The 63,655-nt window shown below is 52.9% G+C and overlaps 3 protein-coding genes across 13 annotated transcripts; all 3 read left to right on the plus strand.

Annotated features, from left to right (window-relative positions):
• The first annotated feature begins 2,139 nt into the window (after positions 1–2,139).
• Positions 2,140–6,834, plus strand: ZNF358 (zinc finger protein 358). Of its 5 annotated transcripts, XM_032629053.1 has the most exons (4): positions 3,391–4,106; positions 4,379–4,497; positions 4,675–4,780; positions 5,026–6,834. In XM_032629053.1, the coding sequence occupies exons 3-4, from the start codon at positions 4,708–4,710 to the stop codon at positions 6,756–6,758; spliced, it is 1,806 nt and encodes a 601-aa protein (XP_032484944.1). In that variant the 5' UTR covers positions 3,391–4,106; positions 4,379–4,497; positions 4,675–4,707; the 3' UTR covers positions 6,759–6,834. The 5 variants fall into 5 exon arrangements, with proteins under 5 accessions (XP_032484948.1, XP_032484946.1, XP_032484943.1 ...); XM_032629057.1 differs by lacking the exons at positions 3,391–4,106; positions 4,379–4,497 and adding an exon at positions 2,140–2,161; XM_032629055.1 differs by lacking the exons at positions 3,391–4,106; positions 4,379–4,497 and adding an exon at positions 2,909–2,975.
• Positions 6,835–8,437: 1,603 nt separating this feature from the next.
• MCOLN1 (mucolipin 1) lies at positions 8,438–16,327 on the plus strand. Of its 3 annotated transcripts, none has more exons than XM_032626326.1 (14): positions 8,447–8,600; positions 10,089–10,294; positions 10,837–11,004; positions 11,091–11,256; positions 11,734–11,842; positions 12,087–12,183; positions 12,407–12,506; positions 12,693–12,799; positions 12,904–13,053; positions 13,200–13,301; positions 13,712–13,834; positions 14,213–14,428; positions 15,862–15,992; positions 16,096–16,327. In XM_032626326.1, exons 1-14 carry the CDS (start codon positions 8,570–8,572, stop codon positions 16,130–16,132), a joined length of 1,743 nt encoding a protein of 580 aa, XP_032482217.1. In that variant the 5' UTR covers positions 8,447–8,569; the 3' UTR covers positions 16,133–16,327. The 3 variants fall into 3 exon arrangements, with proteins under 3 accessions (XP_032482216.1, XP_032482217.1, XP_032482219.1); XM_032626328.1 differs by having other exon boundaries at positions 8,459–8,600; positions 14,289–14,428; positions 16,096–16,317; XM_032626325.1 differs by having other exon boundaries at positions 8,438–8,600; positions 12,407–12,799; positions 16,096–16,317.
• Positions 16,328–16,416: 89 nt separating this feature from the next.
• PNPLA6 (patatin like phospholipase domain containing 6) lies at positions 16,417–38,491 on the plus strand. 5 transcript variants are annotated; one of them, XM_032626322.1, is made up of 34 exons: positions 16,417–16,545; positions 17,762–17,830; positions 18,167–18,254; positions 18,425–18,507; positions 18,695–18,792; positions 20,560–20,700; positions 20,789–20,948; positions 21,444–21,524; positions 21,746–21,874; positions 22,228–22,308; positions 22,395–22,557; positions 22,902–22,985; positions 23,293–23,402; positions 23,532–23,699; positions 23,786–23,863; positions 28,261–28,466; positions 28,686–28,817; positions 28,912–29,035; positions 29,482–29,595; positions 29,865–29,940; positions 31,659–31,802; positions 32,020–32,083; positions 32,369–32,537; positions 32,739–32,921; positions 33,090–33,208; positions 33,396–33,552; positions 33,841–33,957; positions 34,045–34,114; positions 34,549–34,665; positions 36,239–36,540; positions 37,538–37,654; positions 37,778–37,880; positions 37,985–38,094; positions 38,199–38,491. In XM_032626322.1, exons 2-34 carry the CDS (start codon positions 17,804–17,806, stop codon positions 38,268–38,270), a joined length of 3,987 nt encoding a protein of 1,328 aa, XP_032482213.1. In that variant the 5' UTR covers positions 16,417–16,545; positions 17,762–17,803; the 3' UTR covers positions 38,271–38,491. The 5 variants fall into 5 exon arrangements, with proteins under 5 accessions (XP_032482213.1, XP_032482214.1, XP_032482212.1 ...); XM_032626323.1 differs by having other exon boundaries at positions 31,662–31,802; XM_032626321.1 differs by lacking the exons at positions 16,417–16,545; positions 17,762–17,830 and having other exon boundaries at positions 17,960–18,254; positions 31,662–31,802.
• The last annotated feature ends 25,164 nt before the right edge of the window (positions 38,492–63,655 follow it).

Genomic DNA, 63,655 nt, shown 5'->3' on the forward strand with positions numbered 1-63,655 from the left:
AGCCAATAGGCTCTTCCCAATGAGGGTAATTGTGCCTAATAGACAGTGTTCAGTGTTCAATGCGTGAAAGGCTGAGGCATTAAGAGCCCACCGGATCTCTGATAATCCCAATCTTATCTCCCCATCTCAGTACTAACTTCCTCTTTTAGCTTGGGGCAGAGAATTCAGCCGTAGCAATCTCACAAAATTGAGCAGGTGCTAGACTCTGCTTTAAAAAGGTGCTCATAGGGGCTTCCCTGGTGGCGCAGTGGTTAAGAATCCGCCTGCCAAGGCAGGCGACACGGGTTCGAGCCCTGGTCCGCGAAGATCCCACATGCCGCGGGGCAACTAAGCCCGTGCGCCACAGCTACTGAGCCTGCGCTCTAAAGTCCGCGAGCCACAACTACTGAAGCCTGCACACCTAGAGCTCGTGCTCCGCAACAAGAGAAGCCACCGCAATGAGAAGCCCGTGCACCGTGACAGAGTACTGCCCGTGTGTAGCAGTAAAGACCCAGTGTAGCCAAATAAATAAATATAAATAAATGTATAAAAAAAGGAAGACATAGAGGTAGCTTGTGTCTATCTCATAAGACCTTGCCGAAGACTTCATGAAAGCTCCCACATATCCCAACATCCTGATGTTTTCCTCCAAAGCCGCTCGAGCCACAGTCTCAGGTGACACACAGAGTGCGAAGATAAAACGGGCAATGATTTAATCGGCTGTTTTTCTTCAACATAACAGATTTCTGGTGTCCTGAGCAAGGCCCTTCTACAGGGCTGCCACATATATCTGGGGAGGTTGTGCACTGCACAAATCTTGAAGGCCTATTCACTTTATAATGAATAGATATGTCAAGGTGGCCCTGGCCCTCTCCTTCACCTTTGTTCAGCCAATTTCACATTTTAAGTTATTTCCTTCAATACCCTTCCTTCCCTTTTCTGGAAATCATGTCTAAATTAGTCAAGACTGTCATGACTGCAAGAGACAGAAACCCACTAAACTAGCTCAAATACCCAGGAAATTTGTTGGCTGGAAAGACTGTGGGCTTCCGGCTTCAGGTATGGCTATGTCCAAGAGCTCAACCAATATAGCTAGAGCTGTCTCTCTGTCTCTCACCTCTACATCCTGGTATAGATTGGCTTCAGTCTGCAGACTGTTCTTCCAGACAACTGAGGAAGGTGGGTGCAGGCAGAAGGAAGCCAATAAACAGCTCATGATCCCAAAGGAAGAAAGAGATTCTCCAACCTCATGACTTCGTCCCAGACCTCATTGTGGCCGGGGGGTGGGGTTCTTGGGTTGGTAAGTTTAGATCGCATGGTACTGGGGGGACACGGGTTAGACACGGGTCCATCTGGAGTAGTGGAGGGGGCTCCACAAAGGGAAAGCGAGGTGCTGAGAGACATATTGGGCAGACTGAAATGACAGCTGTCATTAGAAGTATTATTTGTAATGGGATCATCCAGTAGGATGAAGAACAAGCGACATAATCCAATTGCAGTTTCAAGTCTCTCAGATCTGCTGCTGGCTTCTCCACAGAGAGCTGGAAAGCAGGTCTCGGGCCACAAGTTCAGCCCAGATCTAGAAGGTTCTGGAAGGAAGAGTGAAGTCTCCTGGAGGCCTGATTTGCACGCAAGGGTAGGTGTTGTCCGAATTCGTCAAAGACCATCAGAAGCACGCCTGTAGTCAAAAAAAATGTTTTTAGCTTGCGCAGCAAGGAAGATCCCGTAGCAGGGAACCATGGGGCATCTCCAGAAGAGTTGGGGGACAGGAGGGCATCTTATAGGATTCAGGCTTGTGCTGGGTAATTTTAAGAAGAGGAGAGTAGAAGCAGCTCTAGCCTGGTGCTGTCAGCAAGCAGGGAGCAGATCGGCGACTGGGACTGGGTATTCTGGTGATTCTTATCTCAGAAGTGGGAGGATGGACATGCGGCCGTCATTGGGAAGAAGCGGCAGTCATCTGAGTTAGTTGCTGGGGGGAGAGGAGGGGGTGTGTATTCATTTTTGTGGTTGCAGAGTGTCCTTGTGTCTATCTCGGCTCAGACGCGGTCACAGAGCGGCCTTGTGTGATCATTGTTTATATTCTGGGATCGTTGTTTATGTTCAGGGAAGAACATCTCACGGCCCAGCTGCCAGCTGCCGGGGCTGTATTTCACTCCCTCCTCACAGGGATCTGTGTCTCCAGGTAAAGTCTGCCCAGAGTGCTTCCCAGATCTGGTCTAGGCTTCAGAGGGAGCATCAGGCACGGGGAGTCCACCAGTGACAGCGGTGCGTGACCAGGGAGGAGAAGGAGGAAACACTCAGTATCCCCAACTCTTTTCCTTGGAGGAGGAGTCTTAGAGGGAAATGCTGGACTGAGCAAAGATACACAAGTTTGTAAATTCTCAGCGTCTTGACTATGCTGATGTGCGTGGCCAGTCTGCAAGACAGAGAGAGAATGTTCGGTGTTTCTTGAAACCAGAGAGAGTCAAGAGACCTGGGCAGGAGGCAGAGACAGGGAGAGAGAAGAGGATAGAGACACAGAGGGACAGAGGCAGAAAAAGTGAGGGCAAGAGAGGCAAAGAGATTGAAATGGAGAGAGACATAGAAATAGAGGGACAGAGCGACAGAGAAGGAACAGAGAGAGAGAGGAAGAGGCGGAGAGGGATCGAGAGCGGCTGAGAGAGACGCAGAAGAGCAGAGGCCGCGGCGGGGACAGCGCGGGCGGGGCGCGGCGCAGACAAAGGCGCGGCCGCGCGGCCGGGTGGCCGGGCCGGGACAAAGGCTGGCCCGGGGGGAGGCGGGGGCAGCGATGGCGACGGCCGAGGCGGACGCGGGCGAACTACAAGTCCCAGCAGCTCCCGCTGCGGCCCTCGGCCGGCCCCTCTCGCTCCCTGGGAGCGCTTGGCGGGGCCGCAGGGCCGAGGGGGCCGCCGGCGGGGCTGGCGGGCGGGGGGCTTCCTGCGGGCCCTGGGGGCGCCGGCGGGCGCGGCGGGCCGGGCTGGGGCGAGGGGCGCCGGGTGAGTGTCCCCGTGAGCTGGTCGGGCGGGCGGCGGCCGCGATGGGGCGGGGGTGAGGGGGGCGGGCGGGCAGGGGGCCTCGGCGCGGGGCGCGGCCCTGGGCGACCTCTGTCCACCCCCTTCCCTCGCCTCGCGCGCCGCCAGCCCCGGCCCGGGAGAGCAGAGACGCCGGCGCGATGGGAGGGGGCCGCGCGACCCGCGGGCCTAGCGCGCCGGTTCCGCCGCTGCGGCCCCGGGGGAGGGCCTGGCCCGAGCTGGGCGCCGTCAATCGGGAGGTATGGGGGTGGGGGGAGAACCCCTCACTTGGGGTGGGGGCGGGAGTCCAGGACGCCCGCCTTCCCTGGAGGCGCTCCAGACCCCCCACCCCAGGAACCCAGAAGTGGCCCCAGGTATTGTTCTCCTCACCCTTCAGCCTGGGGTAGGGAGTTCAGGAGGCCCATCTTCAAGAGGGGGATCCAGGGGTTCCCTCCCTCCCCCAGGACCCCAGTTATTGTTCCCCTCACTCTCCAGTCTTGGGGTCCAGAGTTCTGGAAGCCCCTTCCCCAGGAGGTGATCCAGAGTTCCACCTGTCCCCCAGGAACTCAGAGAAGGATCCCAGTTATTTCTCCTCCCAGCGTGCAGCTCAGAGATGGGAATTCAGGAGCGAATCTTAGGGTCCCCCTGCCCCCTGGGAATCCAGGAGGGGACTCGGCACTGTCCCCTGACCCTCCGTCGTGGAATTTAAGGAGGTGAACTAGGAACTCAGCCCTCTCTGTTTGCGTACCCACTCCCAGCTCTGGGGTTGTGGCTCGGGAGGTCCCCCTCCCCAGAAGGAGAGCCAAAGGTCCTCCTGTCTCCCAGGAATGGATCTATTTGTTGTTTTCTCCCCGAGGCCTAGCCACGTGGTGGGCATCACCTCCCCTTCAGGTAATCCTGATTTCCTCCTGCTCCCCTGAAGGGATCCCAGCTTGTTTCTCTGCCCCCCCTCCCTACCTCTAGCCATGGAGCTAGAATTCAGGATCTTCCTTCCAGGAGGGGACCAGAGTTCCTGACGCCCATTCCCATACGTCGGTCGTGGGGTCAGTCACTCAGGAATCTCTCCTTCCTAGGAGATGGCCCAGGGTCCCTCCAGTAACCCAAGAGGAGCCCCAGGTATTATTTTGCCCACCCCAGCTAGGGTTAGAATTCAGGATCTTCTATCTACTTGGGCAAACAGGTACAGCGACACCTGTCCCTACCCTCCCGGCTGATGGATCCATGGGTCTCCCTGCTCCCTCCAGGGGTCCCACATATTATATCCCCGCACTCACTCTAGCTTTAGAAATCTGCATTCAGGATCTTCTATCTAGGATAGAATACAGGTGTTTGGACTCAGTCCTACCCCAGAATTGTAAGGTTTGGAATTCACGTTGTCTCTTCCCCAGGAAGCAAGCCAGGGGTCTTTCTGCGCTCCCCCATTGAGGAGTATCAGTTGTTGTTTGCCCCTGCCCCACCTTTCCCCCAGACAGAGGCTTCAGAGGTCAGGATGCTTCTTCTCTAGGAGGTGAGCCAGGGGTCGCCCTCCCCACTAGGAACCCCCAAACATGCCACCCCCAACTATGGGACTGGAATTCAGGCCATGTACTTAGCAGAAAGCACGAGAACCCAGACACCCGCCCCTCTTCCCCATGAAGGGGCCATGGTCAAGGGGATAGGTATCTAGACTCTCTCTCCTCCACAGGACCCAAGCTGCCCACCAGAGGAGGAGCCCAGGATGGAGAGAGGGGCAGAGCCATGGAGCTGGGTACTGGAGACCTCTAGTGCTGGGTCCCACGACTTCTATCCAGGTGTGGGACTGAGAAGGGAGTCCCCCCCTCCCCATGCCCCCCCAGGGTCCCTGTTCTCCCTGCCCTGGCAGGGGCGAGTGCAAAATCTCCCTGCAGTACAAGACAAGAGAATGATCCATGTGTGTGCCCCGGAGTGGGATCTGGGGCATGGTCTGCCCCCCTCTCCCTTCCCTGCTCAGGCTCCAAAAGAGACCCCCCGGTTCCCCAGAACCTACCTCCACTCACCTTCTGCCCTCACCCCGTAGATCCTGCCCCGGAAGCAGCCAGCACTTCCACACCCGGGATGCGGCGTTCGGTCCTAGTCAGGAACCCAGGCCACAAAGGCCCGAGGCCCAATTATGAAGAGCTTGACTCCGACTCAGAAGACCTAGACCCCAAGAGTGAAGAGCTGGACCCAGTTTCTGGAAACGCAGAGCCTGAGCCGGAAGACCTCAACACTGTCTCTGAAGATGTGGACCCCAGCTATGAAGAGCTGGAGCCTGTCTCCGAGGATCTGGATCCCGATGTGGAAGCTCCGAGCTCCATCTCGGGGATCCATGACTCGGATCCCCAAGATCTCGACCCCATGTCTTCAAGTTTTGACGACCCAGACGTCATCGGCCCCGTCCCCCTGGTTCTCGACCCTAACAGCGACACCCTCAGTCCCGCTGCCACCCCAGACCTGGACCCCCTCTCGTCCGACCTCACTGCCACCCCCGAGGTCCTGGCCGCCGGCCCCGCGGTGCTCCCTGCACCTGCCAGCCCGCCCCGGCCCTTCTCCTGCCCGGATTGCGGGCGAGCCTTCCGCCGCAGCTCGGGTCTGAGCCAGCACCGCCGCACCCACAGCGGCGAGAAGCCTTACCGCTGCCCCGACTGCGGCAAGTCGTTCAGCCACGGCGCCACGCTGGCCCAGCACCGCGGCATCCACACGGGCGCGCGGCCCTACCAGTGCGCGGCGTGCGGCAAGGCCTTTGGCTGGCGCTCCACGCTGCTCAAGCACCGCAGCAGCCACAGCGGCGAGAAGCCGCACCACTGCCCCGTGTGCGGCAAAGCCTTCGGGCACGGTTCGCTGCTGGCGCAGCACCTGCGCACGCACGGCGGCCCGCGGCCGCACAAGTGCCCGGTGTGCGCCAAGGGCTTCGGGCAGGGCTCGGCGCTGCTGAAGCACCTGCGCACGCACACGGGTGAGCGGCCGTACCCGTGCCCGCAGTGCGGCAAGGCCTTCGGCCAGAGCTCCGCGCTGCTGCAGCACCAGCGCACACACACGGCCGAGCGCCCCTACCGCTGTCCCCACTGCGGCAAGGCCTTCGGCCAGAGTTCCAACCTGCAGCACCACCTGCGCATCCACACCGGCGAGCGGCCCTACGCCTGCCCGCACTGCTCCAAGGCCTTTGGGCAGAGTTCGGCGCTGCTGCAGCACCTGCACGTGCATTCGGGCGAGCGCCCCTACCGCTGCCAGCTCTGCGGCAAGGCCTTCGGCCAAGCCTCCAGCCTCACCAAGCACAAGCGAGTGCATGAGGGCGCGGCCGCTGCAGCTGCTGCGGCCGCCGCCGGTTTGGGCCTCAGCCCCGCTTCGATGTTGAGGCCGGGGCAGGTCTCCCTTCTGGGTCCTGATGCTGTCTCTGTGCTGGGTTCAGGCCTGGGCCTCAGCCCCGGCCCCAGCTCTGGCCTTGACCCTGACCCTGGCTCTGCGCTGGGCTCCCCCCCCAATCCCAGCCCCAAACCCATCCCTGGCTCTGGATCTACCCCCACCCCTGATTCTGTCAAAGCTTCTGACCCTGAGCCTGGGCACAATGCCAATTCCGACCTTGTGGCCAGCCCTGATCACAGGTCTGGTCCCAGCCCCGACCCGGATCCCGTGCCCAGCCCTGACCCCGGCTCTGAGTCCCACCCTGACCCCGGCTCTCCCACCCGTGACACTGTCGGCGCAGTCCTCCCTACCGGCGAGAGCCCCGAGTGGGTGCAGGAGCAAGGGGCACTGCTGGGGCCTGATGGCTGAAGGGCATGCTGGCACCCACAGGGGCCTGGGAAAGTTGTGTGTTGTGCAGTTAGTAAAATCCTCCCACTGCCTCCTGGCTCTGTGTTGTGGTTCTCCTGTTGCTGTTTTTCCTCTGACGCACAGCCTCTTCTTCTGGAGATGGGAGGGGATGGCCGGAGCCAAACATACAAATAGAACGTCAATGTCCTGGCTCCTCCCACAATACCCTCCAGGCTTCCTAGCTTCCCCCACAAGGGCTCACACTGGTCCATCCCAGCAGTCGCCACTCCCTGCTCCCCCAGACCTGGCCACCCCAGTCAGGGGCAGACTTATCCTGTGGGTGATCTAACTCCCTTCCTTTTGGAGTTGGCTTTCCCAGGAATGGTGGGATTTCTGGCATGTTGACCGTCTAGTAGGCTGATGGTGGAGGCTGATAGGAAACCATGTGGGCGGCCCTGCCCCGTCTGCTCTCCTAACTTACCCCTTGCCCTTCAAAGCCCACATTGCAGGTACACCACGGGACAAAGGAGGTCACTCATTTATGCATCCAACAAACATCTGTTGATTGCTTGGGTCTCAGCAGGGAACAAGGTAAGTATGGCCTTGGCCCTCACACAGCTCAGAGACCAAGTTTAGAAACATTTAAAAAGTAATTACAGAGTATGTTACATTCAACAAGAAGCATAACAAGACTTCTGATTTAGATGGCAGACAGCCTTCCCAAGGAAGGACTTTATAATCCCAATAACCTCTAATTTAATCATCAGTACTGTTTGCCCAGGCTTGTGCTATGCTCTAGCATTTTCTCATTTAATTCTCTCGGCAGCTCCATGAGGCAGGTAACTATGAATGTTCCCATTTTGCAGATGAGGACGCTGAGGCACGTGGAGTTCAAGGGACTTTTTGGAAGACCCAGAAGTGGTGGTTGGGAGCGCCCAGATTTAAACCCAAATTGTCTGCCCTCCAGAGCCTAAGTTCTTAACCTTTATGCTCTAGGGCAAGATTGTGCAAAGGCCCTGGGGCCGTTGAGAGATGAGCTAGGGGAGGAGTTAGGTGGGGCCAGAACAGAAGGCCCTGGTAGACTGAAGAGGGGAGTTTGCTTGTCATCCCAGGGAAATGGGAAGCTACCAACAGGTTCTGACTGATACGAATTATTTTTTGAAGATGCTTCTGGCTGCTGGATGGCGAGTGGAATGGAGGGGATCCGGAATGGGAGCCCAAGATCAGGGAAGTTGTTGCAGTGGTCCAGGCCATGGGGAATCCTGGGGGACTATGGGTTTATAGCCATAGGAGTGGGGAAAAGTGGTCCTATTTGCGATGTAATTAGGAAATGAAGTAGGATTTCATGACAGTTCGGATGAGGGGGGGTTGAGAGTAACGCAGAGTCTCTGGGAGGATGGAGCGGGGCAGCCTTGAGATAGGATCATCATCCGATACCGCGGAGGGAAAGGGGTCAAACAGTGGACATGGAAGTCAAGAGGTTAGCACCGGACGGGGGCAGGACGGAGCCAGGACGGAGCCAGCAGCCAGCCCATCCCCCAGCACATTTCCGCCCGTCGGCGCTAGGACCTTGGGACCGCCTAAGGGCAAGTCGCCAGCTGAGGCACGCATGCGTGCTGCTCGGGCAGGGGTCGTCGTGGCGCAGGGGGAGGGACCGGATCCCGTCACCTGCCTCCAGGGCCGCGCTGGTCACGTGACTGGGGCTCGAGTCAGCTGACGCGGGAGGGTTTGAAGCTACACCGCGAGGGAGCGAGGCCGCAGTGACAGCAGCGGGTGTTTAGACGCCGGTTGCGCCGCCGCGCCCGCCGGCGTTCGGCGCTCCCCTCCCCGGCATGGCAGTGCCCGTAGGCCCGCGCGGCTCAGGTGAGGGCGCGGGCGGCCCCGCAAGTCCCAGGATGCGTGCGGCGGACGGGCGGGCGGCTTCTCCGACCTGGGGCGGCGGAGCTCCCGGTTTCCCTTTCCTCAACTCTGGTGCTGACCTCTCAGCGTCCCCTTGGCGTAGATATGGGCAGACGGCTCCTAGAACCTGGGCGGCGGGTGGGCATCAGCTTCTCCGACCTCGGAGTGGCGGGACTCCGACCGCCCTTCCTGAACCCAGGCTCTGCTCTGAGTACCTCAATTCAGGCAGCTGGCGGATCGCCAGCTTTTCCGACTCAGGCGGCGAGGGTCCCAGGATTTGCATTCTGAGCCTAGATTCGGATTGTTCAGCTTTGCTGGAACTCCGACAGCGGGCCCCAGCTTCTCCAACCCGCACGTCAGATTCCCAGGCTTTCCTTCCACAAACCAGGAGGCAGATGTTTAGCTTCTCTAAACTTAGGCAGGAGTGCTGGGGGCGGGGTTGCCACCTTAAGCGCAGGCGCCTAACTCAATTTCAGATCTCCAAACACAAGGAAGCTCAGTCGCCTCTCACAGGGCAGCATGGAGGAATGCCCTTTGTGTTGATCTTCCCTTCTTAAGCTAGCTGCAGACACCTGAAAGATGTCCTGGCTGGTAGAGTCTGGGATGGATTAGCTGTGATCCCAGCCAGGGAGGCAGCCTCCCTTCTGGCTTCCCATGCAGCTATCTTGTAAACAACCGCGACAGCATCTGAGCTCCAAAGGGACCAGGGGCTGGCCCTCCCTGCAGGACAGGTTCTGACAGTGCCTACATTTCATCCTGGTGGCCATGCCAGGAAGGGGGCCAGCCAGACCCTGGAAGGAAGCGGGGTTCTCCCAGTGGGGATGGTGGGTTGTGTCAGGAACAGTTCAGGGCTGCTGTGACCAGCTATGACCCGAGCCATTGCTGAAAACTTGGGCTTTCATCTTGGAGTGGTCAGGATTGAAAGGAATAAGTGGTCCTTAGAGTAGCCTCTATTCAGGAGTTCCCTGGGGGTCCAGTGGTTAGGACTCAGCGCTTTCACTGTTGTGGCTCGGTTCAATCCCTGGTCAGGGAACTAAGATCCCACATGCCACACGGCACAGCCAAAAAAAAAAAAAACCAAAACCAAACCAAAAAAATAGAATAGGCTCTATTCATTGAGGAATTATTGAGACTCAGAGACCGACTGCTTTGTAAGTGCCAAATCCTTAGCTTCTTGGTGAGAGATTTTATTGCCCCATTTTGCAGATGAGGTAGCTGAGGCTCAGGGAAGCTGAGTGCCCTGGAGCAGGGGCAGGAATCAACTCAGGCCCTTTTGAGTGACTTGAAACCGCTGAGCCAGCACTGCTGCATATATCTCTAAAATGTTAGGGATTTTCTGGTTTCCCTTAGATCTCTCAGAGTTCTTTCTTGGCTGGAGCTTGGGACCTGCCTCCCCTATTGGCAGGTGAACCTGCCTAGGCCTGGTCCCCACTGCCCTCTCCCATCCCACAGAGACTGAGCGCCTCCTGACACCCAAACCTGGGTATGGGACCCAGGTGGGGCCTTCCCCAGCCCCTTCCACCCCTCCAGAAGAGGAGGATCTCCGCCGTCGTCTCAAGTACTTCTTCATGAGCCCCTGTGATAAATTTCGGGCCAAGGGCCGCAAGCCCTTTAAGCTCATGCTGCAGGTGGTGAAGATCCTGGTGGTCACAGTGCAGGTGAGACCTTCAGGGCCCCCACCCCCACCCCGCAGAATGCCACCTGTGGTTGCTGCTTTCCTCGAAGGAGAATCTTGGAGTCAGAGCTTAGTCCTGACCCCACAGCCCCATATCATGATAGCGACAGTGGCACTGATCCGTCAGGAAGCCCTCTCGGGTCTGCATGGGAGCAGCTCCTTTAAGCTTCGTAAATGCCCTCTGAGGCCCTAGCCACTGCTCTTGCCCCTTTCTATAGCTAGGACAGCTGAGGCTCAGAGAGGTTAAGGGACTTGTCCAAAGTCACATAGCAGCTGAGCCTTGGAAGGTGGCACTCGGACCCTGGCAGTGTGGTGCTGTGCTGACTCTCGAACATTCATCCGGTAAACATTTCATGAACGTTAGTTGTTGCCACGAGTTCTATGAGTGGCCACTCTGTGCTGTGCCTTGGGGACGTATGGTGGTCATGCCCTCACGGGGTGGGCCTTCTCTTTACTCTGCCTCCGCTCATGTGCCGTGGGAGATCCCATGCCGGCAGTGCCAATCCTCCCCATCCCTCCTGCCAGCTCATCCTGTTTGGGCTCAGCAACCAGCTGGTGGTGACATTCCGGGAGGAGAACACCATCGCCTTCCGGCACCTCTTCCTGCTGGGCTACTCGGACGGGGCGGATGACACGTTTGCGGCCTACACCCGGGAGCAGCTGTACCGGGCCATCTTCCACGCCGTGGACCAGGTGTGGGCGACCAGGAGCAGGTGGGCAGGTGGGCCCGCCCGGGAGAACAGGCGGGGCTCACTGACCCTCCCCTCCTTTGCCCACAGTACCTGATGCTCCCCGACGTGTCCCTGGGTCGGTATGCTTACGTGCGGGGCGGGGGTGGGCCCTGGGCCAACGGCTCGGCCCTGGCCCTCTGCCAGTGCTACTACCACCGGGGCCACGTGGACCCAGCCAATGACACCTTTGACATCGACCCCATGGTCATCACTGGTGAGTGGGCTGGGCAGGGCTCAGCTGTCGGGATTTAAAAAAAAAAAAAAAAACAACAAACATAGAAGCAATGTTGTAACAAATTGAATAAAGACTTTAAAAATGGTCCACATCAAAAAAAAAAATCGTTAAAATCCACTCTGCATCCTGCCCATCCGCGAGATGGGGTGGTCACGATCGTTAATAATTTGACGATTAGCAGAATGCTTGGCACGCGGAAAGAGCTGAGTGTTATGTTTCACTATCATTCATCCCCTAAACATTTGGGGGCCCACTGAGCGCCAGGCACTAGGGTCTGTGTAGGGAGTGAGACAGACAGACCAGGCCTGACCCTAGGGGGAGACAGCAGGAACAAACGACAAACGTCAAAGTATGAAGGGGGAAGGAAAGCAGGGACGGGGTCTGTCGGGGACTCTGGGGAGACCTGCCTGTGCCTCCCCTGTCCCCAGTGTCCCTTCCCTGACTCCCTGTCTTCAGACTGTATCCGGGTGGACCCTCCCGAGAGACCCCCTGTGCCCCCCAGTGATGAGCTCTCCCTCTTGGATGGCAGCACCAGTTACAAGAACCTCACGCTCAAATTCCACAAGTACTGCCCCATCAAGGGGGCCGAGGAGGGGGGAGGCAGGGCTCCAGGCATCTTCAGGGGTGGGGGTGGTGGGCGGGGCAGCCGCTTCCCCACAGGCGGGGGCAGGGGCGGGCCATGCCGATGCGGCCACGTGAGCACTTCCTCTGCCAGCTGCAGAGTCAGCGTGGGGCAGGGGTGCTGGCACTCCGGGGCAGGAGGGATGGGCAGAGCCCCCTCGCCCTCACCCAAGCCTCCCCCCGCCCAGGCTGATCAACGTCACCATCCACTTCCAGCTGAAGACCATCAACCTCCAGAGCCTGATCAACAATGAAATCCCAGACTGCTACACCTTCAGCATCCAGGTGAGCGCGCAGCGCCTGGGGTGTGGGGCGAGGGACCGGCCAGTGACGGGGTGGCATGGTGGGCAGGGGACTTCTGAGTCCTGGGGCTGGGGACCCTCGGCCAGGGGCAGCGTGGGGGCGATGGGGGAGGCTGGGGCTGGAGAGACCATCCGTCCTGCGCCTCTGGGGGCCTAGGTCTGCTGAGGTTTACTCTGTCCCATTCCGTCCCGCCACACCCCCGCAGATCACATTTGACAATAAGGCACACAGTGGGCGTATCCCCATCAGCCTGGAGACCCAGGCCCACATCCAGGAGTGTAAGCACCCCAGCGTCTTCGGCCATGGTGAGCCCCCAAGCCCCCCGACTAGCGCTGACCGGGGGCCCCAACCTGCCCAGGAATTCCCCAAGCCCCAGACCAGCACGGACCAAACTCCCGACTTACCCAGAGAAACCCACGAGCCTGATGACCAGCCCAAACCCGCCCTGAGGCCGCCTCACTCCTGGCCCTGCCTTCGGCCCCTCCGCACAGGAGACAACAGCTTCCGGCTCCTCTTTGACGTGGTCGTGATCCTGACTTGTGCCTTCTCCTTCCTGCTGTGCGCCCGCTCGCTGCTGCGAGGCTTCCTGCTGCAGAACGTGAGAGCCGCCCCCAGCCTTCCCCAGCTCTGGGACCGTCAAGGCCCGGGTGGCAAGCCTCGCATGTCCGGACCGGCCCTCACCCCGCCCACCTCCCCCTGCAGGAGTTTGTCAGGTTCATGTGGCGGCAGCGGGGACAGGTCATCAGCCTGTGGGAGCGGCTGGAATTTGTCAACGGCTGGTACATCCTGCTGGTCACCAGCGACGTGCTCACCATCTCAGGCACCATCATGAAGATTGGCATCGAAGCCAAGGTGGGTCCTGCCCACGCCCTGCCCCCGAGCCCCGGGGTCTCCTTCCAGACCCTGGACCCCTCTCCCACCCCTGCTGATGCCTGCCCGGGGCCCCATCCCCAGGGAAGGGCCAGGCTGGATGGGGTTGACGCTGCTTCTGCCCCTAGAACCTGGCAAGCTATGACGTCTGCAGCATCCTCCTGGGCACCTCGACGCTGCTCGTCTGGGTCGGTGTCATCCGCTACCTGACCTTCTTCCACAAGTACAACGTAAGCCTCCGACGTGCAGGCGGGGCCCTCCCAGGGGCGGCCACGTGTCCTTTAATTGCCACCCCCACCCCCAGATAAATTCGTACACGTATTGCCACCACCAGCCCCTGCAGATGACCCGCCAGGAGCCTCTTCCCCATACCTGCCCACACCAGGCACACCTGTCATTCCACCTGGGCAGGGCTCACGTGAGCCTGCTCTTTCATACTCCTCCCCCGAGCTGAGTCCAGCCAGGGGGTGCCCTCGGGCCTACTCAGCACCACCCTGCCTTGTCGATGGTCATCCCGGTTTCTGTGGTCACCCCATCATGCCCTTGGGCAGGCTTCACGGCCCACCTGGCTTGTGGTCCCACCCCCATTGCTGACACACACCCCCACCCTCCCCCGACCCCAACCCCCACCCCTCCGCAGATCCTTATTGCCACGCTGCGGGTGGCCCTGCCCAGCGTCATGCGCTTCTGTTGCTGTGTGGCCGTCATCTACCTGGGCTATTGCTTCTGCGGCTGGATTGTGTTGGGACCCTACCATGTGAAGGTAGGGGCTGGCCGGGACCTGTGGGTGGCACTTGTGACCCACAGATGAGGGATCCCTGGCTCCCCATCTTACTTCCCAAGTCCCCTGACTCCTGGTCTATCTACTGTTGACTTGGTGACACTGAATGACCCACCTTGACCCCCGGTTCCTTACCAGCAAGTTTGCAGCAGTTCTACCCACCATCCCCTCTGATCCCCGGTGACCCTAGCCTTGACTCTATGACGTTGTCATTATTCAGTGACCGCCCCCCCCCAGTGGCTCTATCGTGACTACTGGTACTCTGTACGCTGTCCCCTCTGACCCCACAAAGCCCCCAACCCCGGCCCCCAGCCGTGCCCACAACTCCCTCTGACCCCTGACCCCCCTGCCCACCGGCAGTTCCGCTCGCTGTCCATGGTGTCCGAGTGCCTTTTCTCGCTCATCAACGGGGATGACATGTTCGTGACGTTCGCAGCGATGCAGGCACAGCAGGGCCGCAGCAGCCTGGTCTGGCTGTTCTCCCAGCTCTACCTGTACTCCTTCATCAGCCTGTTCATCTACATGGTGCTCAGCCTCTTCATCGCACTCATCACTGGCGCCTACGACACCATCAAGGTCAGCTGCCGGCCCACCCGCCCCCTCGCCGGCCTGCCTTCCCCCTGCCTCCCCGTGGGGCTGTGCATGCATGCGTCCACGCACGGCCCCAGACTCGGGCTCTGAGTCCCTCGTGGTTGGCCACGGCGGGGTGCGCAGAGCAGGACCCAGGGAGAGAATGTGGGAGATGCTATGAGGCCAAAGGAGAGGGTGGCTCGGAACTGTGGGGCCCGGGAGGGACCCATACCGTCCTGGTCACAGCTGCCACACTCTCAGTTTTATCAAGGTGTGGGGCTCGGGCCAGGTAGGGTTCCTGCGTCTGCTTTCACCGACAGGGAAACTAAGCCATAGAATTTCAGTGACTCGCCCAAAGTCAGCTACCAAGCACGTGGTGGAACCCAGCTCAACCTACGACTGTCTCATTCCGGAAGCCCCGCTCCCAACCCCTCTGTCCTGTGGGTCTGGGGAAGGGTGGTTGTCCTGCAGGCTGCAAGGGTCAGAGCAGAACATGGGCGTGGCAGGTAGACAGGATCTTTTAGCAAACACGTGTGACAGCCTACTGTGTGCCAAGCCTGGTGCTGGGTGCCCGGCATCTGAGGAAACATACATGGTCTGTCCAAGACTGATGGGCAAGATGAATGATGCACAAATGGGAGTATAACAGCCAACTGATGAGAGGTGTAAAGGAAGTATGGAAGGTTACAGAGAGGCCCCTGCTTTAGACTCGTATCGGGCTGAGTCCAGGAAAGTTTCTAGAATGTGCTGTCCAATAGTAGTCTCTAGTATGAAAATGAAATACAATTCCAAATTCAGTTCCTCACTCACACCATCCACAGAGCAAGCGCCCAAAAGCCAATGTGGCTAGTAGCTACCAGATTTGGACAGCATAGATATCACACCTCTCCATCATCTCAGGAAGTTCTGGACCGATGAGACAGGAGCCCAAGAGAGAGCACCAGGGAGAAGGAACAGCCAAAGCAAAGACCTAGAGCCAGAAAGGACTTGGAGAGGAGATAATTGGCCCTGTGAGGTTGGGAGAGATGAAGACAAGGCTAAAAGCCAGAACATTCACAGCTGCTGGGAATGCAGACGTTTGCACCCCGCCCGCTCGCCGCTCCCACAAGTGGGTGGTTGTCAAGCACCCAGATGGGGTCAGGCACGGCTCGAGGCGCTGGAGCCACAGCGGAGGGCACCAACTGACCAAGATTCAGGGTGTGCACACATTCAGTGGTCAGGGAATGTCTCCGGGTGAAGCAAACCACGAGGAACAGCAGGTGGAGGGCACAGCACGGTGCAGAGGCCCAGAGGTGGGAGCCTGGTTGGTCCACAAGGACCGGTGAGAAGATCCAGATGACTGGAGAGAAGGGGGGAGGAGGGGGAGGGGAGGGCGCATCTCAAGGGCCTCGGAAGTCAGAGGCCACTTTCATGCCGGGCTGCTGGGCATCTCTCCCCAGCATCCAGGCGGAGCGGGCGGAGAGGAGAGCGAGCTCCAGGCCTACATCGCGCAGTGCCAAGACAGCCCCACCTCCGGCAAATTCCGCCGTGGGAGCGGCTCCGTCTGCAGCCTCCTCTGCTGCTGCGGCAGGTTGGAGGCCGGGTTGACTTGGGTTTGGGATTGGCTGGGGGAAGGGAAGCGGGCCTGAGGGAACTGATGCCTTCCGCCTCCGCTGACACCGACCCTCCTCCAGGGACGCTTCGGAGGAGCATTCGTTGCTGGTGAATTGACTCGGACCCGGACCGTCATAGGACATTAGCCCCCGGACTGCGGAGACCCATGCTTATTTATTTTAGCCTTCGCTTTTTAAGGACCGGCTCCTTGTCGCGCCCTGTGAGGGCCTGGGCTAGTCGGGTCGGACATTGGAGTGGGACAGGGAGGGTTAGAGTGGGTGGTAAATAAACGGGAAAATTAACTTGCTCTCATTTCTAGCGGGAGGGGTATTCCCTGCGCCAACTGGTCTCCGGTCCCTTTAAAGCGTCGCCACACTCAGTGTGGCTGGCTCCGCGCGACCTTCCAAGCATGGCGGGGGGCGGGGCTGTGCCGCACCCAGAGGTGAATAACTTAAAGGGGCCGCGCCTGCGGCGCTGGGCAGAACGCTAACGGAGTTGGCGCAGAGTGGACCCCGGCTGCGGCCCTTTGGGTGAGTCCGGGTTTTCTTCGCCCCGTCCCTTCGCGGGTTGTTAGCGAGCCCTCGGCTTTCCCAAGGTGTGTCTTCCGCCGATTCCCGGTAGCTCTCGACTTTCTGACTCTCCCATCCCCCCCCACCCCGCCAGCCTCCGGCAGGTGTTTTCGCACCGGTAGCCAGGTGCACCCTCGGGTGGAAGGGGACTAGTCCCCCGTGAATTTTACAGGTAATGTCTCAAGGACCCAGTGACTCCCCCAGATTTCCATTAATACTCGAATGGCGCCAGAAACAGCCTCAGCCTCCCAGAAAAGTCTCAGTAATATTCCAGCATTCCTCAGTATCATGCTCGGACGACTGCAGGGACGTGCCCAACCAGCTCCCGGTTTTCCCAGTAATAGTCCTATAGTCCTCAGAATTTCTCGGTAACTTCCTAGTGAGCCCCCACCCACCCACCCGTAATTCCAGCGTCCCTGGTTACGTCTCCCAGCAATGGCGCCAGCATCGTTCCTGGAATCCCAGTGGTGCTCCGCACCATCAGAGACCCCATAACCTTACTATTACGTGACAGTAAATCTCCAGCATCACCCAGTAACACTTTGCGAGCCCACCCCACTCCGAGCGTCCCAGGATGCTACTGAGACCTCGGCATTGCACCACGACCCCTTGTGAAGGCGCTCCCGGCTGCACTCCCGCGTGCCCCAGTCTCTGTCTCCCCGGGGCCAGGCTTGGACCGGGAGCCAGGCATCTCCCCGGCCCCATGACTCGGGCCCAGTTTTCGTGGGGTGCGGACATCCAGTCTTCGCAGGGGGTGCTGGGGTGCGACCTGGGGATCGATAGATCAGGATTGATCAATCCTTCAGAGACTAGGGAGGGGGCCACCTGCTGGAGAGAGCCGTGCCCCTTCAGGGACTTGTTCGCTGGCTGCTAACAGTGGGTGCCCGGCCGGCTGCCCTTTGGCCCCAGGGTGGGTCTGGATAAGTGGGGCATCAGGTCGGCCTGGTGCGTAGGTAAGGGGAGCCTGGTGGGGACCCGGGGACCCACCTTACTCCTTAGCTCGGGCCCCGAGGTCAATTTGCCCCACCCCTCTGCTCCGCAGCGCCCCTTCAGTCGCCCACAGGCCTGCGGAGAAGCCGCCCCGGCAGTGGGTACGAAGTGGGCAGGGCTTGCAGCAGGGGAGGGGCGGGCCCAGAGTGATGACTTGCCCGGGTTCGTCCTGCTTCTTACTCCACAGGAGTCTGAACTACCACACCTGCCGCCCAGGCTGAAACAACTGATGGAGGCGCCGCTGCAAACCGGAATGGTAAGGGTTGGGGGTTCGTGTGGCGCCGCGGGGACTACAATTCCCGACGTGCTCAGCACGCATTATCGCGGCCCCGCGAGAACCAGTCTGCGTCTGTTCAGGCGGAACTACGTTTCCCGGTGTGCACTGCGGGCCGCCGAGCCTCCAGAAAGCGTTGCTCCCCGGGGGAGGGAGCAGCGCTGGCCCATTTTGCAGATGGGGGCGTCGAGGCCCGGGCCGACTGCGATCTCGGGGGCGGCCTTGGCTCCGTGGGATGAGGTCCCGGACGTCCCGGCCCCCGGGGAAGGCTTGGCGGAGCGGGTATGCGATGCGCAGTCAGTGCCGTTCGTCCCGCAGGTGCTGGGCGTGATGATCGGGGCTGGAGTCGCGGTGCTGGTCACGGCCGTGCTCATCCTCCTGCTGGTGCGGAGGCTTCGAGTGCCGAGTGAGGACCCGGAGGGCCTTCTGGGGGTGCTGAGGGATGGGAAGCTGAAATGTCCGGGCCCCTGGGGCAGTAGAGATGGGATTTGCTGGAGCCTGCACTCAGCGTCCCCATCTCTGGCCGTGCGGAGTGTGCGTAGAGGTCAGATTGCCCCTCTCCGCACTTACCCCCAGAAACTCCAGCCCCGGATGGCCCGCGGTATCGATTCCGGAAGAGAGATAAAGTGCTTTTCTATGGCCGGAAGATTATGCGGAAGGTGAGTCTGGGACCCCCTGGGGCTCCCACTGGCCACACAGAGATCCTGCCCTTTCCCTAATTATACTTCTTAGTAAGCCGGCCGCCCTCCTTGATCAAGGGCCTCTGGATCTGCCCCCCTCTTCCCTAGGGTCTGAACTGGCAGTTGACGCATTCCTCCCACCCCACCCCACCCTTAATCCTCCCAGGTATCACAATCCACTTCTTCGCTGGTGGACGCCTCCGTCTCCACCACTTCCCGGCCACGCATGAAGAAGAAACTTAAGATGCTCAACATTGCTAAGAAGTAAGGCTGTGCTAGGTGTACTTGGGGCTGTCCAGGGCTTTTTGAGTGATCATCCCACACCGAAGGGTGTATCTCGGGCTTCTTTGAACCCCACGGACTGTCTTAGGAGTCCTGCCATGTCAGTGGGACTATTTCAGAGCTCTCCCCAACCAGACAGGCTGTCTGTATCACCTGAAGGCTCTCTCAGTGATGTTCCCTGCCACAGGGGCATCCGTGAGTTACTTAATCCCCAGGCACTACCTCGGATGTCTTGTCATACCCTTAGGGGTCAAATCTGGGGTCTCCCCACACGAGAGGGTTTATTCCAGAGTCTCACTGGCGTTCTCACAGGTCTCTCTGGGACCTGCAAGAGGGGCTATCTCTGGCTTTTGTCCCCTAGGGGTTATCTCAGCACTCTCTCTGCATCAGAAAGCATCTCTCTATGTCACCTCCCTTGGATTTTCCCCAAACTACACAGAGGCTGTGTTAGGGGGTTCTGTTCCCTAGGAGTCATCTGAAGAATCGTTGGGCACTAGAGACACGGGAAGGGCATGTCAGGGCATGTCATCAGCAAAGGGCTCCCTCAGGGTCTCTGAGAAAGGCTCTCTCAGGGATCTTTCCAAGTTGGGAGCTGGCTCTGGGGTCTCCTGACATCACAGACTCTATTTTGAAGGTCTGTCTCAAGTGTTTCTTCACACTGAGGGGCCATTCCAGGGGTGTCCATGGTCAACAGGTGTGCTATCCCATGGCTTTCTATGACTTGAGTAGAAGGGCTATCTCTAGATCTTCCACAATTAGTTGAGGCTCTGTCCACCTCCTGGGAGCGGTTTCAGTGTCTGCACACCCTTGAGGAGCTACCCTGATGTTGCCATGGCCTCGAGAGAGCTATCTCAGCTCTCTGTGACCTGGGCGAGGGCTAGCCCAAGGATCTTCCTGATCAGAAGAGGAGCTGTTTCTGGATTTCTCTGCAATGTGGAGTTTAACTCAGTTTAAGCTCATTCTAGAGGGTCTATCTTGAGCATTTTGTGAGTAGTGGAAGGACTGTCTTCAGTAGCAACTGTGACTTCCAGGGAGGAGCTCTCCTAGGTCCATGGTTAGCAGAGGGGCTGTATCCGGATTCTCTGCACATAACCAGGGCTATCTCAAGAGTCTCTGTGACCATCAGAGAGGCTATCTGAGGGTTGTCTGAGACTGGGGAGGAAGGGTTATCTCAGGGATTTTTACAAGGATCAGAGAGGCTTTATCTGGGGTCTCCTGATATAATGGAAGCTACCCCAAGGCTCTGCCTGCATGACGGAGGCTACGTGATGGAGGCGTGCAATATGTGGGGTCCCATGATGAACAGAGGTGCTTTTCTGGGTTCTGCCCATATCTTGGAAGCTGTGTCAGGGGTCTGCTTAATGAGAGGGTTCATCTAGGGAGCCTGTGACTAGTGAAGGGTGACCTCAGGGTTTTATTTCAGGGGTCAGCAACTTTTCTCTTTTGTCGGCCACATCTGGGGCTTTGCAGGCTGCGCGCAACGCTGCTGCAACTGCTGCAACGACTCAACTCTGCTGTTGTAGCATTAAAGTAGCCTCAGACAATATGTAAATGAATGAATGTATTAATAGCTCGTGCCAATAAAGCTTTATTTACAAAAGGAGGTGGCTGGCCTAATTTGGCCAGTGGGCCAGAGTTTGCTGAGCCCTGCTCTGGTGACCCCGGGGAAGGGCTCTGTGGGGGGTCTCAGGTCTTCCTGAGTCCCCTCCCTGCTTTTCACCCTGCCTCGCTCCCCCCTCCTCCCACCAGGATCCTGCGCATCCAGAAAGAGGCGCCAACGCTGCAGCGGAAGGAGCCCCCGCCTGCCGTGCTGGAGGCTGACCTGACCGAGGGCGACCTGGCCAACTCCCACCTGCCCTCCGAGGTGCTCTACATGCTCAAGAACGTCCGGTCAGTGTCAAGGTGCAGGCGGGGGGCTGCAGAGCTGGGGCTGACCTGACCTCCTGCATCTCTCCATTCCCCGGTCCCTATCCAACAGGGTGCTGGGCCACTTTGAGAAGCCGCTCTTCCTGGAGCTGTGCCGGCACATGGTCTTCCAGCGGCTCAGCCAGGGTGACTACGTCTTCCGGCCAGGCCAGCCCGATGCCAGCATCTACGTGGTGCAGGATGGGCTGCTGGAGCTCTGTCTGCCGGCTCCTGTGAGTGGGCTCCCCCTCCGGGGGGCACCACAGTGAGATGGGCGGCAGGGATGAGCAGTGGTGCAGCGGTCACCGGGGACAGGCAGTGCTTTTGGTCAGCGGGGTTGGTGGGCTTTTTTTTTTTTTTTTTTTTAATTTTGGCAATGCTGCGAGGCGCAGCTTGTGGGATCTTAGTTCCCCCACCAGGGATTGAATCCGGGCCACGGCAGCGAAAGCGCCAAATCCTAACCACTAGACCACCAGGGAACTCCCAGGGTTGGTGGTCTTATGAGATGTGCAGGCAGGAGTTGGGAACGGGTGTCCAAGGGCATCTGGGGTGGTCTGCACAGTCACCGGTTATGGTTAGTGATGCTGGTCGGAAGGTTCAGTGGGGTCCGGGTGTCAGTGATCACCGAGGGTGAATGAGGACTAGTGGCGTGGTCAGGGGGCAGGACGTGGGCTGGCAGGGCAGGGGCAGCCCTGGTCAGTGCCCGCCTCCCCCACCCCGTGTCTCAGGATGGGAAGGAGTGTGTGGTGAAGGAAGTGGTTCCTGGGGACAGTGTCAACAGCCTTCTGAGCATCCTGGATGTCATCACCGTGAGTGACCAGTACGGAGGGGGCTGGGGAGGCTGGGTGGGAGGCCACACCCACCAGGCTGGGTTGGGGAGGGTCACCCCCAGGGCCCCCATCTCTGATGCGTCCCTGATGTTGCCGGTGGTCCCTCAAGGCAGTGGCATCAGGAGGGGTCGGGGGGGAGCAGGAAGGGGGGCTCTCACAGCCCCTGACCTTGATTCTCCTTGTGCCCCCGGCACCCCCAGGGTCACCAGCACCCCCAGCGTACTGTGTCCGCTCGGGCGGCCCGAGACTCCACGGTGCTGCGGCTTCCAGTCGAGGCCTTCTCAGCCGTCTTCACCAAGTATCCCGAGAGCTTGGTGCGGGTAGTGCAGGTCAGCGGGCCATCCACTTCCTTTCATAACCCCCCACCCATCACAGGCTCCTGGGGGCTGGGACCCAGCAGCCAACAGGCACTGAAGCTGTGCTTATCGGCCCTGAGCAGCCGGACCTCCCTGACTCCTCCCATGAGCTGCCTCCACCCCGTGTCCCCAGGTTTCTGCCGCCTGATTGTCGGTTTCTCCCTGGCTCCTAGGGCCCTGCCCAGCCCCTTCCTGCTCCGACCTTGATCTCCTGGCCTTAGCTGCATCTCCATCTCCCCACCCACGGCCCCACCCCCTTAGTGCTAAGTCCTGTGGCTAACCCTCTTTCTCCCTGGCCCCCTCCTCTGACGACCATGCCCCCGAAGATCATCATGGTAAGGCTGCAGCGGGTCACCTTCCTGGCACTTCACAACTACCTGGGTCTGACCAATGAGCTCTTCAGCCACGTGAGTTACGTGGAGAGCACCAGGGGCCGGAGGGGTGCGCGGCGTGTGCCTCCCCAGACATGCCACAGGATCCCCTCTGCCTCCAGGAGATCCAGCCCCTGCGCCTCTTCCCCAGCCCGGGCCTCCCAGCCCGCACCAGCCCCGTGCGTGGCTCCAAGCGGATAGCCAGCACCTCTGCTTCTGAGGAGGCGAGGGAGACGCCTGGCCGGCCGCCTGACCCCACCGGGGCCCCGCTGCCTGGAACTGCAGGTACCCAAGATGACCCCTGCCTGACCCCCAGGAACCGTAGGCTGGCCCAGCCTACTCCCGAGAAGCCCAGGCTCTGCCCCTCAATGCGTGTCTCAGTTCCTCAGATACTTCCACCTGAGCTGCCCAGCCCCGCCGGGACCCGCTTAGCTAGGTACCCAGGTGTGACTCCTGTTGGGATCCCCCAGGACCCCTGGCCTCAGTCCCCTGGGCCCACTGGAATCGCTCTTCCTAGTTCCCCAGTCCCCAGGGACTCTGAGCTGACCTTTCCCCAGGCCCCCTTCAGCTCCCCACCCCCAGTCCTGGGCGCTCCGAGGGGCAGGAGCCTGAACACGTGTCTCCCCCAGGGGATCCAGTGAAGCCCACATCCCTGGAAGCCCCCTCGGCCCCCTTGCTGAGTCGCTGCATCTCGATGCCAGTGGACATCTCAGGTTTGGGGCACCAGGTGGAGTGGGGGGAGGCCATCGAATTTCTGGGTTGGATGCAGGCCTGCCAGTCTTGATTTTTCTCATCCGTGAAATGGGAATATCGGCAGCACTTACTCATGTCTTTTTGTTGTGGGTCATCGTTGAGATGGTGCCCTCCCAGCTGTGGTGAGAAGGGTCGCAAGGGCCAGAGCAGCGATCGATTAGTCATGTCTGTGTAGCCGTGGCCTCGGGTACATAGGTAGTGCTTGCTTAGACCCCAGTTATGGTCACTCTCATCTTTATTGCATTTATTGCCCCCTGCCCACTGCAGGCTTGCAGGGCGGCCCTCGCTCGGACTTCGACATGGCATATGAGCGGGGCCGGATCTCCGTGTCCCTGCAGGAAGAGGCCTCGTGGGGTCCCCAGGCAGCCCCGGCCCGGGTAAGGCTCTTCCGTCTTCCCCCACCCCACCCCAGTCCCCTCCTGGGACCCTGGTCTGGCCACAGGTGGAGTCCCCCGAGGAGGAAGGTCGGGTGGGAGCAGAGAGATCACAGGCCTTGCCCCACACAGACCCCTACTCAGGAGCCCCGGGAGCAGCCAGCCGGCGCCTGTGAATACAGCTACTGTGAGGATGAGTCGGCCACTGGCGGGTGCCCCTTCGGGCCCTACCAGGGCCGCCAGACAAGCAGCATCTTTGAGGCGGCAAAGCGAGAGCTGGCCAAGCTGATGCGGATTGAGGTGGGCAGCCGAGAGTGTCTGGGGGACCAGGCTGGGGGTGGGAGGCCTGGCTGGGCCAGTCTCAGCCCCCTTTCCTTCCTCCCCAGGACCCGTCCCTTTTGAATAGCCGAGTCTTGCTGCATCACACCAAAGCCGGCACCATCATTGCCCGCCAGGGGGACCAGGTGAGGCTGAGCGCTGAACCCTGGTCATGCAGCCCTGACCCAAGACCTCTCTCTCTGATCTCTGATCCTTGCCTTTTCACCTTAGATGTAGACCTCCCAGTATATGATTTCCAACCCCTGACCTTTGGATCCTATGACTCTGACTCACAGCCCTCCCTCCCCATGTCCTCTGGACATACTGACCTTTCTCCTCTAACCCCTGAACCTTTTACACTAGGACTTCCACCCCTAGATTTCTCTTCCCTGTCCTGGCATTTCCTGCAACTTCCATTTTCTGACCTTTCAACTCTACAACGTACTCTGATGCTCTGTCTGCTTCTCATTCCTGGGTCCCTGCTGGGATGGGGGCACTCAGTAAACGGGTGCAGGTCAGAATCTGGACCTGGAGGCTGGGAACTAGCCCCACGAGCTGGACTTCAGTGCCTCCTGGTGACACACAGGTGTGGGAAACTGTGCATCCCACCAATCCGTCCGTTCTCCAGGCGGGGAAACTGAGACCCGTTGTGACGTCACAGGCCAGGAGCACAGAGGAGGAGGGTTAGGGAGGAAGCCAAAGGTGAAATCCAGACTCTGCCCTGACTCCCTGTGTGACCTTGGGTGAATCACCTAGAAACTTGTCATCTTCCTCGCCTGCAGGATGAGCGTCATAGCTATCTGCTAGAATCGTTGCGAGGATGAAACAGGAAATACTCAGTTCGCAGCTACTAGGGTTTGCAAGGGTGACAGGCCAGGGGAGGGTTGGAGCAGCAGCTCCCAGTCGGGGGTGACAGTAGGGGTGACATGACTTAGGCGTTGAGACCACAGCACCGCCCCAGGCTCAAGGGAGGAGCCCTGGGCTTGCGGGAGGGGCTGGGGGTGGCCCAGCTATTAGCTGGCTGGGTGGTTATTGTTTTTAATTTTTATCGGAGTATGGCTGATTTAAGGGTGGTTGTTATATCACAGGATCAGTTGCCTGAGTGGCCACGTCGAGCTGCTCATTGCAGGGTGGGCTCCTTTCTGCAGAGGAAGTGTTGTGCCAGCTCTTTGAGGTACTTGAGGGACTGGCTGAGAAAGTGTGGTCACACCGTGGCCCTTGCAGGGGCCCCGGGGCCCTGCTTATCTGGGAGCCTCTGCTGGGCTCAACACAGCCCAGCCCCAGCCCCAGCCCGGCCTGCTAACACACCAGGCTCCTCGGGGTCTTCAGGACTTTGTTAGGGACAAAGCTGGTCTGCTGTGCCCCCCTCTGAAACTTTACACCAGTAGTTTGCAACGTCATTGTCAACGACATTTGGCAACGTCAAGACATTTTTGATTGACTTGGGAGGGTGCTACTGTCTTCTAATGGGTTAGAGACCAGGGATGCAAGACTGCATGGGCCAGTCCCCCTACAACAGAATTATCCAGTTCAAAATGTCAGTGTTGCCAAGATTGAGAAACCCCGCTTTCCACACACATTTCCCAAAGCATATTTCATGGAACAGCCATATCACAGCCATATCACATGTGTGCAACATGTTGGAGAAACACAGGTTATTTTACCCCTTCATGGCAGCTCCCAGTGAGCATTATTAGCATATTCAAGGCTCTGAGAAGTCCTGCAGTGAAAAACAACATGCTTCCCAGTCTGAGGACAAATGGCAGCCTGCTATTAGTCACTCCCATTTATATCCCAAACCCAGTCTGGGAATTCTATCTTGGAAGGTTCCAGCATGTGTGTATGTCTCCTGGGCCTCTCCCAGGGATCCTTGCAGTGTTTTGGCACTCATTTGGGGCTTTGTGGGGTGTCAGACAGTGGTTTGTGTAATGAACGAGGAAGGAATCTTTCTGTCTCTGGGCAGTTTCTTTTTTTTTTTTTTTCTGGGCAGTTTCAGTTCCTTATTTGAAAGGGTGGGACAGAGAGGTGTCCAGCTGGGCAGGCTAACCAGAGGGGAGAGGGGCGTTTGCTGTGTCCCAGGGTTGTTGCAGAGGCAAGAAACACCAGTGGGGCCCCCTGCCTTTGGGAAGCTCACAGTTCTGACAGACAGTACAGTCAAAGGATTACACAAATTGTTACTACATCATATGTGCTTAGTGCTACAAAGGAGATGTTCTCAGCTCCACAACGTCTGGTTTAGTCAGGGCAGTGTCTCTGTGGAAGTGACCTCCAGAGAAGGAGGAAGGATGAGGACGAATTAACTAGGTGCAAGGGGAAGGAAAGAGCATTCTATGCAGAGGGGACAGTTTGTGCAAATGTCCTGTGGTAGAGCTATTCCACCTGTAGGAAACAAAAGGAAGTCAACAGCGATGGAGTGGAACAAGGGAACCGGGAGCAAAGGGGTTTTTTTTTTTTTTTTTTTTTTTTTTTAATGCACTGCACGGCTCGCAGGATCTCAGTTCCCTGACCAGTGACTGAAGCCAGGCTCTGGGCTCCAGCAGTGAAAGTGGCAAATCCTAACCTCTAGATCACCAGGGAACTTCCCAAAGGGGATTCTTTTGGCGGGGGGGGGGGGGGTGATAGTTTTAGAGACGTAATTCATGCATTATACAATTCACCCACTTAAAGAGTACAATTCACTGGTTTTTAGTATATTCACATAGTTGTGTAACCATCACCACTGTGCATTTTTAGAGCATCACCTTAAAAAGAAACACCATACCCTTAAGCCATCAGTCTCCTACCTCCTAAACAGCCCCAGTCCTAAGCAACTACTAATCTTACGTTTCTATGGATTTGCCCATTCTGGACATTTCATATAAATGGAATCATACAATACGTGGCCCCGTGTGTCTGGGCTTCTTTCACTTAGTATGCTGTTTTCAAGGTTCGTGCATGTTGTGGCATGTGTCAATGCCTCATTCTATTAGGGCTGACTACTGTTCCATTGTATGAATGGACCACATTTTGCTTCTTAATTCATCAGTTGACGGACATTGAGTTATTTCTACCTTTTGGCTAGTAGGCATAATGCGGCTATGAACGTTTATGTGCAGATGTCTTTGTGGACACGTTTTCATTTCTGTTGGGTAGATACCTAGGAGTTGAGTTGCTGGGTCATATGGCAACTCTTATTTTTTTTCTTTTTTTTTTTTTTGGCTGCGTTGGGTCTTTCTCTAGTTCCGGTGAGCGGGGGCTACTCTTCGTTGAGGTGCGCGGGCTTCTTATTGCGGTGGCTTCTCTTGTTGCGGAGCACGGGCTCTAGGCACACGGGCTTCACTCATTGCGGCGTGTGGGCTCAGTAGCTGTGGCTCGCGGGCTCTAGAGCGCAGGCTCAGTAGTTGTGGTGCACGGGCTTAGTTGCTCCGTGCCATATGGGATCTTCCCAGACCAGGGATCGAACCTGTGTCCCCTGGATTGGCAGGTGGATTCTCAATCACTGTGCCACCAGAGAAGTCCCGGCAACTCTATTTTTAATTCTTTGAGGACTTTTTAAATTTTTGCCAGATTGTTTCCCAGTGGCTGTACCATTTTACAGTCCTACCAGCAGTGTGTAAGGATTCCAGTTTCTTACATCCTCTCTAACACTTTTTGATTCAAGCCATCCTAGTGGGTGTGAAGTGGCATCTCACTGTGGTTTTGATTTGCATTTCCCTAATGATTCATGATGTTGAGCTTCCTGGCCATTCAAAAATCTTCTTTGGAGAAATCTCTATTCAGAGCCTTTGCCCATTTTTTTAAAAAAATTATTTATTTTATTTATTTATTTTTGGCCGCAGTGGGGTCTTCCTTGCTGCACGCGGGCTGTCTCTAGTTGCGGAGAGCGGGGACTACTCCCCATTGCAGTGCGTGGGCTTCTCATTGCAGTGGCTTCTCTTGTTGTGGAGCATTGGCTCTAGGCGCGGGCTTCAGTAGCTGTAGCACGCGGGCTCAGTAGTGGGGCTCGCAGGCTGTAGAGCACAGGCTCAGTAGTTGTGGCGCACGGGCTTTGTTGCTCAGTGGCATGTGGGATCTTACCGGACCAGGGCTCGAACCCCTGTCCCCTGCATTGGCAGGCGGATTTTTAACCACTGCGCCACCAGGGAAGTCCCATCTTCTAAGAGTTTTATAGTTTAAGCTCTCAGATTCATGTCTTTGATCCATTTTAATATGGCATAAGGTGAGAATCCAACTTTATTCTTTTCCATGTAGCTATGCAGTTGCCCAGCGCAAGCAAAGAGGCTCTAAGCTCAGCCATGCTCCTGTGTAGCCAGTCTTCGTTGGCTCTTGCTGGCTGTGTTGAAAAGAATTCATGGGCCTTAATCTGGGTTGAGTTGGGCGATCCATTAGCAATGTCTGCTCTGGTGCTGAGTGGGAATATAGATACATATGCTGCTCAGCTCAGTGCTATGGAAAGCCTTCACTCTCCAACTTTTCCTTCCTTAACCTTTCCTCTGGAGTGCACTGACCTGAGTTGTGGGTGAGGTGGTGCCCCTGTGCCCATCTCCTGGCCCTTGCCCTACAGGATGTGAGCCTGCACTTCGTGCTCTGGGGCTGCCTGCACGTCTACCAGCGCATGATCGACAAGGCCGAAGACGTGTGCCTGTTCGTGGTGCAGCCCGGGGAGCTGGTGGGACAGCTGGCCGTGCTTACCGGCGAGCCCCTCATCTTCACGCTGCGGGCCCAGCGTGATTGCACCTTCCTGCGGATCTCCAAGTCTGACTTCTATGAGTATGACTGGGCCCGACATTGGGGTGGGGGTGGCGCTCAGACAGCCCTGACCAACTCTGTTCTTCCCTGCACGAGGCCATCCCTCTGAACAGCCAACAGTTTTCCAGGGAAGCTTTGAGCCCTTCTTGTCCCACCTCCAGGCCTTCACCCACCCTCTCTACTCCCTAAGGGCTGTTCTAGGGCGCCCCCGGCCCACGCACCCCTGCCCTTCGCCTACAGGATCATGCGTGCACAGCCCAGTGTAGTGCTGAGCGCTGCGCAGACCGTGGCCGCGAGGATGTCGCCCTTCGTGCGCCAGATGGACTTCGCCATCGACTGGACAGCGGTAGAGGCGGGACGCGCACTGTACAGGTGCAGGCCCTGCCCCCACCTCTCCCCTCAGGCCCTGCCCACGAGGACCCCTACCCTGTCTGACCCGCCCCGCCCACCCCCACCCCCACCCCAGGCAGGGCGACCGCTCCGACTGCACCTACATCGTGCTCAATGGGCGGCTGCGAAGTGTCATCCAGCGTGGCAACGGCAAGAAGGAGTTGGTGGGCGAGTACGGCCGCGGGGATCTCATAGGAGTGGTGAGCTCGGCCCCACCCACTGACCTCTAACCTCTCCCAGTCCAGTTTCCCGCCACGCCCAACATACACTTCATCCCAGGTAACCTGTTGGGGGTGGAGAACGCTCCCTCCCCAACCTATGACCTCGTGCAATCCACTTTCCCCAGCTCCTTTCCATGGGGCGGGGCCATGGGGGCAACCTCATCAGGGTGGAGTCTGATCTGAATCAGTCTCCAGACCTCTCTCCATCAGAAGAGGGGACCCCCCGCCCCTGTGGATCCCTGTCCTCTCCCTTTCCTCAGAGCCCCGAGATGGGTAGTGAGGCTTGGTTCTCTCCACCCCCATCTGGGGGTTGTGGTGGGGTGGGGGGGACTCGGTAGGACCTCCTCTCTGCACCCACGGTCGTCCTCTCCCTTACCTATCAAGCTTCTGGCTCCGCAGCCCTGGTCAGGCACGCTGTCCCCTAGGTGGAGGCGCTGACCAGGCAGCCACGTGCCACGACGGTGCACGCGGTGCGCGACACAGAGCTGGCCAAACTCCCCGAGGGCACCCTGGGCCACATCAAACGTCGATACCCGCAGGTGCAGCTCGCTGGGTTGTGGGCTGTTCTCCTAACGGGGGCTGGACAGATAGGAGTGGGGGCGGGTACCCAGAGAAGGCAGGGCCTAATGTGTGGAGAGGGGGGTTAGATGTGGGTGGAGACCTAGGAAGGAGGTGAAGCCTCCAGTGAGGGCGGGGCTCATGGGGTGGGGCTCAGGTAACAGGGACCCAGGCGCCCTGGTAGAGGAGGAAAAGGTGGTGCAGAATTGCTCCTCCAGTCTCACTCGACCACCGGCCTCCAACGCCCCAGGTCGTCACCCGCCTCATCCACCTGCTGAGCCAGAAAATTCTGGGGAATTTGCAGCAGCTGCAAGGACCCTTCCCAGGTGAGAGCTGGCCAGCGCCCGGGAATGCTAAGGGATCTAGTCCAACGCCCAGAACGAGCTAGGAGAGGGAGCCATTGAACCCAGGCCATGCTGGGAAGTGGAGTCCTGCGTATAACCTGCTCTGGGCGGGGCTTCAAGTGGGAAGTGGGAATCCGAGTTCCGGTGCATGCTGTGGGCTGCAGTTCTGGTTCTTGGGCATGCTGGGAAACGGAGTCCTGGACCCAGGGCCGGCTTGTTACCAGTATCAGTGGTGCTGACAGGAGGAGTCTTTAGGGCAAGCTTGGTTCTGGGTGTCAGGGTTGGCTGGAGGATGGAGTCCATATACTAGGAAGGGGAAACCTAAAGTGTGCTGGTAAATGTAGTCTGTGGGGTGGTGTTTGGGGCCCAGGGCATGTTGGAAAGTGGCTTCATAGGTTACCAGCCTGGTGGGAGATGTGGTTCCTGGTCCCGGTGAATGCTGGGAGATGGCCCCTGTCCCAGTGCATGCTGGGGGTGGGGGTGGTGTGGTTCCCTTCCCAGGGCATGCTGGGAGATGTGGTTTCCGTCAGCTAGGATACACTGGGAAATTGAGTCAGATTCGAGATGTGCAGAAATATGGACCTGAGGCTCTATGTTATGGTGACCTGACCCTGGACCAGCCTGGCAACCTCTACTCTCCTTTTCCCCCCAGGGGCTTCTGCCCCATCAGCCCTGACACCTGGATCCTGAGGGTAGGGGCGGGGATGAGCCGTGGCCAAGAACTGCCCCTATGCCCAGGGTCTTCCCCGATAGACTTTTGCCCCAGTCTCGCACCAAGTACACAAATACATGTTCTCTCCCACCCGGCTGCCAGGACCGCCCTTGGTGTGATTCTGGGGCAGATATGGGGGCAGGGACTTTAAAATCTCAGACCTCTGGGAACCTGGAGAACGCACGAGACAGACAAAGCCCCTAGAAGGGTTTACAGCTTCAGAAGCAAGATAGAGTTTTTAAGATACAAAGAAAGAGTACAATGTCGGATAATGTACTGTGAAGAAAACAAAATAGGGTCTTGATGGGGTATGACTAGAGGAGGGAGGGAGGCTTTTCTGAGATCAGTGAGCTGACACGTGATAAATGAGATGGGGCCGGACGCTGACAGAACTCTGAAGGCTCTGCACACAGGGTTTGGCGGTGTTGAAACACTTCAAGGAGGAAAGTGAGTGAGGGCGGGGTGGAGGCAAGTCATGCAGGGACTAGGAGCCGTCGAAAGGCATTTGATCTTGTTCAGACTGTTATAGGAAGAACTGGAGGAGAGGAGGCTGGGAGAAGTCCGGTCAAGAGATGGGGGTTGATGGCTTGGTCTAAAGTGTAAGTAGAGAAGCTGAGAAGCAATCAGTGCGTCAAAAGTATATTTATTTCCGTCTAGTTTTGTGTTCAAGTCCCTTTAGTGGACAGAGGCCCCAAGGCCAGAATGGGGTAGGGGCACAGATCAGTCCACACAGGTGGAGTGGAAAACAGAAATGGTTATACAGTTGTGTAATGGATGCCACTGAGGAGATTGGGCCCAAACTGAAGGTCAGATAGGCAGGTCTTATCAAGAACAGTGGTTGAGGCTGTGAAGCTAGGATGGAGGCCATGACCTTCACTACGGCATCACTAAGCCTCAGCTAGGGAACAGGGATTTCTGAGAAGGCAGAGGAGAGCTGACCTTTCCAGACACAGGACTGCACAGCAAATACCATCCTTTGGGGTCTCAGCAGGTTCGGGCCTAGGTGTTCCCCCTCACTCGGAGCTCACCAACCCAGCCAGCAACCTGGCAACGGTGGCAGTGCTGCCCGTGTGTGCCGAGGTGCCCATGGTGGCCTTCATGCTGGAGCTGCAGCATGCTTTGCAAGCCATTGGTCAGTCGTGGGCGAGGGCAGGCTTTCCGTCTACATGGGGCAAGGCGCATGTGGGTGGGGGCATTGGCCAATGAATGGAGACGCCTGGGTGGGCCAGAGGTGGGGCTGGGGGGCTGGAACAGGGCTGTGGGAACGGAGTGGGTGGTATTGTCTTATAGGAGGGTCCTCCAGCTCCGTTGACCTGGGTTCCTAAACACCCTTCCTCACCCATCCCCAGGCCCCACACTTCTCCTCAACAGTGACATCATCCGGGCACGCCTGGGGGCCTCTGCGCTGGACAGGTGTGTGTTGGGGGTGCAGGAGGTTAGGGTGGGGCGCGAGGGATAAGCTCAAAGCATAGGATTCTTTCAGATCTCATTTGAGGTCTAGGCTGTGAAACAAGGAGCATGCGCCCACCATTCCTCTGGTCACTGGGGAGACAGTGTAGTGGATCCGCCCCTGGAGGATGCAGGCGTGTGGGGCTTGGAGGTCCAGGTCCCCCTCCCCAGAGCAATGGAGCTACATGGTCCCTGAGGGCAGGGACCCCTGACCAGCCCCAGGATGACGCTCCCCCGCCCCCATCCTAGCATCCAAGAATTCCGGCTGTCAGGGTGGCTGGCCCAGCAGGAGGACACGCACCGCATCGTGCTCTACCAGACGGACGCATCGCTGACGCCCTGGACCGTGCGCTGCCTGCGCCAGGCCGACTGCATCCTCATCGTGGGCCTTGGCGACCAGGAGCCCACGCTTGGCCAGGTCCGGAGACCATTCACAGTGACCCCATCCCTGGGATCCCGCCCCCTGCCCTCCGGTGCCTGCGCCGGGCCACGCGCGCCCTCACCGGTGGGGCTAGGCGAGCAGGAACTACGGGGCCAGGTGTGGGAGGGGCAGGGAGGAAACCACGGGTGAGAGTGACTTCCGTGCTTCCCCTTTCTCCCCCCACCCCCACCCCCAAAGCTGGAGCAGATGCTGGAGAACACGGCGGTGCGAGCCCTCAAGCAGCTGGTCCTGCTGCACCGCGAGGAGGGCCCGGGTCCCACGCGCACAGTGGAGTGGCTCAACATGCGCAGCTGGTGCTCGGGGCACCTGCATCTGCGCTGTCCGCGCCGCCTCTTCTCGCGCCGCAGCCCCGCCAAGCTGGTGAGGGGCCCTGCAGGGAACTGGTCGGCTCTCAGGACCTTTCAGGGGCGTGGCTACTGGAGGGGCGCGGCCTAGAGACCAGCGGGGCCGGGGCAGTGCCTTGGAGGTCCAGACGCCGCCTCCTACACCCGCATCCTCATGGGCCGCGTCTCTCTCCTTTCACATCAGCACGAGCTCTACGAGAAGGTTTTTTCGAGGCGCGCTGACCGGCACAGCGACTTCTCCCGCCTGGCGCGGGTGCTCACAGGCAACACCATCGCCTTGGTGCTGGGCGGGGGCGGGGCCAGGTGAGGGGCGGGGTCAACGCTGACAGGGGCGGGGCCAGGGGTCCTGAGGGGTAGAGCTGATTCCCTGGGCGCGATCCCATAGGGGCGGGCCGGCACCACCTTCCTAGCAGGTGAGGGAGAAGGGATAAGATTCCTGCGGGTGGGGTTTAGGGGATCTCCAGAGGGTCACTGGGTCTCCACCTTGCAGAGGCTGCTCACACATCGGAGTGCTGAAGGCATTAGAGGAGGCGGGGGTCCCTGTCGACCTGGTGGGCGGCACGTCCATCGGCTCCTTCATTGGGGCCCTGTACGCCGAGGAGCGGAGCGCCAGCCGCACTAAGCAGCGGGCCCGGGAGTGGGCCAAGGTGTGTGTTGCGGGGAGGGGGTCCCCCCACCCCAGGAGCACCCTGAAACCTCACCCTAGACGGGCTTCTGGGTTTCTCCTGCCCCTCCCCGTCTTAATTTGTGAACCCCACCTGGATCCTTTATAGAGATACCTCCAGGACCTTGGATGACCACCCCCCCTGTGACTTTCTGGCTGGTGATCCTAGTCACCAGCTCCCAGCTGGAGAAGTCAGGCCCCTTAGGGACTGCCTAGTCAGTGACCCCCAAGTGACTCCTGTTTGACCCCCCGCTGGCCCATTGCCCCCTAGAGCATGACTTCAGTTCTGGAGCCCGTGCTGGACCTCACCTACCCTGTCACCTCCATGTTCACGGGGTCGGCCTTCAACCGCAGCATCCACCGTGTCTTCCAGGACAAGCAGATCGAGGTGCACTCTTCCCCCATGCCTGCCCCTCCCCTGCCCCTCCCTACAGGAGTCCCCACTCCTCCTGGACCGCAATCCCTGTCCCTATAGGACCTGTGGCTGCCGTACTTCAACGTGACCACGGACATCACCGCCTCAGCCATGCGTGTCCACAAAGATGGTGGGTACTCCAGCCAGCCCCACCAAAACCACTGTAGCCATGTGGGGAATGGGTGCGGGGGAGGGGCAGCCGAGCATCTGGGACATTGTTAACATGAGTGACCATCCCTCCTGGCCTGAGTGCTGAGCACTAATCGTCACCCACTGATGCCCCAGAGGCCCCAGGTGTGTCTGTCCTCGCGGGCAGGAGGCCGAGAGACTAGTTGGGCACCTCACCCCCTCACACCAGTCCCCACAGGCTGCGTATGGCGCTACATCTGGGCCACTGCCTCCTACTGCCCCTACCTGCCCCCGCCTTGCGACCCCAGGGACGGGCACCTGCTGGTGGACGGGTGCTACGTCAACAGTGTGCGGGGTCAGCGAGCCCACCGGGCTGGCCGGGCCTCCAAGTGTGTCTGAGTGTGCGTGTCTGTGTCTGTGTGTCCCGCCGGGCAGGCTCCCTGTGGCGGTACGTGCGTGCTAGCATGACACTCTCGGGATACCTGCCGCCACTGTGTGACCCCAAGGATGGGCACCTCCTCATGGACGGCGGCTACATCAACAACCTGCCAGGCAAGTAGCCATCTGATTGTCCCCGTGCACAGACACGCGGGCAAGCTCATAGCAGGCATGTGTGTGTGCAGGTGAAGGATGCGCCCATGTGCTGTATTTGACACGCACACACACAGGGCAAGCGTGGACACACGCAGGTGGGTGGGGCAGCTCCACGACGAGCTTTCTTTCACACCCACTCACTTGAAGCATGCAGATGAGAGGCAGGGGGGTTGCAACTTAAAATACACCCAGTGGCGTGCAAACACAAGTAGACACCTACGCTGGCTACACAGGCGCTTGAGGTCCCATAGATCAGGGATCCGCACACTGCACCCCACAAGCCAAATCTGGCCCCCTGCCTGATTTTGTAAATAAAGTTTTATTGGCACACAGCCATACCTAATCGTTTATTCTTTGTGGCTATGTCTGTGCAGCAGAGTTGAGAAGCTGCAACAGAGACCATATGGCCTGCAAAACCGAGATTCTTTTTTCTCTGGCCTTTTACAGACAGCTTGCCAACTCCTGCATAGGCGTTCTGTACAGATACTTGCACTCACACAACCTCATGCGCGTGAGCAAGTGTGTACAAACTCACAGGTGGACGGACACACTTGGACGCACAAAGAAACATACTTAGACATTGATCTAGGGACACGGGAAAGGAACCCAAGCAGTCCTGGGTGTGTGTGCAGAGGCATAGCACACCCAGAGGTGGATGTGTTCACAAACATACAGACGGGACATGCACATACCTGATAGGGGTGAGTACAGCACACACAGAGACACAGACAAGCTTGTGAGGGACACGGGCAAAGTCTTCTGGAGACTTAGGTGTCTTTGGGGACTGGACCTGGCTACAGGACCCTGTCCATGTCCCCCCAGGCACCCCCAGACCCACTCAGGGGCCCTCAGTGGGGCACCCAGACCCACAGCTACAGCACCCTCCTCACCGCGCCATCACCCCACCCTTCACCCCATCCGTCCCGCTGCCTGAATCTCCTTGATCCAGTTCTTTGCTCTGTGTCCCTTGTCTCGGTCTCAAGATCCCTCTTTCCGCCCGGATTCTCTCTCCTTCCATATCTCTGGCCCCTTATATCTCTCTCTCCCACGAATCTCTGTTGCTGTCTCTGGTCCCCTGCATTTCTCTCCCCGCGGCTCTGTCTCCCGATGTCTTTATTCCTACATCTTGCTGCGTCTCTGATTCTCCGTCTGTTTGCATGACTCTGATCCCTTCATCTCTGCCTCCTGGTGTCCTTACTATAATCTGTCTCTCCGTGTTACTCTCCTTCCATATGTCTCTCCCCCATGTGTCTGACCTTGGGTCTCTTTCCCCAGTGACTTTATCCCTCTGCCTCCATCTTCTCCATTCCTCTGGCCCTGGTTCCCCAGACCTAAAAGCTCCAACACCCGTCCCCTCCTCCACATCATCGGCCTCTACAGCCATACCCTTTGCACGCCTACGTGTTGTTCGCATGGTTTTTTTTTTTTTTTTTTTGCGTGACCATGTGCATGATGGTGTTTGCGGGGCTGCGTTGAACTTCCCTGCCTCAGTCCCGGTGGAGAACAGCCCCCTGACCCCCATGCCCCACAGCGGACATTGCTCGCAGCATGGGTGCCAAGACGGTCATCGCCATCGACGTGGGAAGCCAGGATGAAACGGACCTTAGCACCTACGGGGACAGCCTCTCTGGCTGGTGGCTGCTGTGGAAGCGGCTGAACCCCTGGGCAGACAAGATCAAGGTTCCAGACATGGCCGAGATCCAGTCTCGCCTGGCCTATGTGTCCTGCGTGCGGCAGCTGGAGGTCGTGAAGTCCAGCTCGTACTGCGAGTACCTGCGCCCACCCATCGACTGCTTCAAGACCATGGACTTCGGGAAGTTCGACCAGATCTATGTGAGCGGGTGGGAGCCACTTGGTGCCAGTGTGGTGGGCTGGCAGAGCTTTAATACTGAAAGCCCAGAGCAACACGAAGGGAAGGATTCTAGGGCTGCATTTGGGATCCATGGGGAATAGAACGGTAATCAATTAGTGATGTCTGCCGTGGGTGTGGCAAGGGGAGGTACATGTGTATGTGCGAACTAAGTTTCTTAGTATGTGCCAGCGGCACTGCCTGAAGCACGCTGTAGAGATTTCTAATGCCATTTCTGTGTAGGTGGGAATGAGAACCACGAAAAATTAGTAACGTCTGATGCCAAGTCTGGGATACACTGGATGGAGCACTGTATAATGTGCCACTGACCCAGAAAAATGTGTCATAGCCCATGCCAACTGAAAATGATCAGTAGCTGGGACTTCCCTGGTGGTCCGGTGGTTAGGACTCCATGCTTCCCCTGCAGGGGTCATGGGTTCGATCCCTGGTCAGGGAACTGAGATCCCGCATGCCGCACGGTGTGGCCAAAAAGAGAAAGAAAGAAAGAAAAGAATGTGATCAGTAGCTGCTGCCCAGAGCCCTGAGTAAAAATGTCTGATTCCCTTTCTGGGCTCACTGGGAAGGCATGCCATGCTGGATTAGTGATGTCTGTTATGGGCATGGGAGATGATGATATTTACGGGTATACCGCATATTTGCAGACCTTGAAATAAACCTGCACGCCGCCATCTCGAATCATTTGGTACTTGGCACACTGCATGGGGCTGAGTGGGAAAGCATGTGCAAAGAGTGATTGGTAATGTCTGGCAGGGGCACAGGATAGGGGACATGGGGGTGAGTGTGCTACGTGTGGCCGACTCTGAAATCAGTGTAGTCTCAAATGCCATCTCCGCCAGAGCGTCAGGCTTTTGAGGGGCCAGGGCAGGGGCAGGCAGGGTGGGGATAAGCAGAGAAGATGAGGCAGAGAAGAACACCCCCAGGGATTGCAGACATGGCCCCAGCCCCCCTCGTTTCCTGCAGGATGTGGGCTACCAGTACGGGAAGGCCGTGTTTGGGGGCTGGAGCCGGGGCGACATCATTGAAAAGATGCTCACGGACCGACGGTCTGCAGATCTTAATGAGAGCCGCCGTGCAGACGTAAGCCTGCGCCCTCCTTCTCCGGCGGGGCCACTCTGACGACACATCCCCCGTCCCCAGTCCCCTCTAGGTCTCCCCCAGACCTCAGACGACCCCGAGAGCCTCACCCACTCCTCTCCGCAGGTGCTTGCCTTCCCCAGCTCCGGCTTCACCGACTTGGCGGAGATCGTGTCCCGGATCGAGCCCCCCACGAGCTATGTTTCTGTTTCCGACGGCTGCGCAGATGGTGAGGGGGCTGAGGGCATCCCCAGGATCCCGGGGTCGGTGTACTGGTGGCTGGAGAGGTCAGCCCAGCCCGAGCGCCCTCAACTTCACCCACTGCCATTCCAGGGGAGGAGTCGGACTGCCTGACTGAGTACGAGGAGGATGTGGGGCCAGACTGCTCGCGGGACGAAGGGGGCTCTCCAGAGGGCGCGAGCCCCAGCACTGCCTCCGAGATGGTGAGAGTGGGCGGTTCGGGCCCCCCACAAGGTGGGGAGACCCGGCTGACTGCGCCGGTGTCACGGGCTGTGTGTCACGTGCGGGGTCGCCCCTATCCCTGCAGGAGGAGGGGAAGCCGATCCTCCGGCACCGGAGCTGTCTGCCGCAGGACGCCCCCAGATCTGCGGATGCCTGAGGACCTCGAGAGGGGTCCCCCCTTGGGCTGGACTAGGGGTGGGCCCTCTGGAGGCGGCTCACTGCCCCTCTGCCTGCTGCTATGCCTGTGACCCCCCGGGGTCCCCCTTGACCCCCAGCCCCCAGGGTCCACACACTGGACTGGCTTGTCCCCCGGGAGAGGGCCAGCACTGCACTGATGACCCTTGATCAGTCACACCAATAAACCTGCCCCTCTCGGAAGCGGCCGTATGTCATCTTTGGGTTCAGGGGGCACCTCGCCCCACCTTCCATGCTCAGGATGGCCAGGGCTGGGGCCGGAAACGGCCTTGAGCTTGTCACCATGACCTGTGCTCCCAGCCTCGGGCTGAGCTTCCCCCACTGGGAGTGGCCATCCCCAAATTCACCTGTAGGCCCACACACATATAGGTATGTATATATATGGCATAAAATTTATCACTTTACCCCTTTTGAAGTGTACGGTTCAGTGGCACCAGATAGGTTCACATTGTGCAACCCTCCATCCCCAGAAGTGTCTCACCTTCCCAAACTGAGACTCGCTCCCTACTCCCCTCCCCCAGCCCCCGGCCCCCACCACTCTACTTTCTGTCCCTAGGAATTTGACTTGTCTGTGGACCTCACGTGAGTGGAATCATATATTATTTGTCCTTTTGTGTCTGGCTTATTTCACTGAGCAGAATGTCCTCAAGGTTTCTCCGTGTTGTAGCAGGTGTCAGAATTTCCTTCCTTTTTAAAGGCTACATAGTATTCCCTTGTATGGATGGACCACATTGTATTTATCCATTTACCCGTCAGTGGACGTTTGGGTTGCTTCCACGTTGGGGCTGTTGTGAATTGTGCTGCTCTGAAAACAGGTGTACGAATACCCCTGACTTCCAATCCTTTAGGTAGATACCCAGAAGTGGATTGACTGGACATCTGGTAATTCTATGTTCAACTTTTTGAGGAAGTGCTAAACTCTTTTCCACAGCAGCTACACCACTTTATGTTCCCACCTGCAATGCACGTGGGTAGTTTTCAAGCAAAGGAGAGAACGGTCAGATCTGTTTCTGGAAGCGGATGGATTGGAGGAGGCGGAGGCAGGGGGCCAGAGACCAGGGAGAGATGACAAGGCCGAAATTAGGACAGTGGACACAGAGACGGTGGGGAGGGGACAACACCCAAGAAATGTGTACAAGAAAATTTGGCAGAACTTAGAGATGAATGCTCGGTGGGAGCTCGGGGCAGGGGATGCCAAGGAGGATGAAGGGACCTTGGCATAGGTGACCAGGGAGGGGCATCTTTTTTAAAAAATTTACATCTATTTATTTTCAATTAAAAAAAGTATTTTTGGCCATGCCGCACGGCTTGTGGGATCTTAGTTCCCCAACCAGGGATCGAACCCAGACCCCTGCAGTGAAAGCACGGAGTCCTAACCACTGAACTGCCAGGGAATTCCCTTTTTTTTAAAAATTGAAGTATAGTTGGTTTACAATGTTGTGTTATTTTCAGGTGTACAGCAAAGTGATTCAGTTATACACACACACACACACACACACACATATATATATGTATATACATATATTCTTTTTCAGACTCTTTTCCCTTATAGATTACTACAAGATAATGAGTAGAGTTCCTTGTGCTATACAGTAGGTCCTTGTTGACTATCTGTTTTATATATAACAGTGTATATGTTAATCCTAACCTCCTAATTTATCCCTCCCCACCTTTCCCCTTTGGTAACCATACATTTCTTTTCTATGTCCGTGGAGTCTGTTTCTGTTTTGCAAATAAGCTCATTTGTACCATTTTTTTTAGATTCCACATATAAGTGATATCATATGATATTTGTCTTTCTCTGTCTGCCTTACTTCACTTAGTATGATAATCTCTAGGTCCATGCATGTTACTGAAAATGGCTTTATTTCATTCTTTTTTATGGCTGAGTAATATTCCATTGTGTATATATATCACATCATCTTTATCCATTCATCTGTCGATGGACATTTAGGTTGTTTCTATATCTTGGCTATTGTAAATAGTGCTGCTGTGAACATTGGGGTGCATGTATCTTTTTGAATTACGGTTTTCTCCAGATACATGCCCAAGAGTGGGATTGCTGGATCATATGGTAGTTCTGTTTTTAGTTTCTTAAGGAATCTCCATACCGTTCTCCATGGTGGGTGCACCAATTCACATTCCCACCAGCAGTATAGGGGGTTCCTTCTTCCACAGGGAAGGGCATCTTGACTGAGATGAGGGTGAGGGGAAAGGACCAGGAGAAGGGGACACTGATGCTGGGCTCTGCTTTGAGCATGTTGAGTTTGGGGAGCCAGAGGAACAATCCAGGGGAGACAGCAGGGGCTCTGGACATTTGGGATGGGAACTGAAGAGAGATTTGTGCCGGGAACATGTCTGGAGGTGTCAGGACAGCGGTGGAGACTGGTGCCGTGTGGATGGGTGAAGTTGTCCAGAGAGGATGAGACAGTCAAGAACAGCCCTGCGGCCCATGTGTGTCCTGACTCTAGATGGTCCTCTGAAGTCCCCTCCTCACCTCGAAATAGCTCGTGATTTGAACCAGCTGGGATGGGTCTAGCATCCTAATTCTGGTGCCTCTGTGGCTTTGGGGGGTGCTACTCTTCTGGGGGGCTCAGGTTAGGCCGGAGATGGGGTGCAGCTTCCCAGAGTCCCCAGGTATCTGGCTTTGCTGGGGCTGCCATAACAAAGTACCCCAGACTGATGGGCTTAAACAACAGACATCTCTCACAGTTTTGGAGAATTAGAAGTCAGAGACCAAGGTGTCAGCAGAGTTGGTTCCTTCTGAACCTTCTCTCCTTGGCTTGTAGATGGCTGTCTTCTCCCTGTGTCCTCACATGGTTCCCCTCTGTGTGTGTCTGTGTCCTGATCTCTTCTTATAGGGACACCAGTCACTTGAATTAGGGCCCACCCCACTGACCTCATTTTAACTGAATTGCCTCTTTAAAGGTCCTTTCTCTTAAAACACTCACATTCTAAAAAAAAAAAAAAAAAAAAAAAAAACACTCACATTCTGAGTTACCGGGGTGTTTAGTCCATTTAAGCTGCTATAGCAAAGTACCATAGGAACTTCCCTGGCGGTCCAGTGGTAAAGAATCCGCCTTCCAGTGTAGGGGATGAGGGTTCGATCCCTGGTCGGGGAACTAAGATCCCACATGCCGCGGGGCAACTAAGCCCGTTCCACAACTAGAGAGATAAGACCCTCATACCACAACTAGAGAGAAGCCCGCACACCGCAGTGAAGAGCCCGTGCGCCTCAATGAAAAATCCCACATACCACAACGAAGACCCAACGCAGCCAAAAAAAGTCTAGAGTTGTACAACCATCACTGCAATCAAGTTTTAGAACATTTTCATCACCCCCCCAAATTCCCTCAAGCTCATTGCAGCCGCTTCTCTCTCCCCCAACCCTGCCACACCTGCCACCTACCCTGCTTTCCTCTACAAATTTGTCTTTTGCAGGGGTATTTCATATAAGCAGAATCATATAACATATAATCTTTTATATCTGGCTTCTATCACTTAGCAACTTGTTTTTGAGGTTCATCCATATTGCAACATGGATCAGTACCTTGTTCCTTCTTACTGTAAAGTAATATAAACAACGGAAATTTATTTCTTGCACTTCTGCAGGCCAGAAGTCCAAGATGAGGGTTCTGGAGAAGGCCCTTTTCTGGGTTACAGACTGCTGACTTGGTGGAAAGAGGACAGGAGAGCTCTCTGGGGTCTCTCTTATAAGGGCACTAATCCCATTCATGAGGGCTCCACTGTCATGACCTAATTCCCTCCCAAATGCCCCATCTGATACCATCACATTTGGGGTTACAATTTCAGTGTATGAACTGGATTGTGGGGGGACACAAACCTTCAGTTCACTGCATGGGTATTAGAACATCAACGTAAAGAAGGGAGGGGACCACAGTTCAATCCATAACACCAGGGAAGATATTTTCAGCATGGTGAGGCAGTGAAGGACATAGGCCTGGAGTCAGACCACCTGGCTCGAATTCCCATTTCTTCCAATTCCTAGATTTGAGAGGAAGAGACCTGGCTATTCCAAGCTTTGGCTCCTTCATGAGTTCCCTACTGTTTCTGTAACTGATTACCATAAACTTGGTGCCTTAAACCAACATGCATTTATTATCTTACAATTCTGGAGGTCAGAAGTCTGAAATGGGTTCCACTGGGCTGAAACCAAGGTGTCAGCTGGGCTGAGGTCCTTTCGGGAGGCTCTGAGGGAGAACCTGTTTCCTGGCCTTTTCCAGCTTCGAGAGGCCCCTTGCATTTCTTGGCTTGTGGCCCCTTCCTCCACCTTCAAAGCCAGCAATGGCTGGCTGAATCTTTCTCATCCTGCATCAATCTGACCTCTGCCTCCATTACCCCATCTCCCTCTCTGACTCTGACCTTCCTGCTTCCATCGTGTAAGGATCTCGTGACAGCATTGGGCTCCCCCTGGGTAATCCAGGATCATCTCCCATCTCAAGATCATATCTGCAAAGCCCCTTTTCTATGATTAGGTTGTTTGTGGATATTGAGCTGTATGAGTTGTTTGTATATTTTGGAGATTAATCCCTTGTCGGTTGCATCGTTTGCAAGTATGTTCTCCCATTCTGTAGGTTGTCTTTTCATTTTGTTTATGGTTCCCTTTGCTGTGCAAAAGCTTTTAAGTTTAATTAGGTCCCATTTCCTTATTTTAATTTTTATTTCCATTATCCTAGGAGAGTGGTCCAAAAAGACACTGCTGTGATTTATGTCATAGAGTGTCCTCCCTATGTTTTCCTCTAGGAAGTTTATAGTATCCAGTCTTACATTTAGGTCTTTAATCCATCGTGAGTTTATTTTTGTGTATGGTGTTAGGGAATGTTCTAATTTCATTCTTTTTTTTTTTTTTTTTTTTGCGGTACGCGGGCCTCTCACTGTTGTGGCCTCTCCCGTTGCGGAGCACAGGCTCCGGACGCGCAGGCTCAGCGGCCATGGCTCACGGGCCCAGCCGCTCCGCGGCATGTGGGATCCTCCCGGACCGGGGCACGAACCCGTGTCCCCTGCATCGGCAGGCGGACTCTCAACCACTGCGCCACCAGGGAAGCCCTAATTTCATTCTTTTACATGTAGCTGTTGAGTTTTCCCAGCACCACTTACTGAAGAGACTGTCTTTTCTCCATTGTATATTCTTGCCTCCTTTGTCGTAGATTAATTGACCATAGGTGCGTGGGTTAAAGCCCATTTTCTATGTAAGGTGACACATTCACAGGTTCCAGGGATTAGTACACATACCTCTTTGGAGGGGAGGAGACATTATTTTGCCAATCGCAGCTCCCTCCCAAGTTCAGGGGCTGAGCCAGTAGGAGCCTCTCCATGAATTACGCTTGTTACTAGGATGATCAGCTGGTCATGACTGATGTTCTGACTATTTCTACCTGGAACTTCAGCACCTCGAGGGTAGGTCTCCATTGTTGAATCAATGGCTGCTTCCTTCTGGAGAAACAAGTCTCAGGATGTCAGCACCACGGACAGCGAGGGCGCTATCCAAGGTACTGCTGAAGCCCACCCCTCTCTACCTCCCCCTCCGAGCCCCCAACATCCCTGCCCCTTCCACATTCTGGGGGGCACATTAAGCTGAAAGTTCAGCCCAACTGTGCCCCCTGTTGACGTCTCCACCCTAACTGCCTCCCACTCCACCCTCACTTGCCCCTCAATTCCATTAGCGTTTCTTCTGTTGCTCAACTCTCCATAGATTCCTGCTTTGGAGCCCTTTGCTCTTTGTTCTGTGTAGCTGAAATGTTTGTTCTCAAATACGCCGCCTTCAGATTGTCTGAAGCTACGGTTTAAAGCATTTCTCCCACTCCCACTGCCCCGTTTTCTTGCCTTTTATTTTTTATTATTTTTAAAATTTTTATTTATTTATTTTTGGCTGCTTTGGGTCTTCGTTGCTGCGTGCAGGCTTTCTCTAGCTGTGGTGAGTGGGGGCTACTCTTCGTTGCGGTGCGCGGGCTTCTCATTGCGGTGGCATCTCTTGTTGCAGAGCACGGGCTCTAGGCGCGCGGACTTCAGTAGTTGTAGCACACAGGCTCAGTAGTTGTAGCTTGTGGACTCTAGAGCACAGCCTCAGTAGTTGTGTTGCACGGGTTTAGTTGCTCCGCGGCGTGTGGGATCTTCCCGGACCAGGGCTCGAACCCGTGTCCCCTGCATTGGCAGGCGGGTTCTTAACCACTGTGCCACCACGGAAGCCCCTTTCTTGCCTTTTAATCATGCTCGCTAACCACAGTTGTTTCACTTGTTTATCATCTGTCTCTTTGAGACATGACCAAATATAAGTTCCGGCACTGGAAGAACCTTTGTGTAGAAGAGCTTCTGGCCCATAGTAGGTGCTCGGTAATGTTTGTCAAATGAGGTCAAGCTCTGAAGGTAAAGCAAAGATACCTGTGATGTCTCCCACTCTCTAGGAATCTCGAGACCTCCCACCCTGAAGCCACATAATGTCCTCTTTCCCTTAAGCACATATGAGCACCACCAATAGCAATAACAGTAATAATTCATTTTTGGAGAGATTGCCATATATCAGGCCTCCTGCTCATGCATGCATATTCTCTCTCTGAATTCTCACAATAGTTCTATGGAGGACATATTATTATTATTATCCCATTTCATAGAAGAGATAACTGAGGCTCAAAGAAGGGGTTAAGTTACACAGTAGCTAAGAGATGCAGCCAGGATTCATATTCATTAGCCTACCCACCACCCTATGCTATCTCCCTGGGAAGTGGATTTATTGAGGTTTCCATGCTAGGCTGCATTCCTGTGGACAGCACTTGATCCTCAGGAAAGAAGTCTTCCATGGATCTAGAAGGACCCTCCTGGTCACCCAGCATCAATGTCTCCTACCTTCTCTCACTGATGCTGGGAAGGCTGGGACCCCTGGCACCTTGGAGTTGGAATGGAGCTTGTTATGGGATGAATTGCATCCCCCCAAATTCATATATTGAAATCCTCATCTCCAGTACCTCAGAATGGGACTTTATTTGGAGATAGGGTCTCTAAGAGATAATAAAGTTAAAAGGAGGTAATTCAGATGGGTCCTAATCCACTATGACTGGTGTCCTAATAAAAGGGGGAATTTGAATCCAGACACACATAGAGGGACAGCGATATGGAGACACAGGGAGAACATCATCTACAAGGCCAAGGAACACCTGAGACTTTAAGAAGCTAGGAAAGAGGCACAGAACAGATTCTCCCTCACAGCCCTCAGAAGGCACCAACCCTCTTAGCACTTTGATCTTGGACTTCTAGCCTCCAGAACTTCTAGCCTCCAGAGACAAGAAAAGTTGTTGTTTAAACTACCCAGTCTGTGGTCCTTTGCTATGGCAGCCATATTAAACTAATAGAGAGCCCTTGGCTGGACCCAGGTACCATGATGTAGATGGGTTGGTGTATCAGTCAGGATAATTTAGATTATGCTAACCTGTGGGCCTAAAACAATACAAAATTAATTTCTCACTCCCAGGACATATCCATCACAGGTCACCTGGGGATTCTTTCCCATGTGCCACACTCCATGACCCAGGTGATGAAGCAGCAACTATCTGGAATGTTTCAGGTCACCATAGCTGAGGAAACTCTCTGGCGGGCCTCACACCAGCAGTTAAATACTCTGGCCCGGGAATGACACAGCATTTCTGCTCACTTCTTTTTGGTCAGGACGAGTCACAGGGTCCTACCCAACCAAGAAGGGGCAGGACGGAACAGCCCTACCATGTTCTCTCAGAAGAGAGAGCATTGGAAACATTTGGTGAACATTCATGACTAACAGAGTTAGTTGGGCTTTCACTGGAGCTTCAGACTATTTCTCTCTGAGATTTAGCTAATGCTAAGAAATCTTGGGGTTCCAGTGAGGGCCTGGGTTCTGGGTTGAGGGTCTGCCCTGCAGCCCACAGGAGCTGGACAAGAGTGGAGTCAGAGGAAGCTGATGGAGCCAGGCTCACAAGAGGTGTGTGTGTGTGTGTGTGTGTTTGTGTGTGTATGTGTGTTTCTGGCCAGGTCTCTGGAAATGGCCATACAGAGATCAGACAGGGAAGTGACAGCAATGTTGGACCCCAAGACATCTGGGAAGCTGAGTTAAAAGACCTCTTATACATAGAGTTAAAATATGACCCAGGGCTCCCCTGGTGGCGCAGTGGTTGAGAGTCCGCCTGCCGATGCAGGGGACATGGGTTCATGCCCCAGTCCGGGAAGATCCCACATGCCGCGGAGCCGCTGGGCCCGTGAGCTATGGGCGCTGAGCCTGCGCGTCCGGAGCCTGTGCTCCGCAATGGGAGAGGCTGCAACAGTGAGAGGCCCACGTACCGCAAAAAAAAAAATAATGACCCAGCAATACCACTCCTATGAAAATATATGTCCACCAAAATTTTGTACATGAAATTTCATAGCAGCACTCTTCCTAATAGCCAATCAGATGTCCATCAACTGATGAGGGGATGAACAGATTGTGGCATATCCATACAATGGAATATTATTTGGACCTAAAAAATAATGAAGTACTGATACATGTTACAATGTGGATGAAACTTGAAAACATTATGCTAAATGAAAGAAGCCAGATACAAAAAGCCACATACTGTATTATCCCATCTGTATGACTGCTTCCATTAATATGAAATATCTAGAACAGGCAAATCCCTAGAGAAAGACAGATTAGTGGTTGTCAGGGGCTGGTAGGAGGGGGAAATGTGGAATGATTGCTGAAGAACACAGGGTTTCTTTCTGGGGTAAAGGAAATGTCCTCTCTTTATCAAGGTATAATTGACAAAATTGTAAGATATTTAAAGTGTCCAATGTGGTGATTTGATAATGGACACAGTGGGAAAGGATGCCTCCCCAACTAGTTCATTAATACATCCACACCTCACATGTTTACCTTTCCCTGTCTCTCCCTCTCTCTCTCTGTGAGAACACTTAAATTCTACTCTCTTAGTCAATTTCAATTATGCAATACAGTGTTATTAACTGTAGTCACCATGTTATACATTAAATCCTCAGAACTTAATTGTCTTCTAACTGAAAGCTTGCACTCTTTACCGACCTCTCCCTATTTCTCCCACCCCCAGCCTTTGGCAACCTCTTTTCTTCTCTCAGTTTCTATGAGTTCTACTTTTTTTTTTTATGCTTTGTGGCTATTTTATTTATTTATTTATTTATTTATTTGGCTGTGTTGGGTCTTCGTTTCTGTACGAGGGCTTTCTCTAGTTGCAGTGAGCGGGGGCCACTCTTCATCGCGGTGCGCGGGCCTCTCACTGTCGCGGCCTCTCTTGCTGCGGAGCACAGGCTCCAGATGCGCAGGCTCAGTAGTTGTGGCTCACGGGCCCAGTTGCTCCGCAGCATGTGGGATCCTCCCAGACCAGGGCTCGAACCCGTGTCCCCTGCATTGGCAGGCAGACTCTCCACCACTGCACCACCAGGGAAGCCCTATGAGTTCTACTTTTTTCTTTTAGATTCCATGTACAAATGATTGCAATATTTGTCTTTCTCTGGCTTATTTCACTTAGCAGAATGCCCTCCAGGTTCATCCGTGTTGTTGCAAATGACAGAATTTCATTCTTGGGACTTCCCTGGTGGTCCAGTGGTTAAGAATCTGCTTTCCAATGCAGGGGACACGGGTTCGATCCCTGGTCGGGGAACTAAGATCACACATGCTTCGGGGCAACTAAGCAACTTCTGAACCTTTGCACTCTGGAGCCCACACGCCACAACTAGAGAGAAGCCCACGTGCCGCAACGAAGATCCCACGTGCCGCAACTAAGACCCGATGCAACCAAATTAAAAATATACATACTATTATATATTTAATTTTTTCATTCTTTTTATTTTTTAATTTTTTAAAGTTTTTTTTGATGTGGACCATTTTTTAAAGTCTTTACTGAATTTATTACAATATTGCTTCTGTTTTATGTTTTGGTTTTCTGGCCCCAGGGCATGTGGGATCTTAGTTCCCCGACCAGGGATCAAACCCACACCCCCTGCATTGGAAGGCGAAGTCTGAACCACTGGACCGCCAGGGAAGTTCCCTCATTCTTCTTCTTTTCTTTTTTTTTTTTTTTTGCGGTACGCGGGCCTCTCACTGTTGTGGCCTCTCCCGTTGCGGAGCACAGGCTCCGGACGCGCAGGCTCAGCGGCCATGGCTCACGGGCCCAGCCGCTCCGCGGCATGTGGGATCCTCCCGGACCGGGGCACGAACCCGCGTCCCCTGCATCGGCAGGCGGACTCCCAACCACTGCGCCACCAGGGAAGCCCCTCCCTCATTCTTTTTAAAGGCTGATAATATTCCATCACATATACAGTGGAATGAATATATATATATATATATATATATATATATATATATATATACACATCACAGTTTCTTTATCCATTCATCCATCAAGGAACACTTAGGTCGTCTTCATACGTCGGCTATTGTGAACAATGCTGCTATGAAATAGGAGTGCAAATATCTCTTCTAGGTAAGGATTTCATTTCCTTCGGATGTATATCCAGAAGTGGAATCACTGGACCATATGATAGTTCTGTTTTTAATTTCCTGTGGAAACTTTATACTGTTTTCCATAGTGGCTGTACCGATTTACATTCGCACCAGCAGTGCACAAGGTTTCCCGTTTCTCCGCATTCTGTGATGGAAATGTTTTCAGACTGACAGTATGATGGCTGCACAACTCTGGCAATACACTAAAACCCCCTGAATTGTACACTTTCAATTGGTGAATTGTATGATATGTGAATTAGATCCACAGACAGGGCAGGGGCCCTTTGGGAGCAGAGGACTTGGTGATTAAAAACAGGGCCCTGGGGGGAATTCCCTGGTGGTCCAGTGGTTAGGACTCTGCACTTCCACTGTAGGGGGCACGGATTCCATCCCTGGTTAGGGAATTAAGATCCCACAAGCTGTGTGGTGCAACCAAAAAGCAAAACAAACACACAAAAAACAGGGACCTGGACATTTCTCCAAGTGGGGTGGGGAGCTGCCCCTTGCCAGCTGGGTGACTCATTTCTCACCTGTGTCTTCTACATAATTTTAGTCCCCAAATCAAACGGTTGCTTTGTGATTTAAGTTGAATGGAACAGAGCTCCTTACAGGAGGACGCACATGTGTACGTACACACACACACACACACACACACACACACACACACACACACACACACACACACCCCTTCTTGGATCAACTCATCTCTTTGCCACCAGGGGGCGGTCCTGCTATAGTGTTTGGCCTATGGGTGGGGTTAAGTGTGGAGTCCCAAGCTAACTGCCTCCTTATTTTTGTACTTTAAGGTAAACAACATTTATTGGGCGGGGGCAGGACGGTGCTTTTTCTCACTATAAAATGATTACCAGTGTGCTTAGTATAAAATTTTAAAACAGATAAAGCATAAAAATAAAGGTAATATATGTTCATTTGGAAATATATACTCATGATATATGCTTATTAGAACATTCGGAAAACATGGAGTATAAAAAAGGAGCATAAGTCATCTGAATTCTATTGCCCAGAGGTGAACACTGCTAATAGTTTCTTCTCTTTTCCCAGTTTCTTCCTCTATGTTCAGTTTAAGTGTCCCAGTTTTGATTTTATTGAAACTCAGAGCCATGAATGAAAAGACAGACAGATTTGATGATACGGAAACACGCTGAACAAAGACAAAAGGGCCAACAAAGCAGCAGCCTGGAAGGAAATACTTGCAATATAAATGATAGGCAAAAGGGCAACAATTGCTAATGTTTTATGAACTGCTCACTGCATACTGGATACTGTTCTAGGTGCTTTATATACACAACGTAATTTAATCCTCAACCCTGTGAGAGGGATACTATTATTATCTCTATTTCACAGATGAGAAACAGAGAGGTTAAGTGACTTTCCCAAGGTCACACAGCCAGTAAACAGCTGAGCTTGATTCAAAGCAGCTTGGCTGTGGTGTCCATACTCCTAACCCCTACATCATCTGGACTGTGTAAGCAGGCTAGAAATATAAATAGCAGAAAAAAGAAAAAGAAGACAGCAACATGCTCTGTCTCACTAGTCATCAGACAGATTTTAGTCCTCATTCTTTAACTTGGCAAACATTAAAAATATTGCAGGCGTCAGGTCTTATGGAGAATTGGATGAATAATAATCACTGCCACACTGTCAGGAGGGGGAAATGTAAATTATTGCAAATTTTTTGGAAGGGAATTTGACTGTGGTCGAACAAAATATTTAAGGCACATCACCTTTGTTCTGGCCACTCTACAGCCAACAACTGATCCCATGAATATACGTTCCCAAGTGTGCTCATCGAAGACTTGCTTGCAATGATGCCATTGCTTGTAAAAGCAAAACATGGAAAACAGTCTTGATGACTGACACTAGGGGCATAGTTAGACAAATCAGGGCACGGCAGACTGTGGGAACGCAGCACAGTCATTAAAAAGAATGAGACAGACCTATATTACTGACATGGAAAAACTCCCTGTGTATATTACTGGTATATTGCTCAGTGGGAAAAAAAAACACATAACATTGTATACAGTCTGGTTGCATTTATATTAAAGAACACGAATGATACACAAGTATATACATGCATAAGACGCCCTGGGAATCTATTCCAAACAATTGACAGTAGTTCCCTCTTTGGAAGAAGTGGCAGGGTGACAGTTAAAGGGGGAACTTCTGTATCTTCACTTTTTGTATTGTTTGACCCTTTTTACAATGAGATTGTACTATTTCAATAATTTTTAAAGCCCCCAGAAAATAACTTGTTAAATATTCCTCTAAAACAGGACTACTCCTCCTCTCCCCTGCCAACATGGCTGCAAAATTATTTAACCAGTTCTTTCCTGCTGGGCATTTAAGTTGGTTCTAACTTTTCACTGTTACAAATGAAATTGGGATGAATATCCTTGTATGTTCATCTTTCTTTGCCTCTGTGATGATTTCTTTACGCTACTCCCAATTCATTAGTGAAGAAATAAATAGGCAACACGTATTTATTGTTTCTTTGCTTATGCTCTTAGGGAAAATAATGCCAGATGTGGAAATACTGGATTAAAAATAAGTGGTTGGGGAATTCCCTGGCAGTCCAGTGGTTAGGACTCCGTGCTTTCACTGCTGAGGGTACAGGTTCAACCCTGGTCAGGCAAACTAAGTTCCCACAACCTGTGCTGCGCAGCCAAAAACATAAAGAAAAAATTTAAAAATAATAAAAAATAAGTGGTTTTGTTAAAGTTCTTGATGCATTTTGCCAAGTGGCCTTGGAAAAAATGATCCTCACCGCCAGCGGTGGAGGAAAAATTTCACTCCGTAGAACACTTAAAGACATAGGACAGGATCACAATTTTACAATATCCACTGATGCAACTGAAAACCGAATAGCTCACATCCACGTAGTGTATTGTGTGCCAGGCTCTGTTTTAAGCCTTTCATAAATCACTTTTTGATTTATTCCTTGCAACAATCTGACTTTGCCTCTTATTTTAAACTGAGCACAGGAGGACAGAGTGACTTGGTCAGCGGTCTGAGTTTTTGAGTAAGAAGCCCAGAGTTGAACGTTGAACCTCTAACCAGAATGGCTTAAGGCTCTGTGTTCATGCCTTTTCTAATATCAGTGCAATCTTAACTTTTTTTGCAAATGGTAAGTTAGTAACTATTTTCAGCTTTACGGACCATAGTTTACGTCATGACTACTCCACTCTGCCCTTGTAACTCGAAAGCAATAAGACAAGATGTCTATGAGTGCACGTGCCTAGGCTCCGATAGAACTTATTTGTGGACACATGAAATTTGAATTTCCTATAATGTTCAGGTATTGTCAAATAGTCTTCTTTGTTTTATTTTTTATTTTTATTTTTATTTTTGCGGTACGCGGGCCTCTCACTGTTGTGGCCTCTCCCGTTGCGGAGCACAGGCTCCGGACGCGCAGGCTCAGCGGCCATGGCTCACGGGCACAGCCACTACGCGGCATGTGGGATCCTCCCGGACCGGGGCATGAACCCATGTCCCCTGCATCGGCAGGCGGACTCTCAACCACTGCGCGACCAGGGAAGCCCGACCCTGTTTTATTTTTATTTTTATTTATTTATTTATTTATTTTGAACGGCGGCGCACCCTGCAGGATCTTAGTTGCCTGACCGGGGATCGAACCCAGGCTCAGAGAAGTGAAAGCACGGATTCCTAACCACTGGACCGCCAGGGAGTTCCCAATGCCTACCCCTGTTTTAGATGTTCACATAAATCAAAGATATTAACCCATTGTAATTAATGTTGCAAATATTTTATACCAACTTATTTTATGGCTTTTTTTTTTTTTTTTTTTTTTTTTGCCATGCCACACAGCATGTGGGATTTTAATTCCCAGACCAGGGATCGAACCCGCGCCCCCTGCAGTGGAAGTACGGAGTCTTAACCACTGGACTGCCAGGGAAGTCCCTTATGGCTTCATTTTTTTACTCTTAATTCTTTTATTGATCTGAAACTTATTTTGTTGCATAATGTATGGTAAAGTTTGAACTAAATTTCTTTCCCAAATGGTAAACCAGTTGTCTAAGTTACATCTATCGAATATTCCATCCTTTCCCCACCAATTTGAAATGCCATCTTTATTATGAATTATTATTGAATATTTTAAAAATAAATTATGCTACATTTTAAAATTTTATTTAATTTATTTATTTTGGCTGCGTTTGGTCTTCGTTGCTGCGCGTGGGCTTTCTCTAGTTGTCGCGAGCGGGGGCTACTCTTTGTTGCGGTGCGCGGGCTTCTCATTGTGGTGACTTCTCGTTGTGGAGCATGGGCTCTAGGCGCGCAGGCTTCAGTAGCTGTGACACGCGAGCTCTAGAGCTCAGGCTCAGTAGTTGTGGCGCACGGGCTTAGCTGCTCCGCGGCATGTGGGATCTTCCTGCTCGAACCCGTGTCTCCTGCATTGGCAGGCGGATTCTTAACCACTGCGCCACCAGAGAAGCCCTATGCTACATTTTGTAGATAAGAAGAGAGATATATAGGCAGTTTAAAACTAGAGTCTATTCTTTTCTGTTAATGTTTATTTATTCTTATAATAGTACCACACTATTTACATTGTTGTCATTTTATAGTAGGTTTCATTCTTCTTTTCCAAAATTTTATTGTGATATTCTTGCCTATTTATTCTCCCAGATATATTCTAGGTCAGTCTTCAAGGTCTTTTCCCAAGTGGCTTCCCCCAAGCCCACTGGAATGTTTATTTGTAAGTTTTTTAAACCTATAAGTCAATGCAGAGAATGTCAGCAACTCAGCAACCTTATAACATAAAGTCCCCCATTCAGGATAGGTTTTAGTTCTCCATTTAATTCAAGCCTCTTGAGTTATATCTCACTTGTCCTGCACATTTCTTGTTGGTTTTATCTTAATTTTAATATTATTGTGAATGACTGTATATTTTTATAAGTTGATCATCGCTGGCATTTAGGAAAGCTATTGAAGGGAGGAGATATGGGGATATATGTATATGTATAGCTGATTCACTTTGTTATAAAGCAGAAACTAACACACTATTGTAAAGCAATTACACTCCAATAAAGATGTTAAAAAAACACAACACAGGCATTTGGGTGATGTAATAATGAACTCCCAATCTGCTCACATTAATCCCTTGGAATAAATTATGGAGAAATCTGGATGACAGTCTTTCTAAAATGTATTACATGGAGTTAACTTTAATAAATTTATATAGCATTAATCCAGGTATGCCTGGAAGGCATTTAAATTTTTTTTTAATTTAAAAAAAGAAAAGCTATTGTTTCATATTTTTATTTTGTAACTGGCCACATTCATTAGTTCTAATAATTTTCAGTTAGTTGTCTAAGTAGACAATCATGTCGGTGATGGATTGTCTCTGTTTCCTATTAATCGCAGGTCATTTCTGATTTCTGCCTTGTTGCGTTGGCTAGCATTGTTAGAAATAAAGCTGAACAATACCGGTGATATTGGCCATCTTCATTTCTTGTAAATTTTTGTGAGAACTCACCTTGAGCATGGTGTTGGCTTTGATTTCAGAGTTTTTATCAGGAAAGAGTGTTAAATTGACTGACCCTCTGTAATGCACATTGACAGGTATGGTAGGTAAGCTGGGCTATTGAGATGATGATTGCCATATGATCTTTCCTTTTCAATTTCTTGATATGACATATTACATTGATTTTCTAATGCCGAACCAGCCTTGCATTGCTGAGATAAACCCCACTTGATCGTGATGTGTTTTCTTTTTAATATATTGCTGGACTCTATTTGCTAATATTTTTTAAGAGTTGTCTGTGTCCATATTCATGAAAGATATTGGTCTGTGAGATTTTTTTTTTCTTGTAATATCCTTATCTGGTTATGGTGTCAGGATAATGCTACCCTCATAGAATTAACAGGGAAGCATTCCCTCCTCTTCATTTTCTGTAAGAGTTTGTTTAAAATCAGTATTATTTTCTTTCCTTCACTTTTGTAGAATTCACTGGTGAAGCAATCTGGGCATGAAGTTTTCTTTATGGGAAGGTATTTAATCACAAATTCTATTTTTTAGTAGACACAGGCCTATTTAGGTTATCTATTTCTTCTTTTTTTGTATACGCACATATATATACATGTACAGGAAATATTTTTATTGTTAGTTTTACAAAAACAGGGTCATATTATTCACACTTTTCTGCATATTGCTTTTCTTTTTTTAAATTTTATTTATTTTTTTATACAGCAGGTTCTTATGAGTCATCAATTTTATACACATCACTGTATACATGTCAGTCCCAATCTCCCAATTCATCACACCCCCACCCCCACCCCCTGCTGCTTCCCCCCTTGGTGTCCATACGTTTGTTCTCTACATCTGTTTCTCTGTTTCTGCCCTGCCAACCGGTTCATCTGTACCATTTTTCTAGGTTCCACATACATGCGTTAATATACAATATTTGTTTTTCTCTTTCTGACTTACTTCACTCTGTATGACAGTCTCTAGATTCACCCACGTCTCTACAAATGACCCAGTTTCATTCCTTTTTATGGCTGAGTATTATTCCATTATATATATGTGCCACATCTTCTTTATCCATTCGTCTGTCGATGGGCATTTAGGTTGCTTCTATGACCTGGCTATTGTAAATAGCGCAGCAGTGAACACTGGGGTGCATGTGTCTTTTTGAATTATGGTTTTCTCTGGGTATATGCCCAGTAGTGGGATTGCTGGGTCATATGGTAGTTCTATTTTTAGTTCTTTAAGGAACCTCCATACTGTTCTCCATAGTGGCTGTATCAATTTACATTCCCACCAACAGTGCGAGAGGGTTCCCTTTTCTCCACACCCTCTCCAGCATTTGTTGTTTGTAGATTTCCTGATGATGCCCATTCTGACCGGTATGAGGGTCCTTTCTCTCTCTCTCCTCCTTCTGGGACCTGTATAATGCGAATGTTGTTGCGTTTAATGTTGTCCCAGGGGTCTCTTAGGCTGTCTTCATTTCTTTTCATTCTTTTTTCTTTATTCTGTTCCGCAGCAGTGAATTCCACCATTCTGTCTTCCAGGTCACTTATCCGTTCTTCTGCCTCAGTTATTCTGCTATTGATTCCTTCTAGTGTATTTTTCATTTCAGTCATTGTATTGTTCATCTCTGTTTGTTTGTTCTTTAATTCTTCTAGGTCTTTGTTAAACATTTCTTGCATCTTCTCTATCTTTGCCTCCATTCTGTTTCCGAGGACCTGGATCATCTTCACCATCATTATTCTGAATTCTTTTTCTGGAAGGTTGCCTATCTCCACTTCATTTAGTTGTTTTTCTGGGGTTTTATCTTGTTCCTTCATCTGATACATAGCCCTCTGCCTTTTCATCTTGTCTGTCTTTCTGTGAATGTGGTTTTTGTTCCACAGGCTGAAGGACTGTAGTTCTTGCTTCTGCTGTCTGCCCTCTGGTGGATGAGGCTCTCTAAGAGGCTTGTGCAAGTTTCCTGATGGGAGGGACTGGTGGTGGGTAGAGCTGACTGTTGCTCTGGTGGGCAGAGCTCAGTAAAACTTTAATCCACTTGTCTGCTATGGGTGAGGCTGGGTTCCCTCCCTGTTGGTTGTTTGGCCTGAGGTGACCCAACACTGGAGCCTACCTGGGATCTTTGTGGGACTAATGGCAGACTCTGGGAGGGCTCACGCCAAGGAGTACTTCCCAGAACTTCTGCTGCCAGTGTCCTTGTCCTCACAGTGAGACACGGCCACCCCCCACCTCTGCAGGAGACCCTCCAACACTAGCAGGTAGGTCTGGTTCAGTCTCCCGTGAGGTCACTGCTCCTTCCCCTGGGTCCCGATGCGCACACTGCTTTGTGTGTGCCCTCCAAGAGCGGAGTCTCTGTTTCCCCCAGTCCTGTAGAAGTCCTGCAATCAAATCCCGCTAGCCTTCAAAATCTGATTCTCTAGGAATTCCTCCTCCCATTGCCGGACAGCCAGGTTTGGAAGCCTGACATGGGGATCAGAACCTTTACTCCAGTGGGTGGACTTCTGTGGTATAAGTGTTCTCCAGTTTGTGGGTCACCCACCCAGCAGTTATGGGATTTGATTTTACTGTGATTGCGCCCCCTACCGTCTCACTGTGGCTTCTCCTTTGTCTGTGGATGTGGGGTATCATTTTTGGTGAGTTCCAGCGTCTTCCTGAGGATGACTGTCCAGCAATTAGTTGTGATTCTGGTGTTCTTGCAAGAGGGAGTGAGAGCACGTCCTTCTACTCCACCATCTTGAACCAATCTCCCCTATCTATTTCTTCTTAAGTAAGCTTTGGTAGTTTTGCATTTCAAGGAATTTGTTTATGCCATGTAAACTGTCAAATTTATCAACATAAATCTGTTCATAAAAATACCCTCATTATCCTTTTAGTGTCTGAAGGGCCTATAGTGATATCCCCTCTTTTATGACAGTGTGAAAGTACTTTACAAACCTCTGCTTCTATCACATTTGCTATTGTCCCGCTGGCCAAAACAAGTCGCATGGCTAAATCATTACTTCAATAATCTGCCACACGGTTCCTCTTTGTGGTAAGTTTCTGCCCCTAAGGAACAGATTTGTTCATATTACTGGCTGAGTGATTTTGCGTGACCAGTTTTATTTATATAGGTGTAACACGATTATTGGTCATACATCAAGACTGCTTGTGGTATGGTCTACCTGTCCACACTGCACCCCGCGTCTCTTCCTCTCAGAGTACTCACTGCAACTGTAATTAATGAAATGTGTCTGCAGCTATTCAATGTCTGTTCCCACTAGAACATAAGCTCCACAAAGACAGAGACTATGTCTGTCTTTGTCTGGCTTGAATCCCCAACTTCTAGGGCCACGTAGATGCTCTTTAATTGACATATTCTAAATGAAAACCTACAATGCTACACATGACTCACACCTTGACAATTATCTTCATGTCTTGGATACATAATTTAATGGGGAAGCTGAGAAGCCAGGTGAGGGGGGCAGTGAAACTGATTCCACAAGCATGAATTGAAGACCTACTATATGCATGATTCTGCTAAAGGAATGACTCTGTGGCCAGCAGAGGTAGAAGGGGCTGCTTCTCTCAGAAGTGAGCTCCCTGTTCATGGAAAGAATCAAGGATAGGCTGGATGAGAGGAGACAGAGATGCTCTGTGTGTGGGGGGGGTTGTTTGAGCTCTGGGTGAAGACTTGTACTAGCCAATGTTTTGAGTTCCTTTCGTGTCTAATATTCTTTTTTGTTTTCCCCAGAGTTTTTTTATCTTCCAGTTTTGTTGAGGTATAACTGACACACAGCACTGTCTAAGTTGAAGCTGTAGAGCATAATGACTTGACTTGACTTACATACATCATGAAATGATGACCACGTAAGTTTGGTGAACATCCATCATCTCATATTGATACAAAATTAAAGAAATAGAAAATTTTTTTCCTAGAACTCTCAGGACTTATTCTTAATAACTTAATAACTCTTAATAACCCTCTTAATAACTCTCATATGTAACATACAGCAGTGGTAATTACATTTCTCATGTTGTACGTTACATGAGGTACAGAACTTTGCACCTCTTTGGTTTCTAATAGTCTACAGTTCTGCTGCAGGGATTAAGTTTGGGGAATGATAGGAAGTGGAAACGGAGTATAAGGGAGGATGCTAGGAGGAGGAAGGATGGAACTGTGGGGGGAGAACAGCTTTGGAGAGAGCAGAGCATAGGCATGGATGGTGGCTGGGGAATTTTAGGTGAAGTTTCCACTCTCTCTCATCTCGCTTCTTCATCTGACTCCCTCCCTTGGGCCTCCCCACACAGATACCCTTGAGACCACTTTCCCCAAGGTCACCATTGATTGCTACGTCCTTGTATCTACTTGTGACTGCTCACTGCTTCTCCCGTGGGCCCTCCAAGCCAGCCCTGAACACTGGGGATCCCTCTCACCTTCCAGAAGCTCTCACCTGCTTTGTCCTCAGGCTGTGTCTCATTTTTCTTTGGGCCTTCAATTTCTCTGACTCCACAGGGTATCCCCAGCCCTGACCATGACTCTTGAGGGGCTCGCATGCCATGGGATCATAGCAGATGGGGCCATCACAAGACCCCAAAGTTTGTGTGATTTGCTTTTTCCAGTGTGTCCCTTAGCTGTGCCCTTGGAGTTGAAAAGGGTGGGTGGGCACAGCAATGAATTCAGAGGATGATAACAGAACCTTCATTTCTGTTGAATCCCCACAGTCTTCAGCAATGTCCAAAGAGCAATCAGAGCCCCCTTCTCTCTCTCTCTCTTCCTCCTTCCCCTACCATCACCTTAGACTTTGCTTTTCTAACCTGCGAAGTCACTTCCTCCCTTCTGTCTGCCCACAGACCTCCTCCTACCAGAGGAGGGAAAGAGAGAAAGGAATGAAGTGGATAGAAAATTTCTTCCCATCAAGGACATGCAGAGGACAGAAGCCACACTTGAGATAATCTCTTTCCCTTGACCTACATCAGTAACGAGTATCTGCATGAGTGTGTGTGTGTGTGTGTGTGTGTGCGTACAGATACTTGCATTCATGAGTGTGATTGTGTGGGTATTATTGGGTATTTTTTAAAAAATTATTGGAGTAGAGTTGATTTACAATGTTGTGTTAGTTTCAGGTTACAACATAGTGATTCAGTTATACATATACATCCATTCATTCTTTTTCAGATTCTTTCCCTGTATAGGTTATTACAGATTTTTTTTTTTTTTTTTTGGCTGCACTGCATGTGGAATCTTAGTTCCCCAACCAGGGATCAAACCCGCAACCCCTGCATTGGAAGCACGGAGTTGTAACCACTGAACCACCAGGGAATTCCCTATTACAGAATATTGAGTAGAGTTCCCTGTCTATTTTATATATAGTAGTGTGTGTTTGTTGATCCCAAGCTCCTGATTTATCCTCCCCTCCCCTCATGTTTCCCATTAGGTATATTTTAAATGTCCAAGTATGTATTTTGGGATATTTACTTAGTATTTCTATATGTGTCCCATTGCATGTGTTTATTATAGACTAATTTTTAGAGCAGTTTAAGTTCACAGCAAAATTGAGCATAAAATACAGAATCCCCATACACCCCCTCCCACTCCCATGCATAGCCTCCCCCGTTCTCAACATCTCCCACCAGACAGTACATTTGTAATGACTGACGAGCCTACACTAACACATCAACATCACCCAGAGTCCATAGTTGACATTAGGGTTCACTCTTGGTGTTGTACATTCTATGGGTTTGGACAAATGTATAATGGCATGTATCTGCCATTATAATATCACACAGGGTGTTTTCACTGCCCTAAAAATCCTCTGCTCTGCCTCCTCACCCCTCCTTCCCCCGCTAACCCCTGGCAACCACTGATCATTTTACTGTCTCCATAGCTTTGCTTTTTCAAGAATGCCCTAAAGTTGGAATCATACAGTCTGTATCATACAGCCTTTTCAGACTGGCTTCTTTCACTTAGTCATGTGCATTTTTCAAAGTTCCTCCATCTCTTCTCATGGCCTGATAGCTCATTCCTTTTTAGCACCAAATAAGATTCCATTGTCTGAATGTCCCACAGTTTATTTATCCTGCTGAAGGGCATTTTAGTGATTTTCAAACCCTGTTGTGGGACTTGCCTGGTGGTGGAGTAGTTAAGACTCCGTGCTCCCAATGCAGGGGGCACCAGGTTTGATCCCTGGTCAGGGAACTAGATCCCACATGCCTGTCGCAACCAAATTAAAAAAAAAAAAGCTCTGCTGTGTTTTTGTGTGAGGAACAAAACGGGCCAAATTATCCCTTTGAGACTATTTTACATTCGTGGAAGCACATGGGGCATCACCCATCGTGATCTGTAAAAGATTATGAACTTCTGCCCTCCTTACATCCCTCAGGGACCTGAAACTCAATCTGTCCAAGATGAGACTCATCATCATCCCCTCCCTCACCCAACCCGGCCTCTCATCCCATGTCCCCATCTCAGCCCATGACTCCACTGTCTACCTAGTTGTGAAAGATAGAGATCTGGGCATCTTCCAAAACTCCTTCCCCCCCCAACCCCCATCAATCAGCAAGTCCTGTCAATTCTCTCTCTCTTTTTTTTTTTTTTTTGGCCTGGCCGCAGGCAGGATCTTAGTTCCCGACTAGGGATTGAACCCGGGCCCTCGGCAGTGAAAGCACCAAGTCCTAACCACTGGACCGCCGGGAATTCCCCAATTCTTTTTTTTTTTTTTGCGGTAGGCGGGCCTCTCACTGTTGTGGCCTCTCCCGTTGCGGAGCACAGGCTCCGGACGCGCAGGCTCAGCGGCCATGGCTCACGGGCCCAGCCGCTCCGCGGCATGTGGGATCTCCCCGGACCGGGGCACGAACCCGTGTGCCCTGCATCGGCAGGCGGACTCTCAACCACTGTGCCACCAGGGAATTCCCCAATTCTTTCTCTTAAACACATTCTGAATCCTTGCTTTCTCTCTGGTCCCAAAGCCAAACCCTAGGATTGGCTTCCTAAGCCACGCACGCTTCTGTGGTCCACCTGGCACGGGTAGAATTGTTTTGGAGATCCCAAGCCCCTCAAAGGCAGCCTTGAGTCTCACAGACATGCCTAGGTCTTTCTGGACTAAGTTTCCAGATTTGACCTCATCACCTGCACACCTGCATGGTTTTCAATGGGAAAGTGATTAATTCAGGCTGCCGGGGACATTTGGCAATGTCTGGAGACATTTCTAGTTGTCACAATCGGAGGGTGGCTGCTTCTGGCATCTAGTGTGTAGCGGTCAGGGATGCTGCTAAACATCCTGCAACACACAGCACAGCTTCCCACAGCAAAGAATGATCTGTCCCGAAATGTCAATAGAGCCGAGGGTGAGGAACACTGTCCTAGAACCACTCAGATCAATCCACAGACCAGCGCTGGTCCCATCCAGCTGATTACCCATCCAGATAAGAGAGTACAGAAGATAATAAGCATTTAGAAACTTTCTAATAACTTGGCCTCATCATTTATGGACTATTGGGGCTTGTGATTTGCATGTTTTATACATTCCTTATTTTTTAACCATTTTTTATTTTTTTAAGATTTGTTTTTTATGTGGACCATTTTTAAAGTCTTTATTGAATTTTGTTACAATATTGCTTCTGAGGGCTTCCCTGGTGGCGCAGTGGTTGGGAGTCCGCCTGCCGATGCAGGGGACGCGGGTTCGTGCCCCGGTCCGGGAGGATCCCACATTCCGCGGAGTGGCTGGGCCTGTAAGCCATGGCCGCTGGGCCTGCGTGTCCGGAGCCTGTGCTCCGCAGCGGGGGAAGCCGCAGCGGTGGGAGGCCCGCGTACCGCAAAAAAAAAAAAAACAATATTGCTTCTGTTTTATGTTTTGGTTTTTTGGCCATGAGCCATGTGGGATCTTAGCTCCCCGACCAGGGATTAAGCCCTCACCCCCTGCATTGGAAGGTGAAGTCTTAACCACTGGACCACCAGGGAAGTCCCCTTGAACCATTTTTTAAATTGAAGTATAATTTACAGTGTTGTGTTAGTTTCATGTGTATAGCAAAGTGATCCAGTTATACATATATACACACATATACATATATGTGTGTATATATGTATATTCTTTTTCAGATTTCTTTTCCATGTAAATTCTTTTTTTAATTAATAGACTTTATTCTAGAACAAATTTAAATTTACAGAAAAATTGAGCAAATAGTACAGTTTCCATATAGTCTCTCCCCCAACACACACACATGGTTTCCCCTATTAGTAACATCTTACACTAGTCTGGGACTAGTGAACCAATATCAATACATTATTATTAACTAAAGTTCACACGTTATTCATATTCCTTCGATTTTCCCCGAATGTCTTCTTTCTGGTCCAGGATTGCACATGACGTTTAGCTGACACGTCTCCTTAGGTTTCTCTTGGCTGCAACAGTTTCTTGAGCTTCCCTCGTCTTTGATGACCTTGACAGTTTTGAGGATTATGGTCGGTATACAGGGGGATGCCTCCCAACTGGAATTGTTTTGGATATTTCCCTCATGTTTAGACTAGGGTTATGGGTTTGGGGGGAGAAGGATCACAGAGGTAAAGTGCCATTTTCCTCACAGCATCTCAAGAGTACATATTATCAACCTAATTATGACTTTGGTGTTGACCTTAATCACCCAGCCAGCTGATGTAGTGTTTTAGCAGTTTTCTCCACTGAAAAGTTATTCTTCCCCCCCAATCCCGCCCTCTTCACACACTGTTCCTTTGGGGAGGAAATCACTGTGTGCACTTCTAACCATCCCTCAGGGTGAGGCACCTACATAAATTATCTGGAAACCTTCCATACCTGTCCTACATTTGTTACTGTATTCGATTATTTCTTTGTATCGGTGCAAACTAATGGACATTTATTTTTATTCCTGGAGTTATAATCCAATACTATATGAATGTTTTTGTTCACATGGCTCTGGCTTTGGCCATTGGGAACTCTTTCAGTTGGCCCTTGTGGACCCGTAATATACCCCCATCCCTGATCCTTGTCAGCTGATCCTTGGTTTCTGGTACTATGCATTTCTTTTTCTTATTTGGCCTCACCGCGCGGCTTGCGGGATCTTAGCTCCCGACCAGGGATCGAACACATGCCCTCTGCAGTGGAAGCATGGAGTCCTAATTACGGGACCGCCAGGGAAGTTCCATGCATGCCCTTTTCAATCTTATTTTCCCATTGAAACTCATTTTTATTGCATTTTAGGGATTGGGGGAAAAAATTGGTCTGCACTGGCAAGAATTTGAGAAGCACTCCAAAACCTTCCAGCATCTTCCTCTATGTCCTTCACTCACACCCAGCTACAATGACCCATCCCGAGCACCAAGCTTCTGCCTGCCCCAGAGCCTTTGCCCTGGCAGCTC

Source organism: Phocoena sinus, chromosome 3, assembly GCF_008692025.1.
Source record: "Phocoena sinus isolate mPhoSin1 chromosome 3, mPhoSin1.pri, whole genome shotgun sequence".
Lineage (NCBI taxonomy): Eukaryota > Metazoa > Chordata > Mammalia > Artiodactyla > Phocoenidae > Phocoena > Phocoena sinus.

Coding starts and splice junctions, on each gene's coding strand:
- PNPLA6 (XM_032626320.1), top strand. CDS start 18,026: ATGGGGGCGTCGAGGCCCGGGCCGACTGCGATCTCGGGGGCGGCCTTG. Junction 18,793..20,559: donor ATGCTCAACATTGCTAAGAA/GTAAGGCTGTGC, acceptor TCCTCCCACCAG/GATCCTGCGCATCCAGAAAG. Junction 32,922..33,089: donor GCCGCAGCCCCGCCAAGCTG/GTGAGGGGCCCT, acceptor CTTTCACATCAG/CACGAGCTCTACGAGAAGGT.
- MCOLN1 (XM_032626325.1), top strand. CDS start 8,570: ATGGCAGTGCCCGTAGGCCCGCGCGGCTCAG. Junction 13,054..13,199: donor AGATTGGCATCGAAGCCAAG/GTGGGTCCTGCC, acceptor TTCTGCCCCTAG/AACCTGGCAAGCTATGACGT. Junction 15,993..16,095: donor CTCCTCTGCTGCTGCGGCAG/GTTGGAGGCCGG, acceptor ACCCTCCTCCAG/GGACGCTTCGGAGGAGCATT.
- ZNF358 (XM_032629057.1), top strand. CDS start 4,708: ATGGAGAGAGGGGCAGAGCCATGGAGCTGGGTACTGGAGACCTCTAGT. Junction 4,781..5,025: donor GTCCCACGACTTCTATCCAG/GTGTGGGACTGA, acceptor CTCACCCCGTAG/ATCCTGCCCCGGAAGCAGCC.